Below are 65,882 nucleotides of genomic sequence, written 5' to 3'. Positions count from 1 at the left end.
ATCGAAATTATTAGAAATCTCGAGAGGGGTTTTTGAAATTATCCCATTAACTAAAGTTACTTTGGATGCTCATAATCATCATATCTTAGCTCGTATATCATCTCCCAATAACTTATAAATGCTGTTGAAAAATGCTAATATTATTGCCCGACAATAGGATAGTCAATAATATAATCCATGTATTATATGAGAGCTTACCAATCGGTTCAATCAAAACTCAACTCGAGATCGAGTCGTGTATAGTGATACTTAGTTCATCAGCTTGTCAAGTCGATTTGAATATATATATATATATATATATATATATATATTAGTTTTTTTATAGTGAATTTATATGTATGTTCCTAATAGTATTTTTTATTATGTATTAAAGGAAAATGTATATTTTATTGAATTTTATACTAGTAAAACTGAAACTCAATTAGGCCAAAACTGGATTCATTTGCAACCTTAAAATCTTGACGTCTCCTTATCATATGGCCCGAAAACCAACAATATAGCATCTGATGGGCCTTGTGATGGATATTGTCAATTTGTTCCATCCTGGGCTTCGATATCCTGTAATATGGCCTATCTCGTAGTTTTTATGTCTGATGGGGGCTGATGAGATTTGGGTGGTTAATATGGGACCAAAGCCCATATCTATTTTAAAAGTCAGATTTTTTTTTTCCTTTTTGTATAAATTGGGAAGATGCTGCTTCATCATCATGCTTGACTGTTGAGGCGCACAATTGACGGTCATTCAGTAGTTGGAAAGTCTCACAAAAATCGCCTTTCAAAGATCATGAAGGGAAGTTAGACAAGCGTCCCTAAATCGAGTTTCAAAGTGCCTCTGAATGATCAGAAAGTATTCTAAAGACAGAGAGCAGAAAGCCAAGGAGGAAGGGGAAATTGCAATTTGCACCAGAATGAATGGAGGTGAAAGCAGAAACGTGAAGGCAAAATAAGCAGTACTAGTATTAAACAGAAGCTGGACAGCATCAAACATTAACACAAAGTGCTGAACAACAGGGCCATATTTAATTTCTCTGTTCCCTGCGGCGCCAGGAGGCACGCATTTGCACCTTAGGCAGCAAGTTCCACAAGCTCTGCTGCACAGGTTTGGTCTCGAGTGTAAACTACATCTCACCTTGCACAGTCCTCTGCAGTCTGCAACAAAATTTCAATTATATTTCAGGAGTATACCAAGTATGCAATCGAGTAGTTTCAACAATTTATGTCTTTTTTTTTTTGTTTTTTCCCTGGGGTGGCCGGGATTTAATGGAGAAGCATACCCATTAACGGTAGAAGCCTTCTATCACCTTAAAAAAAGAAGAAGAAGAAGAGAGAGACATCATAATCGTGCAATTATATGACTGTATACAGGGATTCTAGTCTAAGTTTTAAGCGTGAATTATGAAATTAGAGAAGCAAGAATTTGGCATTGAGAGATGACACTGCAGTCGTACCATTGCTTGGGGGTTCTCAGTTTCAACATCGGACGACACCTGCCACACAATATATAAGCATTTTAGTATAGCAAAATGTGTACATATTGTATTAACAAGAGGCTGCTAGAAACAGTGACGGAGCCAGGAATTTTTTTTTTTGAGGGCCAAAAAAATTTTTTTTCTAATAAAATTATCTTAATATATTATGTTCAAAATAATTTTCTTCTATTTAAACGTATGACATCTAAAAATATCAAATATTAAATTTAATTATACAGGTACGTCTATTCATAAATATGCGGTACAGTCATAACAAAAATTAATAAAAAAGATAACATTTGATTAAATATTTTATAACATCACAAATCATCCAATTTGCACATTTTGAGAAGATGCTCTCCAACATGTTACCTATATATATATATATATATATATAACCATGTAATATAAATGTAACTATTTTCAATTGAAAAAAGATAAAAGTTATGTTAACATACTTTGAAATTTCAACATCTTTTCTTAGAAGTAAATTGAGCTCTACGCTCTGTCATAGAACTAAATTCAACTATAATTGAATCATTGCTAAATTTTTCAGAAACTTCCTTTTCTATATATACAGTTAGACAATCATTCAAGAAATTATCCTCCATCTTGTTTTGGAGCTTTGTCTTGAATATTTTCATAATTGAAAATGATCGCTCTGTAGTTGCAGTTAATACAGGAAGAGTAAGAACAACTCTAATCAATCTATCAATAAGAGGATATATCATTGATTTTCTTGTCGTCACCAAGCCTTGACATAACTCATGAACACCAGATAATTCTTGCAATTCATGATGATTTGGAATGTCAAACTCAAAATGTTGAAGTTCTATTCTTAGACGTACTAGTTCTTACTCTATAAAATCATTTGGATAGCACTTCTCTACAAGTTTACAAATATCATCAATTTTGAACAGCATAATTCCATTTCTAGGATCTAAAGCAGTGCTAAAAAAAAACGATTCCACGGTATGATCATTAAACCTGCTATGTAACTCTTGCAATTGATAATCAGTTGGTGCAAAAAATATATCCATTCGATAATAATGCTCCACACTAATCTCATAATGATGACTTCAAGATGTACCATGTCTTGCAATATATTGAGCATTTATACATGAGATATCAATTTGATGTTGCTCAAAAAATAATTTAACTTTCACCAAGAAATCATTCTATCTCGAATCTCAAAAATTCTTTAGTAGCTTTGTTGTGCTTGAAACAAGATGCATTGCATTTAAAATATCTTGAGATTTACGTTGCAATGCTATACAAGGAATGAAGAGTAATTTTCGCAATGTCTTTCATAAGATGTAAAGTAAAAACAAACTTAAAGGATAACAACCGATTCAAAGCAAAATTTGCATCTCCACGTTGAGAGTATAACCTCTATCTACTGCAATGTTACTTAAAACCACACAAGTAGCATTGAACATTTTCAGTAAACTAGAAATAGAATCCAAATGAGAACGCCAACGAGTATCTCCAGCTCGTTTTATAAAGTGTCAATTTGATTAAGCCCCCTTCCAGTTTCAAGTTCACCATTAGCAATCTTAGTAGCAACTTCAATTGCTTGAGCCTCCTTTAATTCATCATTACGTTTGCTAGATGCTGTAACAATGTTGATAATGAAAAATAAACTGGAGAAGAATTAATGAATAGAATCTATTTCTCTAGAAGTTGCAACTAAAGCAAGTTGAAGCCTATGAGCCAAACAATGAATATAATAGGCATATGGACATTCATGACAGATTAAAACTTGCAAGCCATTCCATTCAAAGATGACTAATTCATATATATATATTAACTCTCATAATATAAACTAAAATTGTAAAAATTTAGGGGGGGCCAATTTTATTTTACACACATATTTACATATTATGAATTAAAATTCTCAAAACTTAAGGGGGGCCATGGCCCCCCTCTGCCCTCTCTTGGCTCCATCATTGGCTAGAAAGCAAGAGGGGCTTCTTTTACCGGAGCAAGGTAGATGACCAAAAAGAAGGCCACAAGAAAGAGAGAGCGTGGAGCCATTGTGCTAGAGGGCTCTGGAGGGTGGCGGCTGGGTAACTCCGAACTATCGAGTTGTTTGTAGTATTACTTTGCCGAGGCTACGTATTTATGGGCGTTTCGTACAGTTAATCAATGGATATTGATGATGAAAGATGATGACTTAATCAATTGCTTTGCTTGCTCAGTTAATGTTCCAAAGTAGAAGAAGCTAATGCCTTGTGCTTTGTATACATGCAATTCATCTAACCATTCCAAGAATTTCACAATAAACGTGTTTGCTGTCAGTGGATTACAATCTTTTGCCCCGTATGACAATTAATGCTATTAGTACTATATTTCTACTAGTACTTTTCTAAGTTTCTTAGTTCTCAGCACGTGCTAGCGCACTAGCTTGTTCTTTTGTCAGCATGCTGCCTATCTCCCTACAAACATGCTGTGCCTGTTCGAGGCCAATGCAATGCATCCTGTTGGAAGGATGACGGATGAGTGGAATACAACCGAGAAGAAAGAAGAAAGAAGAAAGAAGAAAGAAGGGCGGGTCAGTCTTTAAGTCAGTGATGGTTGCCAGAAGTCAGCGGTATGGATGTTTCCGTCTCTACTCTTTGCACTGAGGCATTAGTAACGGATGGTGACAATGCCACAGGCACCTCTCCCATCGGAGGCAATGAATTCATGATCACCATAGCCTCTGATTTTTTTTTTTCTTTTTGGATTAATCACCAAATTCTCTCTAATATTTGGTCAGTTATTTCTATCACTTGTATCCCCTTAACCGGTAGTCAAAATAAACTTTTTGTAATGACGGTGCCAGTTAAAATAGAAAGGATAATAATGGTATATGTAAAAAAAAAATGAACAGGGTTTGGGTCCATTACTTTTTTATTTCCAAAAACACCCTTCCTCGTGAAGGGGATGTTTCCACTACTACTCGTGTGATGTGCAATTAGCATTGAATATTAAGAAGAAATATTGGTCAAAGTTAACCCTGACCAAATTCTGAGCTTAGTCAATTGTAATAGAAGGCATTAGTAACTGCTGCACTGCTGGTGGGTGCACCTAAGCAAAATCCAGTTCATTACCAATTAAAAGCACGATTCACAGCATTCAAACTCAAGGATAAACATACGAAAATCAGCATTGGAGCATTTTCATTGCTTCAACGAAGATAAAATTTTGGAAAAAAGGGGCAGGGAGCATAAATCTTGCTCCAGTTATTTGTGCTATAACAAATATGGCAGAAACTTTTCCATTCAGAAAGTGAGCTTTAAGTTACGCAGATGTAAGTAGTCACCCAATCCTATGATATCTCTCCTTGAGGACGAGACCCATCACCAGAATCAACTTAGTACAAAAATTGCCTAAGATATTAGGCAGATTATAAAACCACCAATTTGGCTGGTGGAGATAATATTGGTTCCAAGTCCCTGGCACGATTCCTAGCAGCTTCCTGGGCAGCAATTACCTCCTCGGAAGGCGGTGATAATGGGTTGTCGAAAAATATATCTAGCCATGGATTGCGAGGGTCAACAGTTATCCTCTCAAGTGATCCTGCACCGGCCTCATTCAAATGTTTAACAAACTCAACCTCACCCTCTCCTCCATTCCAGCCCAAAAGTTCCACCTCCTTGAGGCATCCATACTTGCTCCTCTCCGCCACCTGCCGATGCCCAGACTCTATGGCAGCCTCGTCCCACCACATCAGTTGAGGATTGCGCTTCCTTGCTCCACAATCTATTTTATACCGGAGCACCAATTTATGCAAACAAGGTGATGCACAGAGAAATAAAACAGTAAAAAACAGGCTGCCTGATACCCTGAAACTTAATTCCAGATGGCGAAGATTCGGAAATTTTGCAAATTCATCAAATGCTCTATAAGGAAATAGGTATGGTTCACGAGACACCATGAGATCCAGATTGAGAATCAACGTCTGTACCTGCTGTAAGATAAGAAAAGGACGCCCTTTGAATCTGTAAGATACACAATGTTCAAGGTAATCACCAACTCCAAGGGAAACTGAAGAAAGTTGGGGAACATCTTGGAAGCGCATGTTGGTAGAGTGCAGTGCTCCAAGCTCATATTTTTCTTGATGGGTAAAAGAAACAAGATTCCGGGCTGCTGCTACCTCAATATGATCCAACCGAATACACCTTCTGATCTCCAATTGCTTCAACCTAAGCGGCCGACCGCCGCCACCACCCAAAATGCTCAGATTATGTAGAGATGGTGCACCAGCAATCGACAAATCCTCCAGCAGCGGACAGTCGGATAAAAGATTCAGCACGTCTTGTTCAGCAATGTCTACAGCATTCAGTCGCAGAGAAGCTAGCACCTTAAAGTAGTAACCAGCACCCGACTTGGGGAAGTTGTAAACGTCATCCAAACCCTTAACCGGTTTGTAGGTCTTACCGCACGCGAGCATGGATGATAAGTCCAACTCGAGCCTGTGAACCTTCCTGGCTGCTGCAAACTCCATCCATCGGTCGATAATGGCGGATTCATCTGCTCCCAGATCAAAACACACCCTGAATTGTTCAATCATTGGGCCTTGATGTGAAACCACCACTTGATTCACCCAGTCTACATATTTCCTCTGTTCAACATCAAACCTCTTTTGGTCATCCCGAAGAAGCACTCTGGTCTCCACGTCATCAAAGTCCAAACAGCCCCCATAAGATTTCCATAGATTGTGAAACCGGCGGGATGCAACACTTGTCCTTGCAGCCTCTTTCATTGACAAGTTCGAAAATATATCCATCATAATTGTATCCGGCAAGGTACTCGTCAGATCCAAAACCATCTCCATTCGCCTTCAAATTGATACTCTGGCGGCTACCTAATCGCCTTAAAAACGTCACAATCCGATCCTGTTTCAATTCAATCAGACTTGAAACAGTTACAGCAGTGCGACGCAGTCAAACTAGCTGGCCCTTTTTTTAAACCCTAATATCCATTTTGGACCGACACCGACACCGACACGACAAAATGCTTTGGGCGTCCAACCACTGTCGGCCCACTCCCAGACAATTACTATATGTATATATTACGATAACTATTTCTTTTTCCAAATAATCTCCAACCTAAACAGCACACTTAAATTATTATTATTATAAACGTGATCTGAATGCTGAACGAACCGGTTTGAAATTGAAAGCATTTAATCGAAGTATCAATTTGGTGCTGCCCAGAGAGGAATGAAAGGGCAGATGAAATACCATGCATTCAAGGGAGAAAATTGGTGGGCACAGGAAATTGATCAAAGGAATAACCATGTATATATATATATATATATATATATATGTATATACACACAAGGCCAACACACTCGGACTCTTCTATTTGAACAAAATAGTATTTAAGTAAACGTAAATATTATTTTGGTTCAAGATTGGATCATGTTGTAACGTGCACATATATTTTACTGTTCGTTTTACCAATCTTCTTTACTTTTTGAAACTATAATGTTATACTAATAGCTTGATATATATGGCATCTAGGAATTGCAATTAGGGGGGCGAGTCTCTGTTATTTGGACTTGGTCCAAATAACTTTCAAACATTATTGTTTGGGTCCTTGAGAGGGGGCAAAGTGAAAATTTTTATCAATATTTTGGGGGGCAAAACAATATAATAAAAATTTTTTTACTTAAAAATTTTTTTTTTTAACAATTGGAGGGGGCGGGTTGCCCCCCCTGGCCACCCCTTCCCTCCGCCCCTGCTTATATATGGAGAGCATACTTTTTTGAAGCCAACGGACGTGATTACTACAAAAATATATGTGGTGCAAACCCTACATTTAGTTTCATAGACGCAATACATCTCTAGTAAAAAAAAAAAAAAGGGAAAATGGCCAATTTCGTCCTTATACTTTTTTATGGTGTCAATTTAGTCCTTATATAATTTTTTTTTTGCCAATTTGATGCCTATGCTTATTTTGCGGTACCAATTGAGGAATGCCGCGGCGGCGCCACCATACAAATTCGATTAACCTACTAATTGAACAACTAAGCAGGGGTATTTCGGGCACTTCACTGTTAGGATAGTAACAAAAGAAGTAGAGCTGTTAAACGAACCGAGCTGTTCGTTAGCTCGGTTTGTTTCGGCTCGTTCGTGTTCGTTAAAGCCTCGTTCGAAAGCCTTAAACGAACGAACACGAACGAATTTTTGTGTTCGTTTAATAATCGAGCGAACACGAACATGTTCGCGAATTTTAACGAGCGTTCGCGAACAAGGACATAATTGTTATTTGACAAATTTTAGGGTTACTCATAAGAAATTCTAAAACTTTCCCCTTCCCTTTCCAACCTTACTTTTGTTTTCCTTCCCCATTGGCTGCTGCCGAAAATTTGTACTTGTCTTATGGCTGAATTTTTATATTTGAAGGACAAATTACTTTGTTTTATTTGTTGTTTTTATGTTAATGTTGGTTATGCAGTTATTGAATAATGAAATTTAGTCATTTAGTATTTAATTATTTTTTAGGATGATTAATGATTTGTGTGGCATATTTAAGGTCTAAAAGAATCTGGATTCGAACTTTTCGAGCGTGTTCGCGAACGGCTCGTTTATGTTAAACGAGTCGAACACGAACACGAACACGAACACGAACTTTACTTAACGAGCCGAACACGAACACAGATTTAGAGTTCAAAAGTTAACGAACGAACACGAACGGAGTTCGAATCGCTTAACGAACAGAGCTCAAACATGAGATACTCGGTTCGTTTCGGTTCGTTTACAGCTCTAAAAAGAAGTAAAATTGATGAAGGATCCAATTCTAAACCTAGGGTTCTTAATGACAAAGTCTCCAAGAGACTGTCCAAACTCCTCTCCCATGAGCAGAGAATTTAGCTCAAAATCCAGCTCTATTCCCTGAACTCAGCCAATGACAACTCCTTATTCATCATTAAATCCAGATCAGCCGAAATCACTGTCACCACCTTTTGCTCTACAACTTTGGTTCCCTCAGCAACATTTTTCACCTTTTCTTCTTCATCTTGCTTATCACCATTCACAGAAGCCAAAATGCTTTGGGCGTCCAGCCACTGTCGGCCCACTCCCAGATAATTACTATATGTATATATTACGATAACTATTTCTTTTTCCAAATAATCTCCAACCTAAACAACACACTTAAATATTATTATTATAAACGTGATCTGAATGCTGAATGAACCGGCTTGAAATTGAAAGCACTTGTTTGTTTGGACAGAGGATTATTTGTCAAAATTTATTTGCTTACATCATCATTATGATTTTCAACGCACCTTTTTATCTTTCCAATTATCTTTTTATCTCACATACATCACATCACAAAAAGTACTACAGTAAAAATATCTCAAATAATTTACAATTCAAACGGAATCGAAGTGTCAATTTGGTGCTGCCCAGAGAGAAATGAAAGGGCAGATGAAATACCATGCATTCAAGGGGAAAAATTGGTGGGCGCCCCCGCGTAAATGGTTCAGCGATAGTGCTTCTTACCGGTGATCCTTAAGGTCTCAAGTTCGAGTCTCCGCTCCGCTGGGTTCCTCCGCGCACTTATCGCATTTGGATCGGATTGGGGCGTCAGACCCGAGCCGCAGGAGATTAGTCGGACCCGTAAGGATTGACTCGGGCACCCCTGTGTCGACAAAAAAAAGGGGGGGTAAATTGGTGGGCACAGGAAATTGATCAAAGGAATAACCATGCAGATATATATACAAGGCCAACACACTTGAACTCTTCTATTTGAACAAAACAGTATTTAAGTAAACGTAGAGGGTATCAGTTCAAGATTGAAATATGGTGGGAGCGTAGGCAATGTGACATGAAATTGGAAATCATGACAGTATAATCTACCTTGATCACAACAATAACAATAGAACTAATACAAAACCATTAACGGATCATGTTGGTAATCGATCACTAAATTTTTGCATTTTTCGTCTCAACTCTCAACATGACATAAAAAGAAAGTGAAAATATTACCTGAGGATGCTCACCTCGGCCATCCCGAGTGGCCGAGGTGGACTCACCTCGTCCCTCATCGGAGTTCATCCGTGTCCCGGACATCATCCCTGAGCTCGGGCTCGGCCGTTTCCATAGCATACTGTGTAGCCGACCTCGACACCCCCGCCTCAGCTGCACGCTGATGATGTCAACCCACCTGACATCATCCAGGACCAGCACTTTATCTGAAAAGCACTGGAGGCACTTAATGGCACCTGCACCATATCCTCCGTCATCACTCCCAGGCGGCTACAGTGTCAGAGTCAGACCTCCTGACAGGAGACAGAGCCGTAATGCCAGAGAGTGGGTCCCGCTAGCATGAGCCTTCCGTCTTGACCACCTCTCTTCTATAAATACCCCAGACACACTCCCAACAAGTAAGCACACTGTTCATTAACTCATTCTCATTATTCTCGTTCTCATACTAACTTGATCGTCGGAGTGATACCAGGGGAGAAGCCCCGCCACTCACTTCGGACACCGAGGTTCACTTCGGACACAGGAGTTCACCTCACTTCATTTCAGAGAGGACTGATCCAGGTCGGTCTAGGTACCAACCAAAAATCACCTCCTCAATTGGCGCCGTCTGTGGGAACGAGACTACTGTTACTAAAATGAGATCCACGCGCTCCAGAAGTGGTCGAGTTCCCTCAACTGGGGTTGGGCAGACCTCGGGAGCCCAGCAAGATCGCATCTCTGAAGAGCAAGGGTCCCCGAGGACCCAGCCTGACAACGAGGAGGCCATCGCCAAGATGGCCGAGTTCGTATCACACAACCCTACCATTTTTGAGGAGCTAGGAAGGTACCTCAAAAGACAGGGGAAAGAAAAGGCCGAATCTTCCAAGAGGAGGCCGACGAAGTCCCCTGAGGCACCTTCGGATGAAGACTCCGATGAGGGGCGTCTCTCTCGGAGTACCTCCAGGCGTGCCTCCTCCAAGGCGACCTCTAAAATTGCCTCCATCTCCCGAGCGTTTTCTCGAGGACTCCTAGGGAAACGGGCCGAGGACCCACCTCGGCGCCCCGGGGGCCTAGCTTCGGACTACATGAGGGCCCCGCCCTTTACGGATGACATCAATGGGGAAAGGGTGCCCCCGAAATTCAAACTTCCAAACTTGCACACCTATGACGGCCGAGGTGACCCCGAGGATCACCTCCGCGCCTTCATCTCCGCATTCCAACTCTACTGCGTCCCCGACGCCGTGATTTGTCGGGCTTTCCCCATTTTCCTACATGGGACTGCCCGGAAGTGGTTCTGGAGTTTGGAACCAAGGAGCATTTCCTCCATGGATGAGCTGATAGACCGGTTCATCCACCGCTTCGTGTCGTCTCGACCAATCACGAAGACTTCAGCTTATCTCTTGAACCTTCAACAGGGTCAGGGCGAGTCTCTTCGCTCGTATGCTCAGAGGTTCAACGAGGAGAATGTGCAAATACCTGATCAGAACGAGCAGGTAACTCTCGCGGCCTTTACCAACGGGTTGGTGGCCGGACTCTTCAACACCGAAATCCATCGGGATTACCCTCGTACACTTCACGAACTCTGGGAAAGAGTGGACCAGGGAATCCGAAGTGAAGATATGAATCGCATGAAGCGAGAAGCCCAAGCCTCTCGTACGGGACAAGATGCCCGGAGAAGGAAAGACATCGGCCGAGGTGAACCCGGCCCAAGTGGCACTTCAAACCCACCACGGGACCGCCGGAGTGTCTTTGACCGGATCGTGAAAGGAAGATCTTCCACCTCGGACGCTGAGCTAACACCGCTCAATTCCAGCCGATCTCATGTCTTGGCTGTGATGAGGCAGAACCACCTCGGCCGAACACCTCCTGAGATCCCTGGAAGAAGAGATAGGAGGAACTCCAGCCTCTACTGTGCCTACCATCGAGATGTTGGGCACGAGACCGAAGACTGCAACGATCTGAAACGAGAGATCGAAAATCTAATTCGGCAAGGACACTTGAAACAATTTGTCCGCAAAGATGGAAGCTTCGGACGAAGTGCCTCCCACCGGGAGAGCCGAGGTCCTCGCCGAGAAGACAGGCGTGACACCAAGTTCAACTGCCGAGGTCCTGAGGACCAGAAAGGGGACCAAAGGCCTCCACGCGACGGGTCACCAGGCTATGGTCCAAACATTGCCGGGGTGATCAACACCATCTCAGGTGGTCCCACGGGAGGAGACAGCCAGAGTTCCCGAAAGCGGACCTACCGCCAAGCCGGCATGGATGTGGCCGAGCCGAGCTCGAGGCTGTCCGAGGTCATAACTTATGGTCCCCGCGACCCTGTCCCCGCTGCCTCCAGCAATCACGAGGCCCTCGTGATTGAGGTCCTCACAAACAATTATATAGTCAAGAAGGTCTACGTTGACCCCGGAAGCTCGGTAGACGTCCTGTACTACCGAACTTTCGAGAGTTTGAAGCTAACCCGGGAACAACTCACTCCGGTCAGAACTCCCCTTGTCGGGTTCGGGGGACACGTCGTCCACCCGGAAGGCATGGTGAATTTAATGGTGACTATCGGGCGTCATCCCCGTTGCCGAACTGTGCCTGTCAGCTTTGCGGTGGTCAAAGCGGACTCTCCTTACAACATGCTGATAGGCCGGCCCACGCTCAATGCCTTGAGAGCCGTATATTCTACCTACCACCTAAGCTTCAAATTTCCAACACCAGAGGGGGTGGCTGAGGTGAGCAGTGACGTGGGCGCCGCCCGAGAATGCTACCTCGCCACCATCCAAGCCGCAGTCGGACCTCAGCCCCCGCCGAGGTCAGAAGAAAAGAGGCCGGCTGTCCTCTCCATAGACTGCATCGACCCTCACAAGGCAGGAGAGCCCAGCAGGCTTGAGCTAGGGGATGAAGTGGAACAAGTGGTCTTGGATGAAGCCAAGCCTGAACGAGTGGTCCAAGTAGGGGCCGGACTCCCTTCACCCCTGAAAGAAGAAGTGATCTCCCTGATCAAGGACCACCGAGACATCTTTGCGTGGTCCGCAGATGAAGTGGTCGGAGTGCCACCCGAGCTTATGACTCACCAACTTAACGTTAACCCACAGGCCCGACCTGTGCGGCAGAAGCGAAGACACTTCGGCCCCGAACGCAGCAAGGCCATATCGGACGAGGTCGACAAACTCTTGCCGGCCAAGATGATCCACGAAATCCAATATCCGACTTGGTTGTCCAACCCAGTCATGGTCAGAAAGGACACCGGCGGATGGAGAATGTGTGTAGACTACACCGACCTCAACAAGGCCTGTCCCAAAGACTGCTATCCCCTCCCGAGAATAGACACCCTCGTCGACTCGGCGATGGGGTACGAGATCCTGTACTTCCTAGATGCCTTCAAAGGGTATCATCAAATAGGAATGAGTGAAGAGGACCAAGAGAAGACGGCGTTCTACACCGATCGAGGTGTTTATTGCTATACCACCATGCCGTTTGGGCTGAAGAACGCCGGGGCGACCTACCAAAGGCTGATCAACCGGCTCTTCAAGAATCAGATCGGCCGTAATGTGGAGGCTTACGTGGATGACATCCTCGTCAAAAGTCTCGCCACTTCATCTTTCCTGTTAGACTTGAGGGAAGTGTTCGGGGTCCTGCGAGACTCGAGGATGAAGCTGAATCCCAAGAAGTGCGTTTTCGGCGTCACCTCGGGAAAATTCTTGGGGTATCTGGTTTCCCATCGGGGGATCGAGGCCAACCCCGACAAAGTCAAGGCCATCCAAGATATGTCCCCACCTCGGAACCTCCGAGAAGTCCAAAGACTGAATGGACGCCTGGCCGCACTGAACCGCTTTTTGTCTCAATCTGCTGAGAAGGCCCTGCCCTTCTTTAAAGTGCTGAAGAAGTCTGATCAGTTCGCCTGGACTGAGGAGTGTCAGTCTGCCTTCGACCAGCTGAAACAGTACTTGCACCACCTGCCCACTCTCGCTTCACCTCGGCCCGAGGAGAAGCTCTACCTCTACCTCTCTGCAGCCGACGAGGCTGTCAGCGCTGTGCTCATCCGAGATGAGGGCACTCAAGTGCCGATCTACTACGTCAGCCGCGCTCTTCGCGGGCCGGAGACTCGATACACTCAGGTGGAGAAACTGGTGCTGGGACTAGTCCATGCCGCTCGGCGGTTGAAGCCCTATTTCTTAGCCCATCCTATCTCGGTCAGGACTGACCAGCCCGTTCGGCAAATATTGGTGCGACCCGAAGCTTCTGGTCGCCTCACCAAGTGGGCTGTCGAATTGGGAGAATATGACTTGTCCTACGAGCCACGCACCGCCATAAAAGCTCAAGCTTTGGCTGACTTCCTTGCCGAGCTCACCTTCACGGAAGGTCCGGAGTCCACCTCAGCCTTAGCCGAGGTGTCCTCCTCACCCCAGTGGACATTGTATGTCGATGGATCCTCCAACGGAGAAGGCAGCGGAGCCGGACTTCTCCTGGAAGGACCTCAGGGAGAGGTGTGCTCCTACGCCCTCCGCTTTGGCTTCCCAGCCACCAATAATGAAGCCGAGTACGAGGCCTTAATTGCTGGACTCCAGTTGGCCCGAAGGCTCGGCGCCCAGCAAGTCCACGTCCGCAGTGACTCCCAACTTGTTGTGCGCCAAGTTCTTGGTGAATACGAGACTAAGGATGAGACCATGCAAAGGTACCTCTCCAAAGTTCACCAACTCACCGCATACTTCAAGTCATTCGAAATCTAAAGAATCCCCCGGTCCCAGAATAAGCGAGCCGACGCCCTATCCCGGCTGGCCTCCACTTCATTCTCGGACCTCAACAAGACGGTCTTAGTGGAAGTTCTGAATGAACCAGGATATGTGGAAGAGGTGGCCTGCCCCGTCCACTCCGAAGATAATTGGATGACCCCGATCATCCTCTTCCTGAGTCAGGGAACCCTTCCCGAAGACCGAGCCGAGGCAAGGAAGATACAACGCAAGGCTGCTCGACACGCTCTCCGCGATGGAGAATTGTACAAACGCTCTTACCTCGGCCCCTGGCTGAGGTGTGTCACTCCCGAGGCCGGACGTCATATCCTCCACGAGATCCACGAAGGCCTGTGCGGAGCTCATGTCGGCCACAGGATGTTAGCCAAGAAGACTATGCTCCTTGGATACTTCTGGCCGTCACTTCGGCAAGACTCCCAGGATCTCGTCCTCGGCTGTCCTTCCTGCCAAGTCCATGCACCCGAGCATCACCAGCCCTCAAATTTCATGGTCCCCATCACTTCACCTTGGCCATTCGAGCAATGGGGGACAAATATCATAGGTCCTTTCTCTAAAGCGGTCGGGGGCTATACCTTCCTTGTGACTGCTGTGGACTACTTCACTAAGTGGGTCGAGGCCGAGCCACTTCGGACCATCTCGGGGCTGGCCATTCAAAAATTCTTTTGGAAGTGCATTGTCTGCCGTTTCGGCATACCTCAGATCATCATCTCGGACAATGGGAGACAATTTGCCGAGAATCCATTCAAGACCTGGTGCGAGGACCTCGGCATCAAGCAACACTTCACTTCGGTTGGCCACCCCCAGGCCAATGGTCAAGCAGAAAACTTCAACCGGACTCTCCTGCATGGCCTCAAGACCCGACTACACCAAGTTGGGTCATCTTGGGTGGAGGAACTCCCTAATGTCTTGTGGTCATATCGGACCACGCCGAGGTCAGCGACACAAGAGACCCCATTCTCCCTGACCTATGGCGCCGAAGCTGTCATCCCGGCTGAGATCCTTACTCCCAGCCCTCGGCTGGCAGCCTATGCCGCCGAGGTGAACGACGAAGAGAGGCAGCTGGACCTCGACCTCGTCGAAGAACGAAGGGACCTCGCCTCAGCCCGGATAGCTTCATACAAGAACACACTGGCACGCTATTACAATGCCCGTGTCAGACATCGTAGATTCCGTTTGGGAGACTTGGTTCTCAGAAAAAATTCAGTCAGCCGAGCTGAACCTCAAGGAAAACTGTGCCCGAAATGGGAAGGCCCTTACCGAGTTGTGGAATCTGACCCTAAAGGGTATTGTAAATTGAGTTACCGCGATGGCTCATTTGTGCCGAGGTCTTGGCACGCCGAGAACCTTAGGTTATATTATGCTTGAAGTTGTGACTTCATTCAGTTATTTCATCCAATTATCTTGTCAAGTTATGGCTTCAGCCATTTAGTTATTTTTCAACAATATGATGCCCAACACCCTTTATTAAAAAATAAGGGGGACAAACAAGGGATGAAATCCAAGCAAGAAACAAGGAATTAAAGAGCTGAGATGAAAAGAAACAGACTTTCATTCAATGGAAGTATTACAAAAAAATACAAGGCCGAGGTCGGAGTGCTACTAAGCACCTCACCTCGGCCACCCCCTTGAAGCCTACAAGCCTAAACCCCCGTATCGGCTGCATCCCCGGTCTTGGCTCCCTCCTGGGCAGCCTCCTCTTCGGCCTCTTTTCCGCCGGGGTGTTCATCTTCAGGCTCTTTGCCGATGTCCCCTCCGACTTCGTCCTCTCCGGCTTCGTCTCCCCCGGCATCCTCTCCAGTTTCTTCCTCTTCAACCTCCTCGAGCACCTCGTCGAGCTCGGACAGCCATTTGTTGAATTCGGCCTGGACCTCGGTCAGGTTCCTTCCAGCTTGGAGGCCCTCGGCCATCCGGTCGCACAATTTCTTGGAGTCCTCATTGTAGCTGGCATGATTTTTCAGGGACTCCAAGGCTTCGGAGGAGAGGTGAGCTGCAGCCTCATCTATGGCCGATGTGAAGCCAAGCATGAAGTTCGGCGTGAGTAGTTGGCCGAGATCCCTGGTGAAGGCCTCAGACCTCCGAAACGTTTCCACGGCCGAGGTTCTAGCACTGTCAAGGGCTTGCTCGTGGGACTTCTTCGCCTCGTCCCCCCTCTTCTGCTCTTCTTCGAGAGCCGATCTGAGACTGTTGACAGTAGCCACGGCCTCCTCATCCTTCACCTCGGCCTCCTTAAGCCGCTTTTCAAGCTCGGCCTTCTCAGACTCGGACACCGCCAGTTGTTTCTCCAACTTGGAGATCTGATTCTGTAGCTTGCCGGTGTCCTGCTCATCGACCAGAGCACAATATCGGTGTGCCATCTCGGCCGCGAAGGCTGAGGTGGAAGCCGTGGTCACCATCAGACTTTGAACCAGCTCGGCCGGGCTCAGCTTCTTCATGAACTCCAAATCCCTTGGCAGAATGGAGTGCATTATTAGCTCTTGAGCGACCCGAGGGTGTTGGCACCTGTCGTTGACCGAAATCTTCCAGTTCGGACACCAATGATTGCCGGAGTGCGTCTTCTCGTCTCCGGGAAACACTGGGGGGCTATGGAAACGATTCCATAGCGAGGTCCCCGATACCGGATTAACTGGAGGCTTCAGCTGCTTGCCTCGGCCAGAAGGAGGTGTGACCTTTGTAACAACTCCAAGGGGGACTCCCTCTGGTACAGACGAGGTGGACCCAGTAACCGCAGTGGCCGAGCTGCTCTGGCCAACCTTGGAGGGAGTGCCTTTAGGCGCCGAGGTCTTAGCGGCTGGTCCTTGTGACTTCTTCTTCTTTGGCGGAGGTGCTGAGGTCTCGTCAGTGCTCTTCCTCTTCTGCCTCTTGGCCACTTCGGACGAGCCAGAGACGACGAGGTCGGACAGTTTAGTCACTGCACAAGAAATAAATATTATCATATGCCTTAGCCGAAGTGAAAAGAAAAGTCATGAAAGAAAATTACAAGGCTTCTCAAGTTCAGTGGAAAAGAAGGGAGCTTTGGTAGTATTGATCACGGCTCGACTTATCCCCCCATCCACGAGCACGGCTTCGGGGTAGTCATGGCTGAATTGCCGAAGTCCCGACTTCATCAGCTTCTGGAAGGACTCCTCTTCGGCATCCCCCGCTGAGGGGTCGGCCTTCGCCTTAATTGGCCTCCACCAAAAACCCCTCGGAAAGTCCACTCCGGGCACGAAGAAGTAGTCGCGCTTCCAGTTCTTGATCGAGCTGGGAGCACCGATCACCAACTTCGGGATGGCATTGTTCCGGTTGCCAACATAAAACCATCCCTTATCAGTCGCGTGCGCCTTGAGGGTGTAGCATCGGCGGAAGAGATCGACGGAGGGAGTCACCTCCTGATGTCGGCACAGCATCTCAAACCCCACAATGATGCGGATCGCATTCGGGGTGAGCTGGGTGATTCTCACCTGGAAGTGACGAAGTAAGTCCCGGAGGAACCTCGACGTCGGCATCCTCAGCCCGGCCTCCAGCTGTTGAATGTAGACGGCCACCATGCCAAAGGGGGGTTCCGCGGCTGTGTCATCCACCTCGGGCGGCAAAACTTCATACCACGGCCGGAAGGGGTACTTGTTTACCACCTTCTCGGCCCTATCCCTTCACACTCGACTCCTAAACTTCGGCATCTGGCCGAAATTGATGTTGGCTACGTCCACTGGAGCAACTGGCTCCGGCACGCCCTCGTCATGGGGTATCTCGGTCCCGAGTTCGGTATTGTACTCGACCTCGGAACCACCCTCGCTCATCTCGGACGATTCCAATCCCGAGCCTGCCTCGCCGACTCTCACTTCGGTCGATCCTTCCTCGGAACCCTGTGCCGACCCCTCCGAACTGGACGTCGTCGCTTCTTCCTCAGAATCCGCCCTCACCTCGGTCTGGTAGCTCGGGGTCACGGTTTCTTTGTGGGTTTTAGCCGTTTTGGCCATATGTGAAAGACAAGACAAGAAGAAAAAGGGATACTTACTATTGTATACCGAACTGGACGAAGTGGACGACTTCGGCTGTGATCTCGGCTGGCAGGATTGATCTCGGCTACGCTCACAAATTTTGCAAGTCAAGCGAAGAAAGAAAGTGATGGGCCATGCGGTGAAAGGGACCACCTATTTATAGAGGAGAGCCAGAATCCGAAGAGGCGGCAAGAATACGAAAAGACGATCACGATCGAATTCAAAACGTCACGCCTCCCTCTCTCCTCATTAATGCCCCGTCCTTTCGACTGACACCTTCTGCACGAAACGTCCCACTACTTCACGACGCGACGGTTATCAGTGACCACGTCCTATCAACTGACTCGTCCACGTGTCGAGTCCCCGCATCTTCCGGAGCGGTTTCGGAGCCTCGACTCTTCATGACTTCAGCACTAGGAAGCCTCGGCACCTCCCTTGCTCGGAGCATCCGAGGCTTGGGGGGCTTATTGAGGATGCTCACCTCGGCCATCCCGAGTGGCCGAGGTGGACTCACCTCGTCCCTCATCGGAGTTCATCCGTGTCCCGGACATCATCCCTGAGCTCGGGCTCGGCCGTTTCCATAGCATACTGTGTAGCCGACCTCGGCACCCCCGCCTCAGCTGCACGCTGATGATGTCAACCCACCTGACATCATCCAGGACCAGCACTTTATCTGAAAAGCACTGGAGGCACTTAATGGCACCTGCACCATATCCTCCGTCATCACTCCCAGGCGGCTACAGTGTCAGAGTCAGACCTCCTGACAGGAGACAGAGCCGTAATGCCAGAGAGTGGGTCCCGCTAGCATGAGCCTTCCGTCTTGACCACCTCTCTTCTATAAATACCCCAGACACACTCCCAACAAGTAAGCACACTGTTCATTAACTCATTCTCATTATTCTCGTTCTCATACTAACTTGATCGTCGGAGTGATACCAGGGGAGAAGCCCCGCCACTCACTTCGGACACCGAGGTTCACTTCGGACACAGGAGTTCACCTCACTTCATCTCAGAGAGGACTGATCCAGGTCGGTCTAGGTACCAACCAAAAATCACCTCCTCATTACCTTTTTATTATTTTTGTTAAAAAAAGTGAAAATGTTTGTTGCTATATATATATGTATATGTATTGATAATTAATTTCTTTACACGGCAGAGTACGTGTGCTCCCATTTTGTTTCACACTCATATAAACAACTAACAGAACCGAAGAAGACAAAAGCGGAAAAGACAAACATGCGCAGCTATATATATATATATATATATATATATATATATATATGGATTGTGTGTGTGTGTGTGTGAGAGAGAGAGAGAGAGATCTCCTTGATTCCCTTCGCTCTGGCCTCTTTCATTGTTCTGGGTATTAATTAAATTTCAAGCAGCAAGGATACCTTAGTTCAATTTCCAGTATACGTCAAACGAACACTAGTAGGTCGCTACCAATATACAGAGAAATATGGAAGAACTGGGCAGTGGCATTGTTGATCTAAATGAACCATTCAAAGCACAACTGAGAAGTTTGGCAGATGGATTTGCTGAAATGAGTCTGCTTGACCAAGAGAACATAGCTGCGATGGGAGTGATCGGGGGACTCCGACTTTGGCTGTTCACCGCCCCTTTGCATCATCCAGAACGATTGGCCCGCCAGATTGAATTGAATGTGAGGCAACGACTGCTCAACCGCAGATTGATAACGGCAGAAATTATCCGGCGAGACGTGAACCGCATGCTCGGTGATCTCTTCCATGATTTCATTGGCACCGGCTTGATGGCGGCGACGCCACCTGCAATATATTGTGAGACAATCCAAGACGTTGAAGCCGTCCAGATACTTCTTCAACACATTGCCGATTGGTTTTGGAATTACATTCCCCTGATTGCTGTGGATCATGTGACCAACCCTACTGCTGATATGGTTGCAGACTACGCTGCAGGACACCAGTTCTATGTTCTGCACTTGTTTTAGTTTGATGATGCATGTCTCTGCTTTACAATCCTCTGCATTGATGTTATGGCAATTAGAACTGCTGCTGCTGCTACTGATTAGGTGAAAGGCTAGCTAGCTATATATTACATGGTGATTGGTTTGCATGGTAAAGATTAGGATCATATATGATAGATGATGAGTTGAAGATTTGGGAAGAAATGAAGGAGGAACCTTACCAAAAAATAAATAAATTTCTTTTATTCTACTAGTTTGTTGCTTTGGTTTTAATATCCCGGTTTCTTCTGTTGTACCGTGTACATATATTTTACTGTTCGTTTTACCAATCTTCTTTACTTTTTGAAACTATAATGTTATACTAATAGCTTGATATATATATATATATATATATATATGGCATCTTGTGTGTCATATATATATAAATATATACTCCCTCCGTCCCACTTTGATAGTCCCGTTTTCCTTTTTCGTCTGTCCCAAATTGTAGTCCACTTTCCAATTGAAGAATGTAGTTGTATTTTAATTTTCCTAAAATATCCTTATTCAATGTAAGTTGTTGTTACTATAAACCTACCCCATTTAATGAAAATTGATTCTTTTTTTACCATAAACCTACCCCATTCAAGTTTCCATAAAGTTGTACCATATTTAATGTGAGGGTATTTTAGGAAAATAGCAATCTAAATTTACTTTTCGAATAAAGTTAACTACTTTTTCTTAAACGGTGTGAAAAAAGAAACAGGACTATGAAAGTGGGACGGAGGGAGTATATGGTTGCCGTGTATATATGGAGAGCATACTTATTGAAGCCAACGGACGTGGTGATTACTACAAAAATATATGTGGTGCAAACCCTACAATTAGTTTGTGGTACGGCACATATATATATATATATATATAGACGAAACAAAGAAGAATGTGAGTAAGAGAGCGAAGCATTAAAATAAATGGGAGCATATTGCTCAGGGCGGAGTGCATGTTTTTGGCAGTTACGTCAGCAAAAACGGAAAAGATATATGGTACTACTGCCACAACCGAGATTCCACGTGGCTAAAGAATGAGCTTACCCCCACTTATTTTAGTCTACTGCTACTATTAATCCATAACTAATTAACTAACAGAGCCAGAAAACCAAATAAAGAATGTGATATATATATATATTATATAGCACAAGTGTACAAGAAGGAGGGCGTGCTGTATCATCTCCCTCCTCTGTTAATTCTCTGTGAAGAAAGGTTGAGAAGTTAATGGCAGGAAATCCCTATATCTGGATCCACAAATCACAGCCGGTTTGAGAACGAAGTCGAGTTGAGAGTGAATTAGCTGTTCTGCAACAGAAGTTGGGCCAGGGTTCGAAAGTGCAAAAACTTGGGAGCTGAGCAAAACTGTTTGTTTAATTGGGTTTTAAACTCGCCTTTGGCGTCGAAGTTCCCGCCGTATGCCATACACAGTACGACAGTACGAGTATCGAACAGATCCATGCCGTCCATATTGTGAGGACCCGCATTGCAATCTGGCCTCAGCGTTATGTTTTCAGGATTGCCGTCGTTTGGCTTGTTGGATTAACCGCACATCCAATTTCCCGTATTGCTTTGCTTGTGAGAGTGTGCAAGAGATTGGCGCACTGTGTACTGGCCTGAAGATTATGTTTTCAGGGTTGCTCTCCTCCCTCCTCCTCCTCCTCCTCCTCATGCAACTTTTCGACAACTCCGTGATCGCGCTCGACATCTCCGCTTAGATGTTGTAGTCCTACCTCTTTGATTCCCGGTCTGCTGCTGTTACTATATTAGTCTAATCTAATACGTGCCCTTAATTAGTACGTAGTTCTTACGAGACACTGCGACTCATCTCATGCATGTCAATGAGTATTTTTACGTACGAACTAATTAGAGAAATATATTGGGTTAACTAGGCGATTGAGTCTGCACATCATATATCATCATGATGCTGAGTTGATTCGATCTACATCTTTACTTAGTTTCGGGGGTAGATGGATATTTTTTGGACTGTTTTTTGCTCAATCTTTTGTGTTTTCCATTTCGTTTCAGGGATGTTGTTATTTTGTTTGCTTTGGTACGTATTGCGTTGAGATCTTCATTCCACCGCAGTAATGAATTCCTATTTCTTTTCTTTTTCCAGCCTCTCTCTTATATGATATTTTCCTTATAATTGTGAAAACTAAAATGGCATTGATTACCTTGATGAATCTTCTTAATTTTAACAGATACGAAGTTGGGATCCAAAAAAAAAAAAAAAAAAATACAATGCAATAACTTTTGGATTTTTTTTGCACCACTTAAATAATTTCACAATATTTGTGGTCTGCACTCCTTTCCAAACTCAATTTAAAATTTAAAAAAAAAAAAAAAAAAGATTGTTGCTCATATAAGAAGATATATTGTGCAGTTGCTCATGATGACTCAGGAGGATCTCATTCATAAAATGTGTTCTCCTACTACTATATTTTCATAGACGCAATACATCTCAAGCTAAAAAAAAAAAAAAACCAAATTCATATGGTAACTCAGCTGCTACGCTCTGAGGCTGCACAAAACAATTTGAATCAGCTTTTATTAGGAGCGCGCGTAAAAGAAAGAATGTATGCATGTGTGTTAATATACAACCAAACATGAAATGAAATAATCGAGACTCCACGTGGGCCCCACCTACAACTTCCGATCTACAAATCTACAGAATATGCGCGTTTGGATTGCAAATTTTTAAAGAAAATTTGTTACCTTTTTTTTTATATATTTTTAATTATTTTTTAATTTATATATATCAAATCATTACAATAATTTTTTTTATAAAAAATTGACAAAAATACAATCCAAACAAAGTTACAGTATTTTTATTCTACTGCTCCCTACTGTTAGACCATGCAGCATAACTAACTAACAGAACCAAAAAAGACAGAAGCGAAAAAAAGAACTGCAAAACCCAAAAATAAATAAATAAATAAATAAATACTCGGCTATACCTATACAATACAGTAAAAGTGAAAACAGCAACTAGCTCTGTTAGTATCAGTATATAGCATCAGCATGCGGTAGATTTCTCTGTGAAGTGAAGAAATGTAACTTTTGGGAATATGGCGGAGTACATCTATCGACTGCATCCAGAAGACAGAATCGATTTGTTAGCTCTGAGGTATGGAGAGAATCAGCTGAGCGAGGCCGAAATCGCGTGTGATGAGATCATACAAGACATTCGGAGACGAGAGCTGTGGTTGAGCAACAAACCTTGGGATCATCCTCTACGAGATCAAGTTCTGAATAATTTGTGTTCGCTGCGAAATAACTTGAACTACAATTCCATCGATATCCAAACGCTCCATCAAGACGTGCAACTTCGGCGTTATAATTTGTATCATTGGGTTAACCACACATCCAATTTACGGCAGAATTTCCCGTATTGCTTTCGCTGTGAGACTATCCAGGAGATTGATGCCGTCCACACTCTGATGAACCGCATTGTTGTCTGGCCGGAGGGTTGTCTTTTCAGGATTGGTATCAGCAGGTCCGGTCTCCATCCTCCTCCTCCGGTGACCTTTGACGATCTCCTTGATCACGCTCATCGTCTCGACCTCGAAATTGTAACCCTGCCTTAAACTTTTGAATTCTAGTTCCAGCAGCACATTACCCGCTCATTTCCATTATTACTGCTCAGGAGCTGGTACTGGTACCGTTACGTACGAACTAGAGAAATGTTAGGCGATTGAGTATATGGAATTTTAAGCATATTATATATCATGCATGATGCTGAGTTAGTTCAATCTAGATCTTTAGTTAGTTATGGGAAGAAAAGCAGAAAAAAAAAAAAGGTGCGTAGATGGTTTTTTCTTTTTTAACCGGTGAGCTGTTTTTTTTCGTTCTTTATTTTTTCCATTTCGCTTTAGGGGAGTTGTTCGTTTGTTTGCTTTGGTACATGCATGTTAAGATCTTCATTCTGCCATAGCAATGAATTCAACTTCTTTACTTACTAGTCTTTCTTTTCTTTTTTTTTTTTTCTAAGTTTCTATTATTCTCCCTTCTTGTATGCGTATCTATGTATGAAGTGAGGATCACATTTAGACTAGCCCAATGTAATTTCCAGCATGAAATTTCTCCTACTGTACAGCTTTTTTCGCTTCTTTCACTAAGCATCAAGCTGCCTGCCAATTAATTGGAGAGGATGTTTACTGTAAATCAACAAAAATGGACTTATGATTCAACAACATCCCCATGACATGGTCTCTGGTACAACATCCCCATTTTGTTGCTTTAGTCTTAATATCTCAATTCCCGCCGTCGTATTGGCAAATCTTCTCTACTCTGTGAAATTAAGGATGATAATAACTTGACACGGCATCTTTTGTGTTAAGGTTTAAACCTCCACAGCAACTTATATCTACATTTGCGAAGTCGCTCATGTTTTTACTAGCAAAGTATTACATCTTTCTTTCTTATTTTTTTGGGCAAAGTAAAATAGTACATCATCATGAAATTTGCTAGGATTTTTTTTTTTTTTTATACTACAATTGCAAGATGTAAGATTTGTGCAAACTAAAGATGATCAAGATTTAAGTGAAGCCAAGGACTACATCTAAGACTCAATTTAATTGGTTTTCTAAAATCACGTTATTTTTTTCATTGCAAACCATTTTTTTTAAAATTCTATTTTTAATATATGCAAGACTATTTATTTTTTTGATTATGGAAAAACAAGTATACATGAAACAGTCTGCAAGAGAGTGAAGTATAAAATAGCTACTTATTGCTCAAGGAAGGTGTAGAACGTAATATTGTCTGTTATACCAAATGTTAGTTTTTCAGCACGAAGTTTCTCCTATATGAATATAAATGGACATATTAGGTGTGTAGAGGAGCATGCTTCGGTACATCCAATCTTAATAAGAAATAAACCAATTAACTTCATGGTAGCTTAATTGTTACACACGGAGACGGAGGTTGCAGATGAAATTTAAATGTAATCAGGATTTAGAGGAGGGTATAGATTTTTACTAGCTACTATTTAACAACGTAACCGTGAAAGCGAGTATCCGTATCTATTAAACCAACATCAAATTGTCGAGATTCCACCATAACTGACTAACGGCCCCAAAAAGACAAAAAGCCAGAAAGGACAATATATATATATATATATATATATATATATATATATATATACAGCTCTCTCTCTCTCTCTCTCTTTCTCTGGCCTACGCAAGAAGCAGCTGAGTAAGCAGGGCACGCATTTTATCTCCCTCTTCTGCTGCGGACTGTTGATTGTAGATCAGAAATGCTGAGAAATATGGAAGATATTGAAGGCATGGCACCGCCGCTGCAGCCACTTCTAAGAGAGAGTTTGTTACTTCACAGAATTGGAGGGTATCACCAGAGGGACTTTGAAAGCTTCAACAGTCGGACGAGACAAGTGATTGGGCTGCTGCAATCGTGGTTGAACAACCACCCTTCCGATCATCCAAACCGAGATGCGTATGAGAACGCCTTAGCTGTTAATCAACAGGAATTGAACCTGGGTTCCGCCATGGAAGAAAATCTCCGTCAAGGCTTGCAAGCTCAGGGTGACATTCTGCGTAATTTGATCGTCAACTCCTATTCCTATTTGGTGCAGAATCCCCCGACTTCAATACATTGTCGGACTCCCCGAGACGTTGAAGCCGTCCATACTCTGACCCGCATAGGCATCTGGCCTGAAGATCAGGTTGTTAAGGTGGCTGTCGAATGCAGTGCCTTTAATCCTATACCTCCTCAATATCTTGCTAATTACGCCATAACTCTCGACTTGGAAGTTCAACCCTTTACTATTGCTTTCTAGTTGCTGCTATCTAGCAAGCTCGTATTATAGAAAAACCATAAATGGAAACCTAGATCTTTAGTTTATTTTTGGGAAGAAAGGAGCAAGAGAGAACCGGGGGGGGGGGGGGGTGTATTTGGGACTGGTTTTGTTCCATCTTTATGTTTTCCACTTTGTCTTGCAACTAATGCTGCTCGTTTGCTTTGGTGTTAATGGCTGCATTTCCATTTTCTTTCTTTCTTTTTTTTTTGAATCTTCTTTTAATTATATTATAGCCCATTTGTGTACATGTTATGTATTGAGGTGGGATCAAATTTCGACTAGCCAAAGAATAATTTTAAGGAGGGTAGTTTTTCAGCATGCAATTTCTCGTAGTGTAGGCTCTAGACGCCATCAAGAAGTTTCTTCTCCACTTTCATTAAGCACTACAATTTGGTAAGCTGGCTGCCAAATAATTACACACGACACGTAATGTGAACCAACACAAATTGTATATATATGTATGGTGCAAAACCTACACATTTTAAAAATAATATATAATTTAAAAAAAAATAAAATGTACCGCAGAAAATTCAACAAAATTTCATTTTTCTGTTACTTTTTATTTTTTAAATCTATTGTAATTTTTTTTTTTTACCCTGTTAGTAACTATTGGAATTTAAGAAATGAAAAAATTGACATGAGATGTTTGTCAACAAAGGATGGCAACATAATCAAAAGTGTGAGACGTGTATAATATCTATTGTGAGACTTATTTAACCGAACCAAACCAATTACTACACCTAAGATTCAATCCAAATGGCTTTCTAAAATCACGCGGTTTTAAAAGTCATTTTTCGTTCTATTTTCTAGAATATGAAAGACTACTATTTACTGATCGTGGCCAAATTATATGCAGGAGAGGAGAGTCAAAGTACGTAAATACTAAAGGATAGAAACTTATTGCTCAAGGCGTAAAGCATGTTTTTGTCTGTTATGCCAGGAATAGAAAGATAGTCGTACCATCTAAAACTACCCGATCCATTCATCATTCTTATGACATCACGAGAAAAGGCGGTGGTTTGTTTCTAAAAAAAAATGTCATCTTTAAGTGGTTTATTTTTAAAAAAATTTAGATAAATATGCTGTATATTCATCTAATTCGATGATGATTTAGTCCCCTCTAAATTATTTTTGAACTTTTTTAGATTCGCTTTTTTTCCTTTAACATAGAATAGAATAGATTTATCGACTCCGAAAAAAATCAAGAGAAAAGGCAGCTTTTGTTGGGAGCCGCAACAAAATTTTCACTTTACAGACTCTTCCGTCAACCATTCTACCTCTATGTTGATGCCAATTTGACTAGATATTCTATCTTCAAGATCGTTTTCTTTTCTGTCGGAGAAAGAAAAAAAAGATATCGTTTTCTTTCATGGTGTGTTCAATTTTATATAAATATGTTCTTTGTCTGTGCTTGGCTTTCTCAGGTCAATTAACAATTATTTTATTATTCTGTTTTTTAAAAAAAAGAAGTTTCTAGATGATGTTTAGTAGTACGTATCAATATATAACCGAGACTCCTTATGGCCCCACTATCTAAAATTCTGTTACCAAAACTAACTGTCAGAGCGGAAAAAGACAAAAAGCGAAAAAGGACAAGAATTACACAGCTTCCTGTATAAATACAAACCCTGCAAGTCTCCGACGGAGCATGCAAATGCAACGCATTTTTTTTTTTTTATCTCCCTCTTCTCTCTCTCTTCTTCTGCTTTAGCCTGTAGAGTTTAGTTAGTATACTATATGGTAGTACACAGCGAGCAAGAGCATTAGCAGGCGGTGGATTTCTGTGTGAGGTTGAGAAATATGGCAGATGCGGTCTGGCCACCGCTGGATCCATACCTCAGAGAGAGCTTGTTACTTTACAGAAGTGGATTCCAGCAGCTGAGGGCTCTTGAAGCCCACAACAATCTGGCGAGCGATGTGATTGAGGTGCTGCAGTGGTGGGGGAACAAGGGCGATTTGGATGTTTCACAACAAGGTCGAGTTGGTGATATTTTAGCTCTGTTTGAAGGGGACTTGATCGTGAATGCCTACGCTCATGAAAGTCTCCGTCAAAGATCGGGACGTCAGCGTCGCAATCTGCATAATTGGGTTATGAACTCCCCGCTGGTGCAGAATCCCAGGCTGGCAATCCTTTGTAGGACTCCGCGAGACGTTGACGCCGTCCATACGCTGAGCCTCCTGGGCAACTGGCCCCAACCTCCTCGTCATCTCTTCAAGGTTGGTATCGACTGGAGGCTCCATAATAATGATCCTGCACCTCCTCGACGTCTTGCTGATTACGCTATGTCTCTCAACTGCGAAGTCTACAATATTTGGTAATCTTTTACTACTACTTTGCCTCTAGCTAGTACTATTACTCTATGCTGCATGCTGCGTACTAGTTGTTGTTGTGAAGATATCCTAGTCAGGAGCTGGTCATGTCTAGTAATGTCACTGCTCGGGAGCTGGTACGTACGAACTAGGAGAAATATATTGGGTTACTTAGCTAGGCGATTGGGTATGGAATATGTGTTATGCATGTCATATGTCATGATGCTGAGTTGATTCAATCTAGATCTTTGCTCCTTTTTTTTTTTTTTTTTTTTTAAAAAAAAGAACAATCCAGATTTTTACTTGGTTATGGGAATAAATGAAATAAAAAGTAGTAGTATATGGGTATTTTGGAATGCGTTTGTTCAGTCTTCTACGGCTTCCATTTTTGTTTACTGTGCGTCTCTTTTTCGTTTGTTTACTGTACAGTTAATTCATTTCCGTTCTGCCATCGGAACGAATTCTCAAGTTTTTCTTAACTAACTTTCAGTATAAATTAAGCATCATACGCACGCTACAAATGGAAATGGTACGATAACCTTCTGTTTCATTTAGCATGCGAAGGACCTAAGCCAGTTGATATTTAAACAATAATAATAGTGGGAGACAACGATTCGATTGATAATTCAACTCGTTTGAAAATGAAGTGCTGGAATTATTATTAATACTGTACTAGCTACGAATTTCAATCACGTACGTACTGACTGAGGAAATTATTAGCTACATATTATTGGAAAAAAAAAAAAGAAAAGAAAAGACGAACTGTTTGTCCTTATGAAATATTGAGTAAGTACTTGGACAATTTCAGAAGTTTGCATTGCCATTTGCGAGATGATTGATGTTCAAATCTTCTGGAACCTACCTAGACATGCAATATTGTCAATAGCTGTTGGATTTTCTTCCCCATTTAAAATAGCATACGACGCCAAATTAGTGAATATTCCTTACCTCCCATTCCCCTTCCTCCTCCCCCTCCCCCTCTCCCTCCCCCTCCCGCCCGGGGGGGGGAAGAAAAAAAAAAAAAAAAGCTTTACTAGTATACCATAACAAACTGACAGAAAGAAAAAGAAAAAAAAAAAAAGCAAAAATGAACCAAAAAAGATATTACACAGCCATATAAATATATAGCAAAGTAGCAGACCCTCTTTCCTAGCAAATTCATGCATTATTTATTTCCCTTCTCGCGGCTTCCGAAGTGAAGAATTTAGGTTGAGAAATACATGCGAACTCATGCAGCGCCGGTTCTGTACGACCAACGTAAAATTTTTTTTTTGGGGGGCAAAATTACATGTGATTGTTTTATCTTACACAACAGTATCGTCTTCGTCAGACTTGGATGACATTCTTTTTCTTTCTGCTTTTTCAGGGGAGAAGCATTTGGAGACATTGATCTTTCTTGGAAAAGAAATCACTCAATCAGAGTTTTTCTTTTGAGCACGTGGGAAAAAATTCTCTTCTTTTTTTTTTTTTTTTCTTTCCTTGTGGCCTGGGCATATTAATTAAGAAGACATGCACGTCCCACAATAAATAAATAAATAAATAAATAAGAATCCATGCATGAAAACATAAAAATATTCCACCGAATTTTCTTGTATACGCTTTGACTTTCTTGAAAAATTGGACAGTATTATTCCACATTAGTAAAACAAATTCCCAAATATCTCTATAATGACTCCAAAAGGCACCCCCGCTTGTCCGGGTAGCTTCCCAACCCTGGTTGCTGCACAAAACTAACAAGGTCTGGGACTCTGGCCGAGGATCAAGACTGCAAGTACATCGCAAGCCAAATTATCTCCAGCCACAGCATTGCTCTGGTTATGTAAAATTTGAACATAATTTTGACCCTATTTTGTTGGCCTTTTGAGTATTCTTATGGTGAGAAGTGGCAGTTGAGAGACTAGAGTGGAAATCATAGCCCATCAAAGGACTAGCATGACAACAAAGTATCGGAAAATTTACTTTTCAAACTATTCTTTTCAATGTACATCCAACAAAACCAAGCTTTGTGATGCAAGAAACACTAAAAAAAAATTAGGGGAGAAAAAGCAGCATGAACGGAGTTGCTGCGTTCGGTACCAAAATTTCCCATGTTCCCTCAGTTACATTGCATGTCTCAGATGAAGTCCACAGAGGAAGGGGGAAGCGGATGCGGACATCTACTCGTACAGGACTGGCAAAATCATCTGCCAACTCGGATGGCTCCCCCATGTTTTCCAGTTCAAACAGAGTATTCTATACTTGCCCTGTAATGTGATGCCATCTAAAAGAAAATAGAGACTTCCTTTTCATTCATCTCCAAGACATGATCTCTAGCATCTGTTAGTGCAGTCTGCAGCGATATATAATTATACCCTTTTAAGTATGCATTAAAAGTGGAAAAGGAGAAACCATCACGAGGCAGAGAACCGTGCAAATTTTACCTGTCCCAATTTGGTGAGGAAGTTGCTGGCAAAATTTAATGAAGTCAGCCTAACATCTTCATTGGCCTTGAGTGCCTGAGCAATGGCAAAAGCTCCTTCATCCTGTGCACAAAAATGATGTCAGAAATGATGCAAGGCAACAATTTACACTGTCTGAAAATCTAATGCAAAAATAATGCCGTACTCTGATTTCATTGAATCCCAAATTTAGCGTGGTTAGAGCTTCATTTACAACCTTCAAGCTACGAGCTAGGCATATGGCACCCTAAGAAATATAAATTCAAGAAAATAAGAGATCTTCAGCATCACATTTTTAGATGAGCATACTAACGAACTGCAACAGAAAAATATATCATTATTCTGAAGCAAATAACCTCATCTCTAAGTCCATTGCCTCGCAGGTCTAGGGTTGATATGGTACCGTTGTACTTCAGCATATCAGCAATGAACTCAGCACCTTTGGCTCCAATCTGCAAGAAACTAATACATCATCAAAGAGCTCCTTTACAAGGGCCAAAGCAGTCAAAATTTCTCAGGTTACCTGACACCAACCAAGCATAAGGTTTTTTATGTTTCCATGAAACTTGAGAACCTCAGCCAATGCCTTCACTCCATCAGGACCAATGGGGTTATAACCAATCTCCAACTGTGTGTGTGAAAGAAAGAGACAGATCTGACTTGCTAAGCAACATTCTAAATTCCAAAACAATGGAAAAACACGGGAGGTAGCAACTAACTGAAGTAAGGACAACATTGTCCTTGAAAACTTGTGCTATGGCAGCGACTCCCTTGGCATGGATGTCATTTCCCCCCTGTGAAAGTCCCTCAGGATCATGACCATTCTAACAGCTAGTTGTATAGCTTTTCAAAATATGCTAGTCTTCTGAAACAATTACATCACAAAAAATGATAAAAGTACCAAATCTATGTCGGTCACTGAACGGTTCTGCCTCAAAGCCTCTGCTATTTTCTCAGCTCCCTAACAATTAGTGACGAAAAAGTACTATTAGTTTTGATCGATTTGCGTTCCAATCAGCTAACCTCTTAATTAATATTATTGAAAAGCAACATTTAAAAACATCTTTCAAGACATATATGTTGATATAAAATTAAGAAAGGAGAAATGAGAAAATGGAGTGAAAATCCATTAATTTTCTGCTTCTCAAATATAGCTTGGTACATTTCTACAAACACTTGAGATGCAAGGTAGCTACATGCTTTCTTTTTTTTGGTTACAACAAATTATTTCATTCCTTAGCATGCAAAGAACTAGAAGAGAAACAACATTAGATATTTTAGTTATGACATGTGACTTAAGATAGAAGCACCAACATAAATTGCCTTAACAAAGCAAGCAAAAACTCCGAAGTCTTATAAACATAAACATTCATGTTTTCCCTCATTTAACCTTATCATCATCTCCATTCCCCCCCCCCCCCCCCCCAAAAGCCCCTCCCAAAAAAAAATGAACACTTTATCCATTCAAGGAAGTGAACTATCCTTTACCTCATCTCCAATATCATTCATGTAGATATTTATCCAACGTAAGCTTTTGCTTTTTTTTACGTACTCGGCCACATGAAATGCTCCTCTTGCACTGATTGAATTGTTCCCAATGTCTAAAGAGGTCACTTTCCCTGTAAAGTACTGTTAGTGTTGAATATTGTAGCACTGACATTTTATGATAGACTGAAAAATAATAGGTTACAGTAAGAACCTTTATGTATAGATAAGCCGATTATCAGAGCACGAATGCCTTCATCTCCAATAGAGTTCCCATGTAAAAAAAGGTCCTAGGCATTTCAAGAGCAATGCAACCTCAGTTAAACAGAAATAGGATGTTAGAATATAAGGATACAAAAAAACCTGTTGCTATGTCATCATATTATTCACTTCAACATAGCAACTAACAAGTTTTGGCTTAACCTTTGAGATTGAAACTGAGTAGTAATTCATTGTTAAAGACTTTACAGCTGTGTCCCATGAAACCCAAGTTATAAGCAGAGGTGCAGACACCATAGTCTAAGAGACACATTAGCGGACACTAATATAGATTTCTTTTTGTTTCACTACATAAATAAGCAATATAAAGTTGGGCAATGGAAAATTGAAGAAAATTTAAGATGATTTGCAAGACTAATCCAGCAAACAATAATACTAGTAAACTATGTCTGACAAACAAAGCATAATGAACACAGATTATAAACCAAAAAGCATCACCGTTCTACCTGAAACTGATTCGTCTATGTTTAAACACAAGACGAACAGATTAATTCAGTTGAGGAAAATAATTTAGATATTTCCAATATCTACACTTTTTTTTTCATATCAAACATATCTTAGATTTATCACTATCATTCATAAATTTCCAAGCATTGCAGATTCCATGTAGCTGTTCATGGGCCACTACCCTTTTATGGTCATCCATGCACAATAGTTCCATCTGCAGATGTATCAAGTTGCTAGCCATATGGTCAATTAACAGGAATTCGGGTATGTGAGCGATTATTGAAGCCAAATAACCAACAGAAACAAAAATGGTTTGTCATCTTCGTATTTGTTGGAATTTTAGACGAAAAGGACAGTAAAATTTCACACGGTCTTTTGGTCTGGGAATGGGAAAAAGGGGTCAGAAAGATGAAGTAGAAGTTTACCCTCAATGACTTGTTCCCCTCTAAACCTTTAGCAAGAGCAGCAGCACCCAAAGGACCACCATAATTTCCACTTGAATATAACAAAGACAATAAGACAAGTATTACAAATCCAAAAGCACATGCAATGTGCTAAAAGCAGTAAACCGAATTTTCAGGAGCAATTAATTAAAAACCATTTGGCCTGATATATAGTTTGAGAAAACTCTTCTTCATTCTTATGTGTAAGGGAGCATGTATAACCAACGCTACAAGGAAAGGGAGATATCTCCTATGAGATCTACTTACTTGAGATACAAGACCTGTATGCTTTTATTCTCAAGAAGTGCTTCAGCAATGCCTGAAAATCCCTACCTCCATTTCCAAATAAACAACAGAAGAAGAAGTTTAGTAAAGATAAAGATTAATCTATATAGCATTGACAGTGGAAATGACATTAAAACCATACCGAGTAATCGATGAGATTGTTGTTGAGTTCAAGAATACGCAAAGCTGAATTTTTCTTCAACAACTCAGCAATAGCCTTTGCTCCCTGCAATGAAGGTGATCTCATGTAAGCAAATTATTTTCAATGAAGTTTTTTAGCTTATGTTTGTATTAAAATATGTGCAGAAATCTCATGCCACATTGAAGTTAAAGGAAGCCAACCTCATCAGCCAATCCAGTGCTGTTCAACTGAAGCTTTTGAATACTGGAATTTTCCAACAGAACATCACGTAAGTACTGCAAAGAAGAATGTTTAAACATTATATCGCCCCAAAAATTCTGGGAAAGAAAGGTCACCAATGTCTAGCAGCAGCTTTGGTTAAAAAATTTTGTCTGAGCAGTTACTAACAGCATCATTCATACATACTAAGACTTATAACTAACTTCACTTAACAAGAAGACATAAACTCAAAAGAAATGGAAAGCAATTCTCAGTGGCCACTTTCTGGATGAACTAGATTCTATTACCAGAAAAAGAAAACAGAAAAAAAATTGAAGACAAACTTCATCAGGACTCTTCTATGAATTATAATAATTCAAATAGTACACATGCATCCAATGTTCAGGTCCCAGCCTGTATAAGCATTGCATTTGTGTCCATGCAACATAATACAGACATAAAGTCTATAGGAGAATTGTGCAACAGCGGCATATGCAGCCCCCTTAATAGACATATAAGAAAAACATATTGGCCAGCTTGTGTGCCCCGCCTAACAACAGTTTCTCCGGGTGTTAAACCACAAAAAAGAGAAACACAAGAATTTCAGAAGCAACGTGATCTTAAACAGTTAAAGCATGGATCTCAAAGTGTCAAAGTAGACAAATGAGAATCTTAGCTGTCATGCGCAACCAATGAACATCTGGATAACAGCTTGAATAACCATATCTCATCAAAGAAGATCTCAAAGTTAAAATGCAAATTCAAGGACAACATTCACCAAATAGAACTTTTAAAAAGCATTGTTACCTTAGCTCCTTCATCACCTATGGGATTCCCCGAGAGATCCAGAGTTTTTAGGGCAACATTGGATTGCAAAACACCATCAAAAGCCTTTATTCCATCAGCAGTTATTCCATTAGCAGCAAAGCTGACTTCCTCAGCAGTCTGAGGAACAGAAGCACAAATCAAGGGATCATTGCTACATAATCCAGGACTACTTACATAATTTGACAACATGGTTGGATCTTTCAGTTTTCAATGGACATATTACTCCTGCTTATGGTGTTCTGTTTTCTATTGCTACCAAATAAGCACATGCATACGTAGCCACTGTCAGTCCTTATACCTGGTTGTATGCCAAGCCCTCAGCTAAAAAGTAAAGTCCATCATTACCAAAGTTACGGCCTGCCAAAACCTTATTGTAAGTCAAACCAAAAATTCTGTGAAAAAAAAAAACAGTTTGCTAATATCAAAAGATGATGTATTTTGCCGAATAAGATGAAAGATTTAGTTAACCCAGCAAGCTAACACAAGTTAGGATGTACAATGTGGACAACATAATTTACTCAAATACTTGTGAAAAGAGAACTAGGGCGCCAATTTGGATAATCAGCAAGGCAGAACATCAAGAACAAAGGAAAGTAATTGTGAAAATACAGTTCCTCACTAGTGTGATAAAACAAATTTCAATATCCATGTATATATGTAATAATAGATATGGAGTTCAAGGCAATGCAATATACAAGCAGCAGTATGAAAACTCATTGAAGCTAGATAAGGCAATTACTCCACATTACCTGACATGTCAACTGTTCTGAATAACCGAAGTTCTTTGGCAAACTCATTTAGCCTCTGCTTGGATTCTATTTCAACCTTCGCACCAAAAGCAGATAATAGATTGGTCCCAGGAGCAAAGGACCATTTCACACCTTGAGAAGATCTGTTTTCTTCTGACAGAGAATTTTTTCGTTTTGGCACAAGGACTTTCTCCACCAATTTCCATAGAACTGTCAGCTGAAAAAACAAATTAGTAGACCCCTTGAGAATATTTTTTATTTTTTAGATGAATAATTGTTTAGGGAAGCAATCTAAGAGAATTGACATAGGATCTACAGATTGGTGAGATCAAATTGCCAAACAATCGCCTGTTGACACCAATCTTACCCACCAAAAAAGGGGGAAATGCAGGTTTTACACTTTAAAGGATGAGTCGAGAAAAGACAAAATGGAAGAAAAAATCAAGAAAATGACATGTTATTGTAAGTATCAATATACACAACGAAATGAAGTAAACCCTAGAGCAAAGAAGCAAAATGGTTATTACAATGAAACCTACTTTCACTATCACATAGGTTAATTTTACTTGCTGAAGCACATTCTTACAGAAAATTCAGTACTCAATAGACCATTCCTACAAAATATGATCAAAATCAAATTTCTTTGGCTTGAAACTGCAAAAGGATTACAGGAAATGAAAACTTGAAGTACAACAGCCAAAGAGCACTTTCAAAGAGACATGTTTCTATTTAGAATAAAACCAATCACTGTTCTTCATTTATTATAATTCCTCAATATTCAAAAGTTGCACAAATAACTCTAGCAAGATGTGTATACCGAGGTCAATCACATTATTGACCAAACTAGTTGGGCACATATGAGCTGCTATTTCAGGTAGTTCCTAGTTCCTACCTTCCCAGATCACATTTATGCCGCCCGAAGTTTCATACTTGCAAGAGTAACGCTATAAAGCTGACTCATATAAGCACCCAACAAGAGTATTAAGAAACTATTAACAATTGGAAAATTTTTTTTTAAAAGGACACACTCTGGCCATTGATAGTGGTAACAACTTATCACGATCTGCTGTTTGGAAGATAAACAATGTCCCAGGTGTATCAAACAGGAAAAAAAAGGTGCTTCTTTTAGCTGTAGTGCAAAATGCATATAACAGCATAGAGTGAAAGACGCATCACTGTTCAGTACGCTAAAAATATGCTAAAATAAATTTAAAGCATAATATTATCTTAACAACTGAACCTTTAATTAGCTATTCAATCAAGACAACCACATTCTCCATCAATTCACATTCTCCATCATGCATAGAAATTAAACCAAACCAAGCCCACTCCAATTAAAGACCATAAAATAAAGATTAACAAAGCAATAAGCCAAAACAAATAATGAAGAAAGAAAGAAATAGCCATACCAAAAGTGCCAACAATGAATGCACCAGCTGGAAGAATAAAAGAAGCGATTTGCATAACCGGCGCAGGAAGAGCCGGAGCTTGAGCTTGGGATTCTCTGTAAACTCTTCGAGAGCTCGCCGACCGCCGGGAAACACCGCCGGAAGCCGCTCTAACGGTCAAGGATATTTTTCTTGTACTTCTTCTATTGAGTGGAGCAAATGGAAATAACTGAGCACCCCGCGCAGCACAATAGCGCGATGAGCTACTTAATGCTTGGCCATCTTGTAGCGTTTGATTCCATTTATGCTGCCACAAATTAATCTGTAACTTCCAGAAAACAATGGGAACAATTGAATTTTTAAGCAGTTTTGCACTAGTATGTACTTAATTCTGTTTTTTTTTTTTTTTTTGTGGTAGGGGGAAGGGTCTTGAGATTACCTTCGCAGGAGAGTGTAAAGATAGCGCTGTAGAGGAGCCCATTTGCATAGAAAGCCGAAAGGCTTTTCTTTTTTTGGTCGGAAGGGGGTGGTAGGGAGGTGGAGGGGGTGGCGGCGGCGGGGAAGGAAGTGCTGCAGAGAAGGGGATAGAGTAGCAGAAGAGTACAGAACAGTGATGACTGATAACGAGAGAGTGCTATATACAATTGTCTATAAAATTTTGATTTTGGGATGGATTCGGCCTTTTGCTTATTGGATCACAAGTGGGCTTTAGGAGGTAAAATTTGGGAGGACGGCCACTTGGAAAAGATTTAATGGAAGTTTAGCTCTACCATGGCCCATAATTAAGGTTTTGTTACTCATGCTCTATTCTTTTCTTTTCTTGTTTTTATCACTAATCTCAACTCTTTAGTCACTTTTTGTCTTCATCCTTGTTTGTGGTACTTAGTAGTTTTTTTTTTAACAAACAATTTGATTACTTAATATGAAATACAACGGTAGCAAATACTATTTCATCAAAAATTCGTTAGTTTGATACATTTACTAGTACATATGCTTGAAGTGTTCGCCGTAAGATATGATTGTAAGTTAAAGAGACAATAGTAAAAAGAACCATCTAATTGAAATTTGGCAAAAATTTTGTGGAATGTTTGCAAATCAATAGAGAAAATTTGGCACTTTACACAAAACTAAGTTTAGAGAAAAAAAAAAAGAGCGCACAATAAGTTAATCCTTTTTTAAAAAGAAAAAAGGTAGTTGAAAGATATTACCCAAGGCATGGAACTTAAAAAGGATATCTTATGTCTTTTTTTCCTTTTTTTTTGAATTACGTCAATAAAAAGGGGAAATGGGTACGGGAAATTGCAGTTGTTTACAATTACAAATTCAAGCCCAGTCTTACTTTTCCTCCTTGATGCTTTAGGCTTCCTTTGGATGGAGAGAAAAGGACAGAAAAGAAAGTGACCAGAGAGAAAGCCGTACCATTTCCTTCATTTGGGAGTTTTACCATGGACAGAAAAGAAGGGAAATGAACGGATAGGACCCCTTCCAATTGGTGAAAATTTTTCCGCCCAAAAGTGGGAAGAAATGGACGGAAACTTGTTAGGCGGCAAAAGGTATTTTTAATATGACATTTTTGTCCCTTAAAAGCTGATACAAAAATTTATTATTCCCAATATATCCTAAAGGTCATTTGTAAAACCACCGATTCATCTTTTTCTCAGTTCTTACTTTCAATACTTCCAACTGGATTCACTTGGCTTTCTTCCGTTCAACACCTACAATTCAATAACAGGTATTTCTTTGACTCAATTTCTTCTTTCTTTCTTTCTTTGCTCAATCTTCTTTAGAAAATTATGGAAAAAGCATTTTTTTTTTGTAGATTGTTATTGTTTATATTCTAAATTTTTTTGTTCACTTTCTGTATAAAATTCTTGTCTGCGGGAAATCTTGATCTTTATATTATTGATTTGTGATTATATCTTGTATGGTTATGGTACATGTAAGTTTCGGTGGTGATACATGAATATAAAATTTAAATGCATACATTATGTTTGTTTATTTGCCTGTGTAAGCTTCAAAGTGTAAAATGATCAACACAGAGTCCATAAACAATATGTTAGCCCCTGTTATTGTAATAATGCATGTTTCTTTGAAATGATTACAAAGATAGTAATACTAGAAGTATTGTTTTGAATGGAGGCTGATGTTCAAAAACAAAATTAGAGATCTCCTTATTCATCATCCCCAAGAGGTTTCATGCTTGTCCCTGCTCAAGTTACGATCCTGGGTATATAATAAGCCTTAAATTGCCTTGAAAACAGTCCAAAGTAAGGATTGGTAATAGTAAAGTTTAAAACTGCCGAAGCTTCTGCAAGTCTGACCATGTAAACTTTGTCTTTAGGTAGGTACAAAAATTCGGAATTCAATTATCTCAAACCCACAGAGTTCGACAAACTTGACACATTCTTTAAATTTTCATACCTTGCTCTGTTATTACAAATAAATTAATCAAGTATACAATATAGTAGATAAAAAAAAAACTTTGAATCCTACATTGTTAATAGATACTCACGGTGCAAAAAAAAAGTTTCACAAGAATTGAGTGCTATAATGGTCATACAAATTATGTACGTGCAAAATCCCAAGAGAACATTACATCTTCAAAGGCACCACATTGCTTTTCTTGATATTGGTTCTTCACATGCAGCCAAACCAAGCCGTACCGAGACCCCAACTCTCTGTAGCCTGCCCAAACACAGAGACACAATGCACAAACATCTCTCTCTCTCTCTCTCTCTCTATGCAATGTATGAACTGAACCTAGGACTGACCATCATTTATATTGCCTGATCAACTTCATTTAGAGCAAGAAGAATTTTTCAATAAAGTTTGAATAGACAAAATAGTATTTATGTTTCAATACCTTCATTTAAAAACATCTTTTATGTATTAGGATGTTACATTATTCTTATTATTTACTATAGATTATGTCAACACTTTAAAAACATTACTATTAGAGAACTCCTTCTTCTATTGATATTTAGAATTTTAGCATTGAACTTGATATTTAGAGTTTTAGCATTGTACTTGATAATGATGCCATAACCTTTGTAAATAAATAAAATCTATTTTTTAATTATCTATTCATTTGTAAATTTAGTATCCTATTACAAATCTTTTTAGATGGATAAGGAACAAAATGAAGTCGATGGAGAATTTGACATTCAACAAAGGAAGCGACAATTAGTTGCTACTGAAATTGTTTGTCATGTAATAAAGATGATACTTGCTCGAAAACTAAGTCATGCAAGTTATGTTGATCGACCCATTGGATATCGGTCTGCACAATGTCATTTAGTACGAGAGGAATTATTGATGCAACTTAGTACAAATGGATATTTGAGTAAGGTTATCCGTATGGGGCCAGAAACTTTTAGGCACTTATGTGACTTATTGCAAACACATGGTGGTCTACAACCTACTCAAAGAGCCACGGTGCAAGAGCAAGTTGTTAAATTTCTCCATATATTAACAATTCCCTCAAAAAATATCACAATGTCATACTTTTATCGTCGTTCCGGAGAAACTGTTAGTCGTCATTTTCATAGAGTTTTACGAGCAGTTATAGCATTGGAGGATCAATTTCTTCACCAGCCTACGGGAGAACAAGTTCCTCCGGAAATACTTAATAGTGCAAGATTTTATCCATATTTTAAGGTGATATCAATTTTTCGACACCTTATTTTAAAAATTGTAAATTCATATAGAAATTATATTTTAACATAGTGTATAACTATCAGGATTGTGTGGGTGCAATTGATGGAACCCATGTTCGCGTTAAAGTGTCCAGCGTTGATGCGGCAAAATATCGTGGTAGAAAAGAGCATCCAACACAAAATGTGCTAGCTGCATGTTCTTTGAATATGAGATTCACATATGTTCTACCCGGTTGGGAGGGAACTGCATCGGATTCGAGGATCATAAAAAATGCGCTCACTAGAGAAGATAAATTAATCATTCCTAATGGTAATACTTAGTTAATTATTCTTAGTGCATTTAATTAAGTAGTAACTATTTGATATTTGTATAGGTAAATATTATCTTGTTGATGCTGGATTCATGTTGAGAAGGGGACTTCTTACACCTTATAGAAATGTAAGGTATCACTTGAAGGAATACTCAAGTCAACAATCGCAAAACTTTCGAGAACTATTCAATTTGCGACATTCATCATTGCGTAATGCAATTGAGAGAGCATTTGGTGTCTTGAAAAAAAGGTTTCCAATCATTGGAGATACTCAACCAACTTATAGTGTTGAAATACAATCACAAATTGTGCTTGCTTGTTGTATATTACATAATTTTCTCATGGAGTTTGATCCTGACTTGGAGTACATTAATGAAGTGGATGAGGAATTGGCACGTCAATCTCCATCGGAGGAAGAAAGTGGCGATATATCTGCTGAAAAAGATCATGCTCAAGGAGAGAGTTTAAGGAATGAAATAGCAATGCAAATGTGGAATGATTATATACTATGATAACTTGACTTGATGCTAATTTCTTTTGTTTAAGTGGTCATGTGATCCTTCTTTTGTTAACTTGTACTCTTATATTAGTAGTGTGAGTTTATAAATGCAAGTTGCCACATGAATCTTCTTTTGTCTAATATGATTTTGTATGTTTTTGGATCTATAGAACCATGTATTCATAATAGAATTAATATAAAACTGTTATTTTGCACGTACATAAATTCTGTTCTTGTTATGTTTTCTTCTACAAATATAGTTTGTGTACTTGAAAAGCATGAAGAAAGATCCAAGCATTATGAAGGAAAACATGAAATGGACTCTAGCAATGGATGAAGTCTTCATTCAGGCCCTTTTGGATCAGCATTATAAAGGATTTCGTGTGGACGGAACTTTTATACCAACTGCATACAATAATATTATCAATGAGTTGAAGGAGAAACTTGGAATAGAATTTACCAAAAGCCATTTGAAGAATCGATTGAAGACACTCAAGGAACACTTCAAGGAGTCCTATGATTTCTTTAGAAATGGAAAATTGAGTAGTTTTTCTTGGAATCCATTCACAAAAACTTGGTGCGCTGAACCTGAAGTTTGGGAACAACTTCTACAGGTATATGCTAGCTTGACAGTTTTACTTTCTTTATTGCTTTTTATTTTATCATTGAAATGATGCTTGTTTTTCAAATTTCTTTCATGTTCTTAGGAAAAACCTGAAGCTATAAGTTGGAAGACTAAAGTTATCAACCATTATGACAGCTTAGAAGAACTTTTTGCTAAAGATAGGGCAACAGGACAGGGTGCTGAAACAGCGAAAGAGAAACGTATGTGTTGGATGAATGAACCAAATGGAGTGCAGTTTGAAAGTATTATTGAGATTGACGACATGCTATGTCAAAATGAGATCAGTCTAGAGAACTTCAATAATTCAAGTAAGGAGTTGGATGCACAACGATCAAAGGCATGTAACAACAAACAATCTCAAGGAACAACAGCAACACAAGGTAAGAAAAGAAAAGTCACATGTGATGAAGAATTTGAAAGTTTGAAGGGTGCACTTCACAATGTTGCTGATGCACTAAGAGAAGGTAATACTATTCTTGAAAAATCTAGGCCACGGGTATATTCAGAGAAAGAGATTTATGATGAACTTGTTAATATTGGAGTTGAGACAGACCTGATTGATGATTATTATGTGTTCCTTTGTCAAAACATCGAGAAAGTAAGAAGCTTCTTTGGGTGCCCATCGGAAAGGCGTAGGAATATTTTGAACAAATTGATGAATGGATTTTAGCCACTTTTGTCTACATGAGCATGTTATCAGATGTTCGAAATACTTTTGAAGATATAAGCTAGTTTTGGAAATTGGAGATGATTCCAATTACTCACTGGACATTTCATGTTTTGAAAATATGTAGATCATTGGGTGTATTTTTGTTTAGAAATTGATAGAATTATTTTGTATCAGGAGTAAATGCTCATGTGAATTTCGGAAATATGAATGCTACAAGAAATCTAGTTGAATTCCATGTAAACCTGGTTTATGTATATTTTGAGTTACTTGGTTGCATGGCATTTTATTGACTTGGGTTGCATTCCACGTATATCTTGTTTATGTATTTTATGGTACCAGCTCAACTCCAGAGTAAACACACTTAGTAATATTGTCTTTCAACCAATAAACACACTTATTGGTTCTTGCTAACAACCAAAGTCTCTTTCTTTTTTGAGAAAAATATTTTATCTATGTTTATATGTTTGGGATGTAATATTGTATTTCAACCAATAAATATACTTATTGGTTCTTGCTAACAACCAAAGTCTCTTTCTTTTTTGAGAAAAATATTTTATCTGTGTTTATATGTTTGGGATGTGGTTACTCTGGAGTTGAGCCAAAGTCCCCAGGCTATTGCAAACGTATTGGCTATTTGAGAGTCCCAAGTTGAGCCAAAGTTCCCAGGCTATTTGGAGTTGAGCCAAAGTTCCCAGGCTATTGCAAACGTATTGGCTATTTGAGAGTCCCAAGTTCTTATTTGATATTTGACTCTCAAATACCTTTATTGGAATGATTTTTCTTTAAAAAAAAAAATCAAATGATGAAAACTTTCAATATTAAATGCCAAACGTCATGCTTGTCAGTGCATTAACCATCAACAAATAAAAATTTATAAACATTAGGATGGATCAAGTGGTGAAGAAGTGAAGATTGAGATAATCGAATAATTACTGGTAAACTTGAGGCGATTTACATGCATGCAAGAGAATCGAAATCCAGCAAGAAATTTGTTGTATTATTCACCTTGTGGGAATGCATATGCAATTGTTTTAGAAATTTGTCTTGTCCAAATAATCTATTTATGGGAACAAAAAAGCTAATTTTTGGACTTTGATTTACAAATAGAAAGGGCAAATATGTAAAGTTGTGTTATCATAAAATCCTTTCTTTCCATATCTCTCCAACTCTCAAATAAGAGAAAGAGATTTCTTTTCTTTTCTTTCATTAAACTCCCAAACGAAATATGCATCTTTTCCCTTCTCTTCCTTTCTTTCCTAAGCTATCTTTTCTTTTCTTTTCTCTTCCTTCATAAACTCCCAAACTAAGCCTTAAAGAGTAGAATCCCACTTGGGCCTCAGCTAATGCACTCATGGCATTGTATTGTACCGAGTCAATCATTCTTCTCTTCTCATTGTGGTTGTTCTAACTTCTAATCAATAATGATCAAACTCAACTGACATTTTGACGGGGGAAAAAAAATTATCAAACTCATCAAGGGACAAATAAGGCTAGGTCTACTTTTTCATGAGGTTGACATATGGGACTACTATATCTAGGCAATACTGAAATTAGTTCGTTAATGTAAGTAGGCCCTGTTTTTTATAAGTGAGATTTTTTGGTATTTATCTAAAATTTTACTGTAATTTATAGTAGCAGTTTTTTTAAAAAATTTTTGAAGTGTATAAATTTTTGAATATTTTGAAGTGTATAGTTTAAAAATTTTGAAAAGTCTTTTGAGGTTACTATAATTAAAGTTTTTAAAAAACTTGTAACAGATAAACTTGGCAAAAAACTTGCCTACCAAACAAGACAGTACATCTCCAAGCTTAACATATTCTGATAGAAAATGAGCGTGTTAACTGGTCCAATGAGCCATAGTCTAGTCTTATCTGAATAGTAAGTCATCTCCACCCGAATATCATTGAATTTATTATATAACCTAGCCTCATTTGAGCCATAACATTTGTTCAAATGAAGGGGTTGAATCTGAGCCACAGCCTAAGCTTAAGCAGACATAATAATGATACTTGCATTAGTAAAATGATTGTTGACCTTTTCTTTTCACAAAAAGAATGAGGATCCAGCATCTAGTTGATTGTTACATACATAAAAATTGACGTCAACTAGGGTTTGGTTGTAAGAACATGCATACATACATGGATGCGGGGCTGGAGCGGTTGCCAAAACAACCGCTCCGGAAAGTGTAGCACTATTTATACATGGTGTAACATCATCTGTACAAGGTGTAATAATAGAACAACAGCGAGTAACATTAGAACAACATTTTTGTGGATCCCATACGGCGTGAAAATCGAGTTACAAGACGTGATTTAAGCCGCACAAATTTTTGAGGTCTCATCCAAGCCGTGAACTGCCTGGGACGGTTGTCTCCGTCAGAGGCCCCTCGTCCTACATACATATGCAGTACAATCTGCACAGCTTCCGTACAGGAAGTTGTACGGCAATGTTCTTAACAATCATTTGTACTACTACTTCTACCATATGATCATGTAGAGATTGCAATCATCTCTACGCCCGAAATTGAGCAAGCAATAACTAAGATTGCTCTGACAATTTCATCGACATCCAATTTAAAACATGGCTTTCAGGTTCTCAACAATACCATTTGCTGCTTGTCTTGTTATTTTGGTGGCTGCTGCAGCGGTTGCATAACCATGCGCACATGGCTCCTGCTTCTCCACCTTCTCCACCGTCTGTAGGTGTACTCAATTCTTTCCCATCAGCTGCGCTTGTTGTCTTCAATTTGGTGGTTTCATTGGCCGTAATATTCAGGGAAAGGATTTGAGATCAATCCCACTCGAAAATAATTTGTCTGTGATGGTTTTTGGTTTTATACTTCTTTCCGTGTTCCATTTCCGTCTTTGCATTTTCACCGTTGAATAGTGGTTTGGTTGTAATGAATGGAGATACGTGGTAATCCTTGTAGTACTGCGACATGCTGGTAATGCAGAACTTTGATTCATTTCTTTGGTTTTCTTATGTTCTCAGCAAACATTTTTTTTCTTGACTTTGTGGTCTTGGGTCCTAATCCCCTTCTTAATCCCCCACCCCTTCCTGCTAAAAATAAAAGAAATAATAAGAAACTTTCTTGAATTTTTAACCAATTATTTCTCCCTAAAGCCTGACTAATTGCTACGTGGTAAGCTGCCTTATAAATATGTAAATGGTAACCATCGCGGATCCACTTCTCATTTTCCTTATAATGGGAATGATTGATGAAGATCCCACTACGTCAAGAAGCAAACTTCCTGCCTCGACGTTTTCTTTCTTTTTTCTTTTTTGGGGCATAAGCTCGTATATATATTATCCAAACTATTTCAATCCTAACAGTTCAAAGCCCGGATCTGATTAGATAGGTAACCAAAATTCTGCTGGAGTGGAGATAATCATGTTAAAAGCCTAACTAGCGGAACTGTTAAAATGAATAACCTGACTCAGAACAGCATGGTCAGTCACGAATGAGATTCGATTATCAGGATTAATCTTGTCAATTGCATAAAACTCGAGGGAAAAAGAACAAATCGTTGTGGTCAACCCCTATGATCATTTGATCTTTTTCTACTATCTCCGATTCGATGAATGATAATTAATATAATCCATTCAGTGTTAAGAACGTGAAAAAATTGCTTTACCTCTTTTAGATTTACAATTGCTTATGCAAATAATTACATCTAATTTGTTTGCATAAACAAAAGATAAATATAAGACAACTAAGTATAAAAGCACAAATAGCGTTGGAATCTTATACCTTAATATAAAGGAGAGTAACGAAAAATCTTAAACAACTCACCGTTTAATCGAAGATAAATCTTATACACCATACACTCCCTGCATTTTTTTCACCAGGGAAAAACAGTCAATCAGGGACTTCGTCAAGAAGTCAAGTGACTATATGATCCATGTTTGAACGTCTGTATGTACTAAGCAATAATGAAGAATTCCAACTTCAAAGTTCTGTCTCCCTATGAACTAGAGCACATTGACAAATTTCGAAGGTATGAATAGGCAAATGTAGTATGTAATGCTGCCCCAATGGGAAGTACGTCCTCATCAATGGTGTAGTATGGACTATGTGGAGGATAAATAGCTCCAATCTTCTCATTTCTTATTCCAAGCAGGAGGAAAGACCCGGGTATCTTTTCCAAGTATGATGCAAAATCTTCACTCCCTGTGAAGATAGTTGCTACTTTTGTGTTCTCCTCCCCAACAATCAAATTTGAAACTTGTCGAGCATGTTCGTAGATTCTCTCATCATTTACTGTTGGAGGTAACGTTGGATGCTCTTTCCCGTCAAAGTCAATCTTGACTGAACACCTATGTACAGCTGCCTGCGCTTTTATAACCTAGCATTTGCAGGAAAATAGCGTGATGTTAGTTTCTTCCTTCAGTTTCTTGAACCTCAGCAGTGTTTTGGAAGAGCATCTGTTAGTTACCTCTTCTAGTCTCTCTCTTAGATCACGGAAGCCCTTCCAACCAAATGCCCTGTAAGTGCCAGCTATAGTAGCTGATTCTGGAATAACGTTGTAAGAGGTCCCTGCTTGGACTATTGATACTGAAACCACCTGAAACTTCTAGCTTCGCTTAGCTAAACCCCAGGAAATTACAACAGATTTTTTGAACTACACAGTTTTTTTGGCTAGGTCAATCTTGAAAGAAATTGTCGAAACTTGAAGTCACCTGTGAATCCAATGGATCAGTCTCCCTTGATATGATATGCTGCAAGCTGATGATAGATGTTGCAGCTGCCAAAATGGGATCGATCGATTCTTGGGGTGCAGCAGCATGACCACCCTTTCCTTTTATTATTGCTTTAAAGCTCCCACAGCCGGCCAGAAACTGTCCTGGCCTTGACGCAGCAACACCAATGGGAAATTTGTGGATGATGTGCACACCAAAAATTGCATCGACATCTTTAAGTACCCCTTCTTTTATCATGTCCTTCGCTCCTTCACCTCGTTCCTCAGCCGGTTGAAATATGAGAATAACAGTGCCCTGTGTCAATGATCAAATTTTGTGAAATTGCAAACAAGTGCAAAGATGCTTCTTGCCTCTTCTCTTGATTTAAAATTGTGCAATGTGCAAACCTGTAAGCTGCTTTCGAGTTCTTTTAGTATCCTTGCAGCACCAAGAAGCATTGAAGTATGTGCATCATGTCCACAAGCATGCATTTTACCATCTACTTGGCTCTTATGTTCCAGATCTGCTAATTCCTACATGCGGGTAGCAAATTGCAGTTTAAGTTGCGACCTCACTATTACATACGAGATTCGAGTTTTAGATGGTACTCACAAAGTTACAATGGATTATTCTGCATATAAATCTAACCCTTTTTGCTTATTGCTGAGTCACGATGACCAAAACTAAAACTTCACCTCTTGCAAAATTATACGTGGCACCAACTCCTCAAGATTTCACAATCAACGGGAAAACAAAAAAAAAGAAAGAAAGGAAGAAACTTATCTGCAACATGGATGATTGAGGACAGCAGAGACTCTATCAAGATATGACTACCAAGACTCGCTAGTAGCAGAAACCAGAATATGAGCAAAGAATTTGGGTCTGTACGACTGACAAATACCATCAAGAAGTCACCTTGCTTTCTTTTTTTTTTTTTTGAGGGTAGTCACCTTGCTTCAAATGACCATTTTGGTGGTCATTTGAAGATTCCTTCTGCTGGAATGTTTAAAAGATTGTCATGATTAACTCCTGACACAAATATTTGCTTTCTTCCTTTTCTGTTTTCAAGGACTGCTTTCCCATTCCCTATTTTTGCCTGGAATTGTTTAGAGCAGCGAAATCACAATTGACCATGATATACATATACTCGGCAGCTCAGGAAAATGCCAATTTTGTTAAATCCACAATCAGAATTAGTTAGTAATTTTATTTGTTTTGGCAAGAGATTAATTTCTAATCTCCTTTACAATTGCATAACTAACCTGAATGGGCAGAGCATCCATATCAGCCCTGAGAGCAACAAATGGTGGAGAGCCGCTTCCAACAGCAGCTACTACGCCGGTCTTCGCCACCGGCCACCGGTACTTGATTCCCATTTCCTCAAGCTCACGCCTGACCAGAGAACTGGTAGCTAATTCTTCATAAGCAAGTTCCGGGTTCTTGTGAATTTCCCTCCTTATCTTCCTCATCCACTCCACCATCTCCGGTTCATTGGCCAACCCTATTACACAGTCTTTCAGGGATGCATTTTTATCAGCTAAAAATGGGTTCAAACAACAATTATCACTAAAAGTTGCAGGCTGAAAACCCAAGCTGAGTGGTATGGCTGCAGATAAACTACTGATCAATACTAACACGATAAGTAAAACTTGGAGATTTATCATTTTCTTGAAGTTACTAATACTTCCTAGTGCTATTAGTATTTCTTTGTCCATCCGGATAGAGATAAGATGACCCATCTCCACTTTCTTGGTGAAAAGCTTTTCTTTGATTTTATTATCCTTGTGACTCCTGGGGTTGACAAATCACAGAACATGTTATCCGTGGGGCACGGAATACGGAGGGCAGCGAGAGAGCAGGTAGGAGAAATAAAAACGTGCATAATTTGGTGCAATGGGATCAATACTGAAGAAATCGAAACTCTTTGAAGTTGTCATGTCATAATCAGCCGAGCAGCCACTAAACTTATACTTCTAATAGTTCAAGAAATAAATAAAAGTCAAATGACCAAAATTATACCATTCGAAAAGCTCAGCAACTACTTGAATAATTTGTTCTATTTGAAAAGAAAGATCTTATTATGCTTAATAGGTGCACGTTTTAATGCAAAAAAAAAAATATATATATAAATTATTACACATAGGAGGATTAAGACAAGGAGAAGCAGTAAAATGAAATCAAGACGGTAAAGAACCTCCATCAATGAAACATATGGGTAACAAATTGTTGGCAAGTTGTCTCTCAATCGGCAGTTGCGGTCAATTTTCTTTTTTGGGTCCCTTTCAGACTTTTAAGGGCGGGCAATTCTTTTCTATCTATCATAATTCATAGTATAATCAACGTACGGCTCCTCCAGTAATAACTAATAAAATTAAAACTTTCTACTATTTTATTGGGAGGCAAATTTGAGGTATGAAACCGTGCAATCCAACAATATTAACGATGCATGGCCAAGAAACTGAATAACAATGGACAAGTGGAGATCTCTGCATATAAATGATGGCTTAAATTTGACAGGAAACGAGGGAAAGTCGGGTGCCAGAATTATCTTTGGACCTGTAATTTGCAAAAGTTCGTTGCATGAGAAGCTAACCAAGTCCCATGCATCACTAAATTCAAGCACATAACTCTCTGTTTATTCGACGTAGCTACCTCTGAAAAGGGCCTGCTCACGGCTTTCTTCCAAAATTTTCAAATACAGAAGCCATGATGATACTGCCCTTGTTTCTTCCGCTGTTTCTCGTTTCATCCATAACCTTAATTCCCACAGCACAATCTAAGCTTTCTCTAAATTATTACAGCAACACATGCCCTGCATTCCTTGATGTTGTACAGCAAATAATCACCGACAAGCAACTAGCAGCTCCAACTACAGCTGCTGCCACTCTCCGCCTCTTTTTCCATGATTGCATGGTCGGAGGATGTGATGCATCCCTTCTAATCTCCTCCACTAGCTCAAACAACGCTGAACGAGATGCAGATGATAATCGATCCCTCCCCGGTGATGGATTTGACGTCATTGTGCGAGCCAAAACTGCGCTCGAGCTCAGATGCCCTGGCATTGTTTCCTGTGCTGATATTCTGGCTGTAGCTACAAGAGATTTAGTCACAATGGTTGGAGGTCCGTTCTATGATGTTCGCCTTGGGCGGAAAGATAGCTTCACCTCCCATGCCATAGATGTCAAAGGCCATCTTGCGACGCCTAACATGTCAATAACAGAAATCATTAACATCTTTGCATCGAGAGGGCTCGATGTAAAAGACATGGTGGCGCTATCTGGTGCCCATACAATCGGATTCTCCCACTGTTCACAATTTAGCCATAGGATTTTCAACTTCAGCAAGTCTTCGCAGTTTGATCCATCCTTGAATCCTAAATTCGCCAGAGAGTTACAGAAATTATGTGCTAACTACACGAAAGACGAAGAAATGTCAGCCTTCAATGATGTTATGACACCAGGCAAGTTTGACAACATGTACTACTCCAACCTGCAGAAAGGATTAGGAGTGTTGGTTTCTGATCAAGCTTTGGCGTCTGACCCCAGAGCTAAACCTTTTGTGGATCTTTACGCAGCAAATCAGACCGCATTCTTCAGAGACTTCGCTCATGCAATGGAAAAGGTGAGCGTGTTTAGCGTCAAGACTGGGAAAAAAGGAGAGGTGAGGCACAGATGCGATGCTTCCAACAATCCCCAAGCCAGTTAGGAAAATCTTAGACTCTGAATCTAACAAAATTTTATGACGTTGTCGACAAGATGAGTAGGAAGCAATATGGTGTATATAACCCGAAATGATTTATCCCCCTGCTTATGTTTTAGTCTTGGAACATTTCCTTGTACCACTACAATGAATTTTCCTTTCTTGATCTTCACCACTTCAATGTTTTTCCCATTCTAATATTTATTTTATGATCCACTGAAAACAAGCACAAACGAACAATGAAAAACAGAACGCAATAAAATCTGGTGACGAGGGATCCATGGCGACTTGCATCCCCATCTCCCTCCATTTCTTTGTTCCCATGATAAGCAACATAGCCACAATCAAAGAATTTCCCACATAATCTAGATCTGGACATCAAAGAACGCAACACTGGAAGCAGCTATATTATTATAGCTCTACCCTTTTTGCCTTGTCACAAACAACACCCCCCCACCACCAGGCTCATCAAATTTGATGAAAAAATATTTTCAATATATGGAGCAATTTACAGGCATGATGGATTATCCAAAAGTATAGAATTACAAGAGGGGGGAAAAACAGAGAGATTTTTACAATACAATATGGTGCCATGCTTCACGTGTCCACATTCTTTGGCAACATAACAGCATGGAAATTTGTCAATCACTGGATACGATCTGAAGCAGGAAACTACACCTCAATTTTCCAGAGCAACTCTGAAGCACTCGCAGCAGGTTTCACTAGCGAATATAGAGTTGACCTCACAGGTATATAATGTATCCAAATCTCCAAATGTTTCTTCATGGACTTCAAAAACCAATGAGCTTGAGTAGAAATAAGATATGAAGATAGCTACATGTTCAATTTCTCACCCTATCAGCAAGACTTCCTTTTATCCACCTTTAAGTGAATATTAAACCATTTCTTCTTCTTTGATCGGTCCCTCGAAGGCTTCTTGTCTTTTACATGGCCATCTTCACTAACGTCCTTAGAAGCATTCCGACTCTTACTTCGACTACTACCAGTCCGCTTCATGGGGGGAGCAGCCGTATATGAAGCATGTATTTCATTTCTCTGCTTAAGAAGCTCATCGATCTGTAAAATAATAAAAAGAAGTCTGAGAAACAATTCAGATTGATGCAGAAATGGATTGTCCTCCTGACAAGACTCCTGATTACAAGCCAATCCTGAAATTTCCAAAAGGAATAACTCACCGCTTGCATTTCTTGTGCATATCTACTAGTCATCTCTGTAAACTGAGCTAGTACCTGCCAAAGCAGGAGGAGGAATGTCAGCTAGACAGCCAATTGTGAAACAGCCAATGAAAATTAAGCTGGAGTCCTGACCTCCCGGTATTCCGTTTCAAACTTGGAGAGCTCCACCCTTTTGGACAAAATTTGAGCTTCCACCCCTCGAAGATTTTCTTTCTCCTCTGTGAAAGGTGCAGCACAAAGCGCTTCAATGGTGTAGCTTGCACTTTTAAAAAAATTATCACCTGCATTAACCACCAAGTATTCCAGCATATAGGTGAAGTCAGACAAATAGTCGCACAAGGTTTACATACAATTACATGGACTAGGTAAAAGTAAGAGAAGGTACCATAAACAGCAAATACATGTGTGCCAGCTTTTAATTCATTTACTTCACACGGTTGAAATCCATCCAGTTTCTTGAAAAAAGCAGTATCTGGATCTTTTACAGCTGCCATCTGAAGTGAAAAGAAACCAACAAGTAGCAGATTTCAGTAACACAGTAGAACTTCAGGAGCAAAAGAATGTGAATAACAAACCTTTGCTTACCGAGTTGCATGAGTGATCCATGCGATAAACAGGGAAACCTAGAAAAAACATGCCAGCAGATGTAACCTTCCCCGTTTTTGCACCATCCTCCTATACAAAGATAGACAATGATATTTAGTAGAGAAAAAATACAATTGAAAGAGACAACAAGGACAAGTACTCAAGTGTTATCACCATGTACTGTAGATAACCAACTGAGAGAGCAACTCATTAGACACCCAACCAATATTAGTGTACAGGAAATCAAGAAGCCACAAGACAGCACCAAACAAATAAAGTAGCCAGTAACTTTCAATGTTTTCCTGGCAAAATTTAGAGTGTAGACTGGCCCCTTTGCACCATACTTATAAGTTTTCCCAATCCAAAGAAAAGGAGAAGTTTGATGCAGAGTTTCTACAGTGTCTTCACTTATTCTTCTTCAAAAACACCAGTTGCAGAAAGAAAAGAAAGAAAAGGTAAAATCACCTGCAGGGCAAGGCTCAATCCACCATTTTCTTCTTGATCAAAGTACAATAGCTGCATAGAACAAAAAGCATACCAATTAGAACAATGGATGCCTCCAGAAAATAAACATTCAGCTCTTTATTCAAGTTATTGTGTGAAAAATTACAGCTTTACCAAGTGTCATACAGCACAAGCCAATATTCAATTGGTAACAAAAGAAATGCTACCCAAGCAAAATGAATAATTATTAAACTATTGCACCAAAAGAGAGCGAAAAAAGTAGTTGTTTCCAAGAAGAAAATTAAAGCTAGACTAAAGTCGCATTTGGCAATTCTTGTCTCTACCTGTTCAAACAAATTTAGGCTATATTTGGTCACTTGAGCAGAAGAAGATTTAAACCAGTTCTCCAAAATGAAAGAGTAAATATTTAAACAGTTCTAAATATGCAGCTCGAGCAGAAAGAAAACCAAACTTCTAGGGCACTCATAGCGACAATCATCAAAAAGAAAACTAAAGTTTCAGTTTGAAATGTGTGCTACAGTCCAACCATGAACGACATCGAAGAAATAAGGATGCATATACCATAGTAGAACAGAACATGTTGCGCACAAAATCTACTTGATAGAAGTAAAATTGGTCCAATTGCCGGATAAAAAAGGAATATTGGTTAAAGCCCTTAACTTTAATAAATATGGGAGACCCCAATACCAGTAAGAGATAGGAAAATCCTGGAAAGGAAACATAACTTAAGGGTCAACTTCATACAAAATATGCGTTGATAACCTCTTCTGCAAATTGGCCTACATTAACATCTGAGCAATGATAACTTCACCACTTTGAGTACCCCACAACCACTTAGGGCCCCAGAACTAGAAAGACCCGATCAAAATTTAATAGCTACTCTCACATCTAAAAAGGTGGAGTTTTCTGCAGTCAGTCTACTATGTACTTCTGTTTACCACAAAGATTTGACCATACAGATTTTTTTTTTTTTGCCTCTCTTTTCATCATATAACAAATCAATACGAACGTATATCCTACAAGATGTTAGCATTAGTTTCAACAGACCTTGAACTTGCTTTTATCTGTTGAGTGCACTCTGCAAACAAACCCAGCCTGTGCTTCCTTTTCTGTTAAAGTAACAGAATAGAAGTGAGCACATTGCTTTTCAACCTGTTAAAAGAAGAAAAAAGGTATGAACAGAACATACTTAACGAGAATGAACACTTAAATATAGAGAATGGAATCGAACCTTTCTGCACAAAGCTTGTCCCAAAGGAAGCGGCCGGATGGATACTACACCATTTAATGCCTCCTCCAAGACTGTGGCTGACACTGTAGTCTTTATTGGGACACCAAGTTTACTGCATGGACGTCAAATGATATAAATTAGTTTGGGGCAAGTCATTCTTGTATTAAAATTGTAATCCTGAACGCAAAATGGATAAAGAGCAAACAGATAGAAAAGCTCTGATGTAAGCTTACCTGAAAAGTGCAGCAAACATGGTATTTACAGCTCCTAAACTCGAAAGATCCAGCTCCAGCTCCTGACTTTCTGCTTCAACAGCCTGCCAAAAAATAAATTAGATTTACTGTGGGTGTCATATGATCATACTGATGAAAATTACAATTTTTTTTTCAAAAGCAATGCATAAATCAAGTTCCAACAGCAGATGTGTACAAGTCCGTTTACCTCAAAACCAGCTGTGTCATATTGTCGTCGTTTATCTGGATCAGACAAAATATTATATGAAAAGGTAGCCTCTTTGAACATATCTGCTGCTTCAGGATCATTTGCATTCTTGTCAGGATGGTACCTAAAATTATATAAACCTCAGGATTGCTAACACTAACAAAAAAAGTTTCACTCAGAAAATTCATCCAATATGACATGCATCCAGAAAGACACAGGCACCAATCATCTGACTACAATGACGATATTTTTCATTAATCATCTGCCACGGCAACAATAGAGGACAAATATGTCATTGATTTAGAAAGTAGTGCATACGTTTAGAGCAAAAACTAAAAATTCTAACATCTTACAGTAGCTCTACATTAAGACATATATTTCAACTATGAATAAAGAGGCAACAAGACAAACTTGAGAGGAATTGGAAGAAGCAATAGAGTTGGAAGATGGGCTCGGTGACCAAGTGACAGCAGTAGTTGATATTCTACACATCTTTATTATCTGTTTTGTGGTTTTGCTAGTATTTTCCTGGAAAATAAAATATTCTTCTCTTCTTCAGCTCAATGGAGCACAATAAAGCAGAAAAATGTTTACGTTCTACACATTTCAGCTAAATAACCACTTCTAATCTGAAAATTATGGAGTTAGTATATCAATTTACCTTTTTAGTTCCAGTTCATCCTCTTACTAGTCATAAATCATAAGGATGAAAATAAATAAATAAATAAAAAAAAGACCACGAAAATAAGAAGCAGCTAAACCTTACACTGTCCTTACTCCTTACTCCCTCCCTCATGGTGATTCTTCAGGAAAGTGAAACATCTTCGAACTGTAATTTTACTTTCAAATTCTTAACTTTCAAGTATCTTTACCAATTGGGACTTTCGGATAACATAAAACAGCTAGAATCTCAATTAGGTTGTATTCCTTAATTGTCAACTCAAGAATTCACAACCGTATTGTTCAAATAAATTGAAACACCTTTCAATCACTCTGGTCATCAACCAAAACAGTTCCTCACTTTTACAAAACATAAACTATAAAATGCAATGTGGCTGCATATTTAAACCAACCCAAACGGCAACAAGATCCAATCTTTACAACTATTCTACAGGACCCCACAAAAGATAAAAACCTCCAAAAAACCTAAAATCCAAAATGCAAGTAAAGAAGTAAAACATCAAAATTAAACATTTAAGCCCATAAATAGCTTAACAAGAAATTTACATACTTCAAAGCCAATTTTCTATAGGCGCTCTTGATTTCTTGATCTGTAGAGTTCCTCGTGACCCCTAAAACCTCGTACGGGTCTCTTCTCACCTGCTTAGCCGGGTCCGGTTTCTCAGGCTTCCATTTGTGGCCCGGCATTCTCCTCCTCTTGCTATATCCCCGAAATAAAAGAAACGAGAAAACAGCTAGAAACAAGACAGGATTCACAAAAAGATTTGATTTTCCAATAAAATCTTGAATCTTCTCAATCAGGAGATGGGATTTTCCCGGAAACTTGGATGATTTCCGGGAAATTATGTAATTCGGAGGAAAGTTTGCGGAAAATATTGAAAACCCTAACAATGGCTTCCAAGTTCCCAGCTGGAGCTTTCAAAGACAAGGACGGAAGAGAGAGAAATTTTTGTTTTGTTTCTGTTTTTAGAGAGACAGAGGAAATGGAGGGGAAATTAGGTGGCAAGTTAATTAAGGTCTTATTCTGCTTTGCACCCATAAATTTTCTGTTCCCTTCTCGTTTTGCAACCAAAATTTGTACTTCTGACGCCAACGACCTGAAATTATCACAAGCATCCCAATTTTTGGTCCAATTGCCAAAATTACTTGGTGCCTAATTTGATGCAATGTTTTTAAACTATGACCAAATAATGAACCGAAAAACCTTTCGATTCGTGGTGCGATCAATTCAACTGCTTCAACTCTAGTTATAATTATTTATTTATTTAATAATAAAAATTTTAAGCAAAACTAAAATACATTATTTTAGAAAAAAATAATAAAAACAGGTTGAATCTCTTGATTTTTACCAATTTTTATCGTTTCAACAGATTTTTGACTGGATTTGATCGATTCAATTGATTCTTTAAGCTTTTTATTGAATCAAATCGAAGGCATGGTTAATTCGCAATTCGATCAGTGGAACCAATCGATTCAATCTGAGTTTCAAAACATTGATTTGATGCTGCCAAACAGTTCCTAATTTGATATTGCCTCATAATACCAAACCTAAAGTCTGCTACTAAAGTTTATATATCTTTTTTTTTTTTGGAATATTATCAAATGCAATAAGATGATGGTGATACCACGGATAGTTATTATAACATTGTTCGTATTAAATGAATATTTTTAAATATTACAATCAACTACTTGTTTTCTTGATGTTTGTAATTTCTATTTATTTCATTCTCCTATTAGGTAAGTCAAACCCTCCATAGTACACACTATTCGATATACATATTCAAGAGATAATGAAAAAATTTCGACAGTGCTATGTGAATCGAAGGCAAGGCTTCAAGCATAAAATTGCAAGGATTTTCCATATGAAGCACCGACAACATGCTTGAATTCACGTCGGTTGATTATTACTATTCCGGTCATGAAGCGCAATTACACAAATATCCGACGCGTGAAGCAAAAAATGACAAAACCCGAGGGGCTGCAAGGTGGAATTTGATCCTTTGTTCAATAAAAGCTCTATTTAAAATAAACACTTTTTTTTAAAAAAAAAAATAATCAGTTGATCCGTTTAAATTTGAAAACCGTGAGTGGGGTCCGCAATTGCCAACTACTAGCGTACGCCGACTGGGGGGGGACGTATTACGCACCGGGAGAATGTGACCTTGGTGTCGGAGTGTGTGTGAAAGGAACGGCACGTGCCAGTCGCTTGCGTGCGATGTTAGCCGATAGCCTTGGGGTGTGTAATGCGCACCCGGTGCATCGTAGTGTTGTGGTATAATTTAGGAATTTGGTGAAATTGTGGGCAGAGTAATTGATGAAATTCTTTTGGAGGGATGAATTAAAATGGATATATAATAGTAGTATTCAGATTCCTTGCCATGATTAAGAGACGAGATTCTCTTTCTAATATTTTGCGTCCACTTTCCTGTCCAGTGTAAAACGACGTAGTTTCACTTATTATATTTGCTGATGTGACATATAAAAATAGGTGGCTGTTTGGTTATCTTATACTTCCAAACTATGTATCTAATGTCAAAAAAATGTTTAATGAATTTTTTCCAATCCTAGATTTGATAGATTATAGTGGCAAGTATCTCGTGCATGAAAATCCATATTTAGAACCAAAAGAGGTAAATTAAGTATTCACTAACCTGGAATATATGATTAAAGATGAGACATATACAGAGACAATCAAACAGTCACCTATTTTTATGTGCCACATCAGCAGATATAATAAGTTAAATTACGTCGTTTTACGCTGGATAGGAAAGTAGACACAAAATATTCGATAGAGAATCTGTCTCCATGATTAATGGGTAAAAGGTGTGGCATAGAGAGATCGCAATCAATGGGTTTGGACTTTGGAATGAATGCGAAGCTTTGCCTGCCCTAAAACAATAATATAATTTATGAGATTATGATGGATTTAAATCTTATTTTATACTTCACTCATCAGAGAAACATATGGGATTTCAACTTCTTCCGGACATTTTCCTCATTCTTAATTATTCTTCTTGCGTGACGGCGTACCTTGATTATAATGCTCAATTTAAAAGGGATTCAATTCAACCGAAGCAAAAACATAATTTATTGCCAGTAGGAGTCAGTAGGAGTATTATTATTATTTTAAGATCTAGATGAGCAAAAACATTGCCGAAAGTTTTAAAAACATTAATTGTCTAAAATATTAAGTTTACCTTTTGGGTCTGGTGCTTAATATACAAGAACCAGAAGAAAATGTTGATATTATTATTGAGATGATCGTCAAGCCTTTTTATGACATCCCAAGTTAATAACATGTGATGTGGGTATCAAGTCAAATTCATGATGTTGGACGGTAGTTGGTGAATAATTTTGTTCCCCGTGACCCCTCCTTATCCTTGTAGTAGAATTAGGATTTGCTTTCATAAGTAGGTGCTGATTAAGGTATCATAAACCTTTTCATAGAAAATGTCCAAGATTTGCAGATGGGGAGTAACTAAAACATATTATTGAATACTTCTGTTTCTGTCTGGCCCCTTCTCTCCAACTCCAGTAAATGGGCATATTCTAGTAGTATTATAAATTTCTGTTCATGCAACCGCCCCACGCTGGTCCAAAATTTAATATATATATATACATATATATATAATTGATAATCAGATGTACAATTAAAATTAAAATCAATATAGAATTGGATAAGGAATTAGATAGAAGACATTTAAACTGAAAGTCAAAAGGGAGAATTACTCTGATTCCCCTTAACCAAACACAAATATACACAGCTACTCTATTTTTCATGCGCTGACCTAAAGATGAAATAGTTGCCTGTGCTGCTATTACAACACACTTCTTCCTAATCCTTCAATTCTGTGCCAGAATTTGAGATGTTCTTCTTTCTTCATAATTCAACGGTGAACCCCCGACAAGGCTGCAAACGAGTCGAGTCGAGTCGAGTTTTGGCCTTATCGAGTCAAGTCTTGACTTAATTTCATCGAACTCAAACTCGAGCTCGACGAGCTGGCAATTTTTAAGCTCGAGCTCGAATTCTAGTCGAATTCGAGCTCGAAAAATTTAAAAATAATTATTTTATTTTTTTTAAAAATAAATAAAATAATATTTTTTCTTAATAAATAATAAACTATTAAGGATATTTATGTAATTTTACTATTAAAAAAAATATATATATATATATATATTCGAACTCGCGAGCACGAACTTAATGTTTTGAGCTCGAGCTCGAGCTCGATTTTTTACTCGACCAGCTCGAGCTCGACTCGAGCCGCTCGCGAGCGGCTCGATTCGTTTGCACCTCTACCCTCGGGGCACCAAAAAAAAAAAAGTTCTTGTGTCCGTCATGATAATGCCAAATATTGCAAGCACCAAAACCATGCTTGGAGCAAGCACCATAAAAACCAGCTCCACTTGCAAGCGGCTCGATTCGTTTGCACCCCTATCCTCGGGGCAAAAAAAAAAAAAAAAAAAAAAAACGTTCTTGTGTCCGTTATGATGATACCAAATATTGCAAGCACCAGAACCATGCTTGGAGCTGGCTCTTATGCAGACAATACAACAATATACCGTTTACCTTTCACCCCTATCCAATCTGTGCTCATTTTTCAAAATTTGATGGGATTTCGTTTTCGCATTGTTTTATGACAAAGCTGGTGGTAATATTTTATTTGCAGCCAGCCAAGAAAATTTTTGGCATTGTTGTAACCGGTCCAATCCTGTGCTAGCTTTTAAGCTGCCTCATCCCGATCACTTCTCCCCCCATTATACACCCCAACAGCCAAGCATTAATTGCCAACATCGTCATCATGAGCAGCTTCTAAAATTCATGAAATTGGGTTCTCACATTAATCTATTAGTATTGGGAAGCACATCGTAGATTTAGCAGTGAAGTGGCATGCTTTTTCGCCCGAAAAGCAATAATAATTCTTTACAGACTGTACTGTGAAGATTGAAGAGAGATGAACATAATAATAATATATGTCTTCTCTTAGGCAGCACCTTACAAACTGTTGTACCATTACGAAGTCTTGTTAAAGGGTTACTAATACACAGTTTTGTTTGTAGCAAATATCACAGTAGCATTTTTCTTTTCTTTTCTTTTCTTTTCTTTTGGTCTCTATAGAAAGAAGAAAATAATAATGCGTGTCTTTGGACTATCATCATATTGACTTACTTGTAAACTGTAACTACCGAGTTTGACTTTGCAGACGTAAATTTCAGGTTAGGGCAAAAGAGAAAAGGTCCAGAATTGCTCGAGTAAAATGGCGGTGGCTTATTCTGATTTCTGAAATGGTGGGATTGTAATTGTTGCCACTAACTCACATGTGAAAATCTTGTTTAAGCCTTGGACGCTGATGACTTTTTCCCTAAGCTAATTAACTACCTTTTTCCGAATTTACATGGTTTGACTATGACAACGATTGGAGACCTAATTCAACTGCAAGAATTGAGTGTCTATCTTGCTCAGAAATTTTTTTTTTTTTTTTAAAATATGAAAGCAAAAAAAAGAAACGAAAAGAAAATTCTGTCTCTAAATCTCCAATTTAAGTTGTTCATCAGTGGGAGAGATGGCCGGTGGGGGACGGAATATCTGGCCCACTAATGCGTTAACGGATCTAAACTCTCTCTCTCTCTATTCAAATGCGGCTCAGGTGGAAATTATGGACCAGCGCCTGTTCTTTTTATGGCGACAGACAAAATTAACAGATACCTGGAGCCCAATCCGTACGCTGGTAGTGGGCTTTGCATAAGCTTTCCGAAAAGGAGAACGTCACCCACGCACTGACCTGCGAGAAGCCCATAATTAAAACGAATACCACACTCTTTACTATTTAAAAAATATCACATACATATGTCTGTTGTAAAACTAATAAAATGAAATACTCCAATAGGAATTGAAGAAGTATTAGAGAAAGAAATAGAGAAAAGGAGAATGATATCCTTATATTTCAACAAGATACCAAAAGTACTCCCAAAGGGTTTCAATGTACCTATATATATATATATAGGTACTACAAGATTAAAGGTACATAAATCCTATTAAACATCTACTACTACAATAATATGAAGAAACCTATGAAACGGTTTCTCCACTACATGAATAGATTTATGAATTGTAACTTCTATATATAAGTAATCATAAAATCATGCATTAATCCCCTTGAAAATACAAAGAGACATCCACATTTTTGTTATTTCATAACAATGTCCATACCAAAAAGAAATACTATAATTATTATTGTTTTACTAGAAGCTGATAATTCTCTTCGTTCCTCTAAACCTCTAATTTTGATAAGATGATGATTTGACATAGGTAGACCCCCATGCATCATATAGTTTTTCAGACTATCTATTCCATGCTTTTAATCATAGAAGTCCAGTCCTTTGATGCATGGTCTCCTTTGTTTTTTAACCCCTTATATATATATATATATATATATATATATATATATATATATATATATATATATATATATATATATATATATATATATATTTTTTTTTTTTTTTTTTTTTTTTTTTTGATAATGAACCCCTTATATATTTGGTTCTATGATGGGGGCCAAAACCCCTCCAGGCCTCGACTTATAATTTATCTACCCCAAAAAATATTTGCTAAATGGAAGATGCATGGGGGTCTCTCCTTGATTTGTTCTGAGAAATGAGAATGATATATATGCATCTATCTACACAGTAGAATAGATTCTGTGATTATCAACCAGATTTACAATACACTGTTCAGCTGAAACTCATCTTTAATTACCACAGGCTCGCTTTCCTGTTATGCCTCACATCACAAAGCAGCTCGTACAACTTTAACCAATGAAAAAAAAAAAAATAAACCAACATATAAGTTTGCGTAACTTGCTTGTCGGTCAATAACATATTGATCAGGATGTTGATCAATAACATTTTTAAGTAACTTGCTTATTTCAGAAGTCAAATGACGATGATGATGATTTACACATAACAATGGATTTGCACGATCTCGATGTGAGATGCTCTTGTCCATTCACTCAATTCTCTTCTTCCTTCACATTCTCAACTTTACGATTCTTGCGCGGAAAGACAGATTGTACTCGTGGAATTTTTTAGCTCGACAATTTTCAGCATAAAATGAATACTATAACTTAGCTCTTGGATTATGAGCTAGCTTAAAATGAACGTAACATAAACTAGTTGGATTGGATATCTATATATTATTTCTGGCTTCCATTAAAAAGACAAAAGAATCCATTTAGGAAAGAATTATTCTTTTTAGTTTTGGAACGCATAATTTATCACGCATATACGCTCATAATTAAGCAAACATCGATTGTGTTGTGAACATATCGTGCATGGGCCGGATTGCACCATGTTGGACATCCAAAATAAGACAATCCATCACCAGGTTAGCCAAAGAGTAATTAAGGATGATTGATCAATTGAAAAAGATTAATTAATCCTGCGCGCCTTAGTTTGTCTCATCGATGAAATGAAAAGGAGTAGTTGAATATCAAACTCAATCTGTCTGGCAAAGCATCGAGTAGACATTCGAACAATAAGTCAATAAGTTAGTGCTCTTGAGCAAACTTGCAACAGCTTTATCCATCTAATTTGATCTTTGATTTAAGAGAACTCTTGACGACTATCATGTAAAGAAAAACACTCTGTTTTCAAGGTTAGATCCATCAAATATCAACTCCGATTATTTGAACCAAGAAATCCAATGTTTGTAACAGTCGCCCGCAATAATTGTGACGGCCAACCGCTCAGTTTATGCAGCTGTGACATGTCAATACCCAATAGTAATCTGTAGTGCTTTGCGGGCACCAATCTAGAAACTACACAAAGAGGAAATCAGTCACGGCATGTGCCCATTCTTTCTTCAAAGCCAAGCAGTTCAAAAATGTATAGCAAAATTTCAAAAAATAAAGGCTCCAAATAAACCTATTACAGTTGTATGATATAAATTTTTACTACTTTTTTTTTTTTCTTTTGCCTTCTCAATATATAGAAGGCAGCCTAAACTATAGAAACTATTTTGTACTATGTCTTCTAGATGAAAGCATCAAATGGTCGAATGCAAGCTTAGACCTAGTTGGAGATCTACGGATCTACAGTTTTGCTTGGACCTAGGCAAAGGGGAAGAAGGCTTGATTACAGCCCTATTCTCTCTGGATTTGTCTACATGCGTAAGAGTAAATTTACATGATGCTGAATCTTGTTGAAACGGTGCCTGTGCTGATGGTAGGGCATACCACGACCTTGAAACATGTGATCCATTAACCATATTGGCATCTTGATCATAAGGGCTGCTGAAGCTAATCTGGGATTCCTCAGAAATTGTAAATTCATGAGGAGCAGAAAAAGAAGGATCATGATATAGCGGAGAAGAAGCATAGAAATTGAAACTATGTCTATTTTGAAAAGGTTGAAGATAATAGCTGAGGCTGGCTTTTCTTGCTTGAAGCTGCAGTCTCTTCTTCCTCATCCTTTCTTTCTTGTGAGCATTTTGATGACCCCCCAATGCCTGCGAGTTTGCAAAACATTTCAGACAATATTGGCACACGAATTTTTTGTCGTCTGCGGGTTCTCGAGGTGGGGTTTTCTCCTTAGGCAGATTCTGATCAAGAATCTGATCCCTTCCCGATGAGACTGTGGAAGATGACGAATTTACACTTTCATCATTCTCAAACAAGCCCTTGAGGTCGTTGTGATCACCATTCTGGCATGGATCCAACTCGAAACCGAACAGTTTAAGCTTCTTCTCTACAGAGGGTTTCTCAGCGTATGCTTTCTTTTCTCCATTATTGCGCGATGGAGAGGAAAGATTAGAGATACTCTTTTCCATCTTCTCTAGAAATGATAAAAATTAAGAGAGAATGCGTCCTACACAATTGTGCGGTTTATGCCTCTCTTGCTCGCTTATATAGCAAATACAATTGGTCGTCTTTGACTATGCATTGCATCTCGAGACGAGAATGGTTTTTATAATCATCAACAGCACAGACGTACTAGAGGTAGATCGAGGATAATAAAGAAGTGGACTAAAAAGAATAGTCAGATCGAGGAAGCTATCTTTCATGCAATAATAATATATTACTATTATTATAAGATTGATTTCTCCAAATTAATAGAGTAGATAAGTGCCATGCGAACTTTTCCCATCAAAGCGGATTCAGCATCGATATTTAAGCAAGGAAAACCATGGACTAAAAACAGTTTTAAAAAGTTTAAACAACCATGCAATATTATAAGAAATCAACTTGATTACTAAAATACCAATATTCCATGCTTAAAGAGGAGGAAAAACGTTATTATTATACGAACGGTAACAACAAAAGTCAAACAAAGATGGGGATGTAATCACCTGGAAGGAAGGCGAACCAAATCTAACACTGTACTTAAATTCTTAAAATAGATTACCTTGATTGACCAACTAATCAGTGGATTCATGTATTGTTCTCTACCGAAGCCATATGGTAATTAACAAATAATAAAACGAGTCATATAATAAAAGATCGGTGGGTGCCTAGTCCCATCGACTACAGTACTGCAAAAAAAAATCATGTTCATACACTGAAGCTTCCATAGTAATTATCCATCCAACCCCATTCGCCAAAAGAAAGTAAACCAAAATACGTTAATCTTGACCAATTGAAGGGGGGAATGCATTAAAAAATTTTGCAGAGAGAGTAGCTGCTAAACAAAGGAATATAACAAGTGGATGATGATGAGACTTGAGAGCATATATGCTAGAAAGGGTCTTCATTAAGATCTGGGCATATCTTCTTAGGGCAGGCAAACCCCATATTTTATTGCCCAAAAGCATATGTTTAAGGTGAATCAAGTAGTCATCTAGTATTATCCAATATATAAGCAAAGCATCTGCGATGGACAGTTGTTCCATATTAGGTCCCACCTTTGTAGCTTTGGGGAGATGTGAAGAAAAAACTACAAGATTGTGTTGTTATTCCATTGTCTCCTTGCTAGATCCTGCATTAGTGGACTTCTTCCACCAATAAATCTCTCATTCTCATCAATTCCCACTCCTTTTTCTCTTTCTCTTTGTGTTTTTTTTTCCCAGTCTATTCCAATTGCTTTCTTGCTTTAGGGGAGGAATTCCAAATAGGTATGCTGTCATCAAGCATTGCACTATCTTAACATGTGGAATAAATTGGAACCCAATCTCTGAGAGGATTGTGTTTTTTTGTAATGGTGGCTGGGTGGGTTGGTT

At 39.5% G+C, this 65,882-nt stretch overlaps 8 protein-coding genes across 14 annotated transcripts; 3 read left to right on the top strand and 5 right to left on the bottom strand.

The window, feature by feature from the left end:
• Window positions 1-4,860: 4,860 nt before the first annotated feature.
• LOC113716497 (putative F-box/LRR-repeat protein At5g02930) lies at window positions 4,861-6,291 on the bottom strand. The gene has a single exon (XM_027240863.2). The coding sequence runs from the start codon at window positions 6,289-6,291 to the stop codon at window positions 4,861-4,863; it is 1,431 nt and encodes a 476-aa protein (XP_027096664.1).
• A 3,936-nt stretch (window positions 6,292-10,227) lies between these two features.
• Window positions 10,228-14,151, top strand: LOC140016603 (uncharacterized). Its single transcript, XM_072070171.1, has one exon. It carries the CDS (start codon window positions 10,228-10,230, stop codon window positions 14,149-14,151), a length of 3,924 nt encoding a protein of 1,307 aa, XP_071926272.1.
• Window positions 14,152-30,181: 16,030 nt separating this feature from the next.
• LOC140016876 (uncharacterized) lies at window positions 30,182-37,489 on the bottom strand. Of its 2 annotated transcripts, none has more exons than XM_072070965.1 (18): window positions 37,370-37,489; window positions 36,952-37,252; window positions 35,543-35,752; window positions 35,092-35,150; window positions 34,773-34,910; window positions 33,968-34,042; window positions 33,768-33,851; window positions 33,608-33,669; window positions 33,323-33,392; window positions 32,386-32,461; window positions 32,175-32,305; window positions 31,588-31,647; window positions 31,406-31,480; window positions 31,210-31,314; window positions 31,043-31,138; window positions 30,853-30,933; window positions 30,669-30,770; window positions 30,182-30,577 (listed from the first exon to the last, which is right to left on the bottom strand). In XM_072070965.1, exons 1-18 carry the CDS (start codon window positions 37,415-37,417, stop codon window positions 30,509-30,511), a joined length of 1,842 nt encoding a protein of 613 aa, XP_071927066.1. In that variant the 5' UTR covers window positions 37,418-37,489; the 3' UTR covers window positions 30,182-30,508. The 2 variants fall into 2 exon arrangements, with proteins under 2 accessions (XP_071927066.1, XP_071927067.1); XM_072070966.1 differs by having other exon boundaries at window positions 36,952-37,237; window positions 37,370-37,477.
• Window positions 37,490-38,232: 743 nt separating this feature from the next.
• On the top strand, window positions 38,233-42,945 carry LOC113715403 (uncharacterized). Of its 6 annotated transcripts, none has more exons than XM_072071208.1 (5): window positions 38,242-38,483; window positions 38,592-38,662; window positions 40,493-40,587; window positions 40,671-40,896; window positions 40,961-41,518. In XM_072071208.1, the coding sequence occupies exons 1-5, from the start codon at window positions 38,455-38,457 to the stop codon at window positions 41,407-41,409; spliced, it is 870 nt and encodes a 289-aa protein (XP_071927309.1). In that variant the 5' UTR covers window positions 38,242-38,454; the 3' UTR covers window positions 41,410-41,518. The 6 variants fall into 6 exon arrangements, with proteins under 6 accessions (XP_027095388.2, XP_071927309.1, XP_071927306.1 ...); XM_072071205.1 differs by having other exon boundaries at window positions 38,244-38,483; window positions 40,054-40,587; XM_072071204.1 differs by having other exon boundaries at window positions 38,244-38,483; window positions 39,276-40,587.
• A 3,541-nt stretch (window positions 42,946-46,486) lies between these two features.
• LOC113716936 (IAA-amino acid hydrolase ILR1-like 2) lies at window positions 46,487-49,233 on the bottom strand. Its single transcript, XM_027241494.2, has 5 exons — window positions 48,634-49,233; window positions 47,779-47,904; window positions 47,372-47,686; window positions 47,128-47,256; window positions 46,487-47,037 (listed from the first exon to the last, which is right to left on the bottom strand). The coding sequence occupies exons 1-5, from the start codon at window positions 49,108-49,110 to the stop codon at window positions 46,657-46,659; spliced, it is 1,428 nt and encodes a 475-aa protein (XP_027097295.1). The 5' UTR covers window positions 49,111-49,233; the 3' UTR covers window positions 46,487-46,656.
• Window positions 49,234-50,080: 847 nt separating this feature from the next.
• Window positions 50,081-51,076, top strand: LOC113715748 (peroxidase 6-like). Its single transcript, XM_027240038.2, has one exon. It carries the CDS (start codon window positions 50,081-50,083, stop codon window positions 51,074-51,076), a length of 996 nt encoding a protein of 331 aa, XP_027095839.1.
• Window positions 51,077-51,543: 467 nt separating this feature from the next.
• LOC140016860 (chaperone protein dnaJ 16-like) lies at window positions 51,544-56,609 on the bottom strand. Its single transcript, XM_072070927.1, has 11 exons — window positions 56,220-56,609; window positions 54,989-55,112; window positions 54,781-54,863; window positions 54,548-54,659; window positions 54,364-54,468; window positions 53,317-53,367; window positions 52,852-52,941; window positions 52,652-52,760; window positions 52,399-52,547; window positions 52,267-52,320; window positions 51,544-52,147 (listed from the first exon to the last, which is right to left on the bottom strand). Exons 1-11 carry the CDS (start codon window positions 56,354-56,356, stop codon window positions 51,929-51,931), a joined length of 1,233 nt encoding a protein of 410 aa, XP_071927028.1. The 5' UTR covers window positions 56,357-56,609; the 3' UTR covers window positions 51,544-51,928.
• Window positions 56,610-63,502: 6,893 nt separating this feature from the next.
• Window positions 63,503-64,714, bottom strand: LOC113715695 (uncharacterized). The gene has a single exon (XM_027239982.2). It carries the CDS (start codon window positions 64,494-64,496, stop codon window positions 63,714-63,716), a length of 783 nt encoding a protein of 260 aa, XP_027095783.1. The 5' UTR covers window positions 64,497-64,714; the 3' UTR covers window positions 63,503-63,713.
• Between the last annotated feature and the right edge of the window lie 1,168 nt (window positions 64,715-65,882).

The sequence above is a fragment of the Coffea arabica genome, chromosome 11c (assembly GCF_036785885.1).
Source record: "Coffea arabica cultivar ET-39 chromosome 11c, Coffea Arabica ET-39 HiFi, whole genome shotgun sequence".
NCBI lineage: Eukaryota > Viridiplantae > Streptophyta > Magnoliopsida > Gentianales > Rubiaceae > Coffea > Coffea arabica.
This window is presented reverse-complemented; position numbering and strand designations above follow the sequence as displayed.

Excerpts from the sequence above, each read along its gene's own strand:
- LOC113715748 (XM_027240038.2), top strand. The coding sequence starts at position 50,081 with ATGATACTGCCCTTGTTTCTTCCGCTGTTTCTCGTTTCATCCATAACC.
- LOC113716497 (XM_027240863.2), bottom strand. The coding sequence starts at position 6,291 with ATGGAGATGGTTTTGGATCTGACGAGTACCTTGCCGGATACAATTATG.
- LOC113716936 (XM_027241494.2), bottom strand. The coding sequence starts at position 49,110 with ATGGGTCATCTTATCTCTATCCGGATGGACAAAGAAATACTAATAGCA. Across the intron at positions 47,257-47,371 it reads CTGATCCATTGGATTCACAG|GTGGTTTCAGTATCAATAGT; the intron begins GTGACTTCAAGT and ends TAGAAGTTTCAG. Across the intron at positions 47,038-47,127 it reads TAAGAGAGAGACTAGAAGAG|GTTATAAAAGCGCAGGCAGC; the intron begins GTAACTAACAGA and ends TGCAAATGCTAG.
- LOC140016603 (XM_072070171.1), top strand. The coding sequence starts at position 10,228 with ATGGCCGAGTTCGTATCACACAACCCTACCATTTTTGAGGAGCTAGGA.
- LOC113715403 (XM_072071205.1), top strand. The coding sequence starts at position 40,054 with ATGGATAAGGAACAAAATGAAGTCGATGGAGAATTTGACATTCAACAA. Across the intron at positions 40,588-40,670 it reads GATTTTATCCATATTTTAAG|GATTGTGTGGGTGCAATTGA; the intron begins GTGATATCAATT and ends TATAACTATCAG. Across the intron at positions 40,897-40,960 it reads TAAATTAATCATTCCTAATG|GTAAATATTATCTTGTTGAT; the intron begins GTAATACTTAGT and ends ATATTTGTATAG.
- LOC140016876 (XM_072070965.1), bottom strand. The coding sequence starts at position 37,417 with ATGCAAATGGGCTCCTCTACAGCGCTATCTTTACACTCTCCTGCGAAG. Across the intron at positions 31,481-31,587 it reads CAGTGACCGACATAGATTTG|GGGGGAAATGACATCCATGC; the intron begins GTACTTTTATCA and ends GGACTTTCACAG. Across the intron at positions 31,139-31,209 it reads TTATGCTTGGTTGGTGTCAG|ATTGGAGCCAAAGGTGCTGA; the intron begins GTAACCTGAGAA and ends AGTTTCTTGCAG.
- LOC113715695 (XM_027239982.2), bottom strand. The coding sequence starts at position 64,496 with ATGGAAAAGAGTATCTCTAATCTTTCCTCTCCATCGCGCAATAATGGA.
- LOC140016860 (XM_072070927.1), bottom strand. The coding sequence starts at position 56,356 with ATGCCGGGCCACAAATGGAAGCCTGAGAAACCGGACCCGGCTAAGCAG. Across the intron at positions 55,113-56,219 it reads TATAGAAAATTGGCTTTGAA|GTACCATCCTGACAAGAATG; the intron begins GTATGTAAATTT and ends ATATAATTTTAG. Across the intron at positions 54,660-54,780 it reads ATGTTTGCTGCACTTTTCAG|TAAACTTGGTGTCCCAATAA; the intron begins GTAAGCTTACAT and ends ACGTCCATGCAG.